The 72,089-nt window shown below is 37.5% G+C and overlaps 2 protein-coding genes across 4 annotated transcripts; one reads left to right on the top strand and one right to left on the bottom strand.

Annotated features, from left to right (window-relative positions):
• The first annotated feature begins 25,760 nt into the window (after positions 1-25,760).
• On the top strand, positions 25,761-29,543 carry LOC114300785 (squalene monooxygenase SE1). The gene is made up of 8 exons (XM_028245645.2): positions 25,761-26,259; positions 26,719-26,830; positions 26,947-27,121; positions 27,291-27,459; positions 27,642-27,860; positions 28,008-28,283; positions 28,625-28,903; positions 29,012-29,543. The coding sequence occupies exons 1-8, from the start codon at positions 26,017-26,019 to the stop codon at positions 29,114-29,116; spliced, it is 1,578 nt and encodes a 525-aa protein (XP_028101446.2). The 5' UTR covers positions 25,761-26,016; the 3' UTR covers positions 29,117-29,543.
• A 690-nt stretch (positions 29,544-30,233) lies between these two features.
• On the bottom strand, positions 30,234-59,156 carry LOC114300786 (uncharacterized). Of its 3 annotated transcripts, none has more exons than XM_028245647.2 (7): positions 58,712-59,156; positions 54,474-54,602; positions 52,303-52,538; positions 51,486-51,522; positions 31,205-31,262; positions 30,856-31,080; positions 30,234-30,619 (listed from the first exon to the last, which is right to left on the bottom strand). In XM_028245647.2, the coding sequence occupies exons 1-6, from the start codon at positions 58,862-58,864 to the stop codon at positions 31,001-31,003; spliced, it is 693 nt and encodes a 230-aa protein (XP_028101448.2). In that variant the 5' UTR covers positions 58,865-59,156; the 3' UTR covers positions 30,234-30,619; positions 30,856-31,000. The 3 variants fall into 3 exon arrangements, with proteins under 3 accessions (XP_028101448.2, XP_028101449.2, XP_028101447.2); XM_028245648.2 differs by having other exon boundaries at positions 30,903-31,080; positions 58,712-59,144; XM_028245646.2 differs by lacking the exons at positions 30,234-30,619; positions 30,856-31,080; positions 31,205-31,262 and adding an exon at positions 48,780-49,064 and having other exon boundaries at positions 58,712-59,144.
• Positions 59,157-72,089: the final 12,933 nt, after the last annotated feature.

The raw sequence follows: 72,089 nt of genomic DNA, 5'->3' as shown, positions 1-72,089 counted from the left end.
TACCTCCTCCTTACCAATCCCCCTTCCTCCTCCTTACTAGTCCCAAGGGATTACTAGTCCCCTCCCTATCTCTCAAAACAAACACCACATTCTCAATCCCCTCCTCACCATCAAACCCAATCCCCTCTCTATAACCACAAACAAACGGGGCCTTAGTTCACATCCTTTGCTTCTGTTTTTCTTTTTAAAAAATACTAATAAATACTAATTTTATCCTTTACTGATACAAATTTGGGTCTCTCCTTTCTTCTCTTTCAGATCTACTTTCGTTTTGTTTTCTTTCTCAGAGCTCTTCAATATCTCTTAATTTTTCTCCACTCTTCTCTCTCTTCTCTCTATAGATTCAATCTTTTCTCTCTACGCATAGAGACAGAGTCATCGTAAGTCCTTCACAAACATCTTATCTATCATCTATTCTCTCTCTCTCTCTCTCTGTATAATCAAAGACAATAAAAGACTCATAGATCTGATCAAAGGTCTTCAAGACGAAGATCCTTTTCCCAAGAAGATGTTTTCTGAACCTGCTTTTGCGTTCATGAATCGGAGATCTTCCCTAATGACAGCGAGAACTAGTTACTTTCTGTTAGGACCTAACCCTCGCCCCCAAGGGATTAGAGAAGTGACCGGCCAGTAATCTGAAATTATCGAAGGCCTGCTTAACAGTAAACCAGTAATAGGGGAGAGCGGAAGCCAATAAATAATAAAATATAATGTCCAATGAGTTGTGAAGACTTAAATGAACAAAACAAACCTTTATACACACACATATGCACATAAGTCCATTTCAAGCTTGTATACAAAACCAAAACAAAACTTAGGGATTTAGTCCTCATAACAAAAGCAACAATCAAAATCAAGTATAGCACTTGATCACGACGCAAAAGGGTGAATTCTAAATCACCCATGAAGCCTTCAGGCTTGAACTTTAGGAACCTTGCGGTGAGGCATGAAAGTTGGCTTGACAGAACAGACGCTAGGTCGATGCCACTAAGTGTGATCTTGAGCTTGGTCACCTACATATAAATATAAAATGGTGAGCTAAAACCCAGTGAATAACAACTCAGTAAAAGAGTTATGAATGATATACTTACAGTAGTTAAAACAGTCAATTATCATCAGTGAATCAATTTCTCATTTCAAAAATATATTGCAATCATAGCAGTTATACGTGGTACATTTATTAGCAGAACAGTACAGTAGGTCTTAGAAGATCGAACAGTCATATATGATGGCCATCAATATAGTAAATAGTAGTTCCAAGAATTGGAACTGATAGAGATCTCTATAACAGTAGCAATAGCAGTAACAGTAACAGTAACTAAGGATGCCACGAATACGTTTCACAAATAGGACAATTATTTATTTAAATAGAAAGTATCATTTTGGAAAAAGAGTGCTATATAAGTCAGAAAATACTTATAATTCAAACATATCTTTACAAGGTTGTTATTCACATTTGGCTTCCTAAATCACGCAATCACAATACGGCGTTTGACCTACACAAACACATTCAAGCACAACAATTCAAAATACGAACGATTTGTTTAGTCGGTTCTTAAACCCATTGGTTCATTCGTTACTCGTTCAGTTATTCTTATTTGTTCTTTAATTTCCCTTGTGTTTATGCTATGCATATGAATGTGAAATTCCTGTGAAAACCACGCAAATGGAGGTCGGGAAGTCAAAAAAAATAAAAAGAAAACAAAGCTGAGATTGCCCTGGAAATTGCACATGCAGGAGCACTGGCCGCACGTGCAAAAGCTCTACCGTACGTGCGCCTCACACGTGCAATTAAAGTAGAAGAAACACTGGAACAGTGGAGGTTTGGACGCACATGCGGTCTGGGTTCATTTTCAGCCCGAAAATCTGCTTCAATTCTTGATCTGAGTTTTGCAACCACAAACTTCAATTTTATGAATTTCAAGACCCAAAACTCGTCAAAAACAACTTGAATATAACATATCTCTCCTTAAACAACAACAATAATTTCAAATTGAAGCTCAATTCTTTTACAAAAGAGAAAATTCTTTGGAAGAAATTGTAAAATCATGCAATATAACTTTAAGAGCTTCAACTCAAGCTTATACACAGAAATTCCTTTGAAATCATGAGAGGCCATACAAGAAAACAAGTTTGTGGTCATGATTTTCATGAAATTATGCTCTGCATGATCAAATCTTGAACTAATTCTTACCATTCATCTCTTTTAAGTTCATATAGGTTCTTAACCCTAAACTTCTCTTTAAAACCCCTAAATGACCATGAATCCTTCAATTTAAACTTGATTCTTCCAAGATGATAAGTGTATAAAGGGAAATTTTTACCTAAGTTGGTTGATCTATGAAGATTTGCTTGTTTCCTTTTCTTCTTCTTGCTTTTCTCTCTCTCTCTCTCTCTCTCTCTCTCTCTAAAGTTATATTTCTCTCTACAAGCCTACTAAGTCGCCGTTTTCTCCTACTTGTTTTGATGAGTAGACTTAAGGGTTCAATAATCACTAATTTCCTCTAAACTCTAATTAATTAGAAGTTTAAATTAAAAAATTACATAGACTTTTATTAATTCAAATTCACTTAAATTAAATCAATGCTCAATATAGTCTAATATGAATTAGGCTCTAATTACCTATCTAAATGTTTAATTTACATGCATATAAATTACTGATTCAGACAAGTTCAATTCATATCCTAACCATATATGTTCACAGTAACACATTGTAATTCACACATAGCACACAATTGCACATAACACATAATCAATACAAATCATATTATTAACTTAATTAATCGGGGAGGTGGCTGTTACATTCTTTCCCCCTTAGGACGTTCGGTCCTCCAAACTTAATTACCTTCCTTCAAAAAAAACACAAGATCCAATGGAAACAGCTCAGGATATCTTTTCTTCATATCGTCTTCTCTTTCCCAAATTGCATAAATCCCACCGTGATTTCGCCAATCTACTTTCACTAACGGAATGTCCTTGTTTCTTAACTTTTTGATCCGCCGATTTACAATTTGAATAGGGCGCTCTTCGTATGTATAGTCATCACTTAACAGAACATGGGTAGGCTCAATAACATGAAAAGGATCCCAGAGATAACCCCGCAACATTGAAACATGAAAGACATTATGCATATGCTCCATATCAGGAGGGAGAGCAACCCGATACGCCACTGGATTAATTTTTTCAATGATTTCATATGGTCCAATGTACTGAGATGCTAACTTGCCTTTCGTTGCAAAACAAGTCTGCTCTTTCATGGCGTCACTTTGATAAAAGCATAATCATCCACTTTATATTTTCTATCTCGTCTTCGAACATCCTTATAACTTTTCTGTTGACTTTGTGCTGTTTTTAACCGCTGCTGGATCAATTTTACTTTATCAGTTGTTTCTTGTACAATTTCGGGTCCTAGCAAAGGTCTGTCCCTGACTTCAGCCCAAGAAATCAGTGACCGACATTTTCTATCATATAAAGCCTCGAAAGGTGCCATGTCAATGCTTGAATGAAGGCGTTGTTATAAGCAAATTCGGCTAAAGGCAAATGAGTTTCCCAGTTTCCTTGAAAATCCAATACACATATACGCAACATGTCCTCTAGAGTTTGTATTGTCATTTCTAATTGCCCATCAGTTTGTGGATGATATGCACTGCTCAGACTTAATTCAGTCCCCAATGCCTTTTGCAAACTTTGCTAAAATCTCGAAATGAATTTCAAATCCCTATCAGAAACAATGGATACATGCAATCCCACAATTTCATTAATATAAAGTGTACCCAACTTATCCGCATTATAAAATGTTTTGACAGGTAAAGGTAAAAAATGAGCAGATTTAGTTAGACGGTCAACAATAACCCAAATCAAGTCCATACCTCTAACGGAGCAAAGTAATCCCACAATAAAATCTATGGTGATATGTTCCCATTTCCACTCTGGTATTGGTAGTGGTTGAAGCAATCCCGTTGGTCGTTGATGCTCGGCTTTGACTTGTTGGCATTATAGACACTTAGACACATATTCAGCAATTTCTTTTTCCATTCCCAACCACCAAAAATTTTGCTTCAAGTCTTGATACATTTTTGTGTTCCCCATATGGATGGCAAACTTTGAACTATGTGCTTCTTGTATAACTCGCTTCTTTAATTCAAAATCATTCGGGACATGTAGCCTTCCTCGGAATTTTAGCACACCATTGTCAACAGCAAAGCCTGGCCTCGGTTTGGATTCTCTTTCTTTAATAACTTTCTTCAGAAACTCATCTTCTTGTTGTTTTTCTTTGATTTATTCTAATATTGCTGGTTGAGTAGAAATAGTAACCAAAATCCTGCCTTGTTCTCGCAAAACAACATTAACTTCAAATCTTTCTAGATCCTGGAGCAATGCTCTTTGTCTGGTAAACAAACAAGCTACGTTCCCAATTGATTTCCGACTAAGTGCATCGGCAACGGTATTAGCTTTCTACGGATGATACAAGATTTGCAAATCTTAGTCTTTTATCAGCTCTAGCCATCTCCTTTTTCTCATATTCAACTCTTTCTGGTAAATAAATACTTTAAAGTTTTATGATTCGTATAAACTTCACATGTGTCCCATATGAATAGTGACGCCAAATTTTTAATGCAAAAACCACTGTTGCAAGCTCCAAATTGTGGGTTGGATAATTCTTTTCGTGCGGTAAGCATAAGCTATCACTTTGCCATTTTGCATTAATACACACTCCAAACCTTTACAAGATGTATCACTAAAAATAGTGAAATCATCCATATCTAAGGGTAAGGTGAGAATCGGTGCAGTTACATGCCAAGTCTTTAATTCTTGAAAAGCTGACTCTGTCTGTTCGTGTCGTTCAAACCGTACCCTTTTTTGTGTCAACTGAGTAAGCGGCAAAGCAATCTTAGAAAAATCTTTCACAAATCTACAATAATAACCTGCTAAACTCAAGAAACTTCAAATTTCGGCAACACTGGTTGGTTTAGGCCAATTTACGAATGCCTCTATCGTTTGCGGGTCAACTAAAATGCCATCTTTACTTATCACATGCCCCAAAAATATAACATTATCAATCCAGAACTCACACTTTGTTAGTTTATCATATAATTTCTTCGCTCTCAAGGTTTGCAAAACAATTCTCAAGTGATGTTCATGTTCCTCTTTACTTTTGGAATAGATCAAAATATCATCGATAAAAACAACAACAAACGCATCAAGGAACGACTTGAAAATTCTATTCATAAGATCCATAAAAGCAGCTGGCGCATTAGTTACTCCGAAAGGCATAACAAAAAATTCGTAATGTCCATACCTTGTTCGGAAAACAGTCTTTTCTACATCTTCATCTTTAACTTTCAATTGGTGGTATCTAGATCTAAAGATCAATCTTGGAAAAGACTTGAGCCCCTTGAAATTGGTCAAATAAATTTTCGATATGCGGTAGTGGATATTTGTTCTTCACGGTCACCTTGTTCAATTTACGGTAATCAATGCAGAGCCTTAATGAACCATCTTTCCTTTTCATAAATAGGACTGGAGTGCCCCATGGTGAAGTGCTAGGTCTGATAAACTTCTTGTCTAACAACTCTTGTAATTGAATCTTCAATTCTTTCAATTCGGTAGTTGACATTTTATACGGAGCTTTGGAAATTGGTTGTGTACCCGGTAAGACCTCAATAGTAAACTCAATTTCCTTGTCAATCAAATTCCCCAACAACTCATCTAGAAAAACATCTGGGAACTCTTTGACTATAGGAATATTGTCCACATTAGCTTTCTCAATAGCTACCACATTTTATACACAACACAAATATCCCCTACAACGTTTTCAAATCAATTTGCATGCTTTCATGGAGGAAATCAAATATAGGGGGGGTACAACACCAACTCCGTTAAATGTAAATTCAGGCAATTTAGTTGGTCGGAATACAACTTGTTTGGTTACACAATCGATGGTGGCATGATATTTCGTTAACCAGTCCATCCCCAATATTACGTCAAAGTGAGCAATATTTAGAGGCAACAAATCAACATATAAAGTCGCATCTCCAATAGTAATCTCACATGCAGGATATATATATGCACAAGTCATGGACCCCCCCAGTTGGTGAAGATACAGCTAATAAATAATTCATAGGTTCCAGTGGTCTAGTTAATTTTCTCGAAAAAGTATGCGATACAAATGAATTTGTAGACCTTGAGTCAATCAAAATATAAGCATTTTGAGCTCAAATAGGGAGTATACCTAACACTACTGCCTCAGTATTCTACACATCACCCGGTACAAGCGCAAAAACCCGTCCTTGCCTTAAAGTTTCTTTCCCCAAAGTACCTTGAAAAGTCAATTTCAGTGTAGAGGCTAATGCCGTTGAGCTTGCGATGGGTCTATTAGTGCCTTGGGGTAAAAGAAGACAATCTTTGACTGTGTGGCCAGTCTTGCCACACCTAAAGCATGCTCCTGAAATCTTGTACTAAACACCCTTATGCCTTTTACCACATTCTAGACAAGGTGGTGTAGAATTATTCCCTTGGCTAGAATTGTTTGATGACCTTGTATTTTGTTTCTTGTTCTGTGAGTTGTTCTGACCCTTCTTGAAATGGAACCCTTGCCATTTACCCTTCCAATCCGTCATTGGTATCTTGGCCTCTTTTAAAGCAGTAATATTTACCTCAGACATAAGAGCTTTGTCAAGCACATCTAACATATTTTGTCAACTTTAGAACATTGACCCAATCAAGCACTTCGACATTAAGTCCACTCTTAAATTTTTTGGATTTCTTATAGTCAAAATCTACCATGTGTAGTGCGTACCAAGTAAGTTCTGTGAATTTTGCTTCATATTCAACCACAGACATAGTACCTTGCTTAAGCTACTCAAATTCATACACTTTATGGTCACGGACACACTGAGGAAAATATTTTTCATAAAAAGCTTCTTTAAATTGAGCTCATGTCATAGAACCACTGGTGTCTTGAACAAGCATCCACCATCGCCTTGCTTCTTCTTGCAAAGTGAAAGTTTCTAGTAAAACTTTTTGTGCCTCTGAGCACGGAAAAACCTCAAACAACCTTTTGGTTTCTAAAATCCTCTCAATACCTTCCTGAAAGGTTGGTGGCTTCATTTTGTTAAATTTTTGAGTTAGAGCTATGATGTCATAATTATTATTTGGCTCAACATGCATCGGTGGTAGAGGAGGAGGTGGAAATTGTTGGGCTCCGTTGTTGTTGTCTTAAAGATTCGGCCAATAACTCAACCATTCTTTCTAATCGGTCTATTCTTGCATCCGATGATTCAGTTTCATCTTTATGTCTTGTGTTCTCCATTGGTCTATATGTAAACATGGTAATAATAAACATAGGAAATACAGTTCTCACATTTACATTTTCATTAGATGTGCATGCAATAATTCCACACTCACTCACACATATTAATGCAATGCCCTAATTTCCTATCTAGGACATCCTATAGCTCATTTAGACGCGCGTGTGCAGCATAACTCATGCTCTGATACCACTCTATCATGACCCAACCCCCACTCCAAGGGATTAGAGAAGTGATTGGCAAATAATCTGAGATTACCGAAGGCCTGCTTAACAGTAAACCAGTAATAGGGGCGGCAGAAGCCAATAAATAATAAATTATAACGTCCAATGAGCTGTGAATATTAACTGAACAACACAAACCTTTATATATACACATATGCACATAAGTCCATGTCAAGCTTGTATACAAAAGCAAAACAAAACTTAGGGATTTAGTCCCCATAACAAAAACAGCAGTCAAATCACATATAGCACTTGATCACAATGCAAAAAGGGTGAATTATAAATCACCCATGAGGCCTTGAAACTTGACTGTTAGGAACCTCGCAGTGAGGCACGAAAGTTGGCTTGACAAAACAGAGGCTACATCAATGCCACTAAGTCTGATCTCAAGCTTGGTCACTGTGGCTCGACTTTTTCGCGCCTCATTTTGGAGAGCTCGAATTGGTCCTACAGTTTGGACTCCTGTCACGGTTCTAAATCTACTTTTACAAGTGCAATGTGAACTGATAAACATCAAAGAGTCCAATTCGGAAAATCATTTTGGAAAATCAATTTTGAATCAAATAATGCTAAAACTGGACTGCTTTTCCAGATTACAGAGTCGCCACCTAAATATTTTGTTTTTGGGAAATTTAGGAAACCTTAACTCGTGCCAAAGGCCACGTGTCTGTCATCACCAAAGTTACCTCGGCTCGGGAACTTGGGTACGAGAGGGGAAGGTCTTGAAATAAGCACACCCGCTCGCCCGATCAAAGATCGGCCTCTACTAATCATGATATGTTATTTTATAAACCTCGTGTGTTCTTATTCCGGTTATTAGCTAACTTTACTAGGTGATGCACACAAGCAAGTATAGACTAAAATCGCAAGAATTGGAACATTTCAACTCATGTTTGTTGTAGACATCCCATTTTTGACTGTCCTCAAGACTTGGACGTCATCGTTTGAACACTCGATGATCATCCATGTTCGTGTTCGTCTTGAGTTCTCGGAGGTTTCGGTCGCGCGCCTTGCCTCGAGACCTCTCGACTTGTTTGTTTTGTGCTTGGTTATGCACCAAACACTTGTGTTTTTGCTTCTGAGGGCAGGGAATGGCTTGTTGGCCATCCCCACACCTCACCGGCCTTGGCTTGAAGCCACCGGCCCTGTTTTCTTACTATCGGCCAAATATTTTGGTCAGTCGGCAATGTTTTTGGTCAGTCCGCCATTTTTGTTGGTCAATCGGCCATATTTTCCAGTCGACCCCTTTCCATCTGCTTTTGGCAGATATTTTATGCCAGCTGTCACAGCTAGCGTCCACAATACACCCCATCCATACACGTGTATGGAGGGATTTGCTCCCTTATGTTAGCTTATCCAAGAAGCTTAGGAATTGGATTCCTATAAGAGGAGGCCCTCTCCTCCCTTTCCAGAGGTTGAACAATCTAATATATATGATATATATCACTCTCTCTCTATATATCTCCCTCTCTCTCTTGATTTGTGTGTGTAAAAGTGTTCCAAAGGGGTTTTTGTTCTTCGTTTTGCACTAAGACACCTAGTGTTACACCATACTTCAATTACTAAAGTCTTGAGGGGTTGATTTCAGAGTTTTTGAGTTAGTTTTGATCAAAAGGAGGTGCTGGATTTGGTGTTCTTGAAGTGTTCTTCAAGGGTGAGAACTACCTCTTTTATTCCCCATTTTGCCTTAAGCTTTTAACCTATCTTGCATGTTGTTTTGAGCTTAGTACATAAGTGATAAAAGTTCTGTATTTTCATGCTTAAGATGTTTGTTCAAGGTTACTTTTGGGTTGGGGGTTGTTTACACCCTCTTAGGCCTTGTTTGGCCTCTTTTTGTGCCTTTCTCTTAGGGATTTGGAACCCCTTTATTTCGACCTTCCCACCACTGAAATCCAGAGGATTTTTAGTAGTGAAGAAGTGGTTTTGAAGTCATGTATAGGGGAGGGACACCCCTTTTCCTTTGTGCCTCATTTACTTGCATTTAGGGCTCATAAAGGTAGCATGTTTGCTTAGCTTTATTTGGCTTCATTTCAGTGGGTATTTGGTGTTAGTTTATTATATTACACATCTGTTTCTGGTCAGATTGATAACCTATTGCATGCATCATGCACGTGCTTTGTAATCCTCTCTATTGTCATAACACGTAGCATGCATTTAGACCATCATGCTTGCATGTTTTAGCTTGACTTCATGAAGCTTTTAGCCATGTTGTGACATGTTTAAGTTCTGTTTGTTGTTGATTTGGTCATGTTTGCCATGCTTTGTATAGCCACCATGCATTTTAGCTTGTTAGCTTTGGGTGTGTGAGTCATGAGCATGCTTTATTTGGGCTATTTCAGTGGTTTGGAATCACTTATCATGCTATTTCAGTCTATGTTCCATGCTTGTATGCTTGCATTTACCATCCTTTCAATGCTTTGAAGAGTTATTGTTTTATGCTTTGAAAATGGGTCATTGTGCATGCCTCTTTGTTTAAGTCTTTGGGCTGCCATATCAGTGGGTTTTGGGACTCATTTTGGCATATTATAACTCTGTTTTTCATTGCCTAACCCATGCCATGTTTGGTTGAGGTGGTTGTAATGGAATATTCTCTTTGTAGTCTTGAATGCCCTTGTTTTGGTGCCTATTTCTTAGCATGTTTTGGTCATGTTCCATCCATGCCCTAGCCTTATTTTGGTCTGCCTTAGGACTGATTTAAGTCATTTTGGTTCTTTGAGGCTTGGTTGGTATGACCATAGCTTGACCCCCTTTTGTTAGCCTCAAGTTTCAGCCTTCATTGCATGTCTTACTGACATGGCTTGGTTGATTTGGCATCATCCTTTATACATTTTCAGAGCTTAGCATGCATGTCATTTGTCTACATTAGTCTCTTTTTAAATGTGTTTAAAAGTTCCCATTTCCATGCTTAAGTGATAGGCTAGTTAGCATGCATGTTTGCTTTGCATTTTGGTGCCTTCATCCATCACTTTTGGCCACTGTTTTTGGGTATGGTTCAGGTCTCCCATTTTGGTTTAAACCCACCTTTGCATATAGTCACATATTTGGCATGTTGCATCTTATTACATTACTTGCATGTTCGCATTCCATCATGTTTATATACTTAGTGTATTACATGATGATTAGCTAGTTGCATTACATAACCTTGTTATATACTTGGCATGTTCATGTTACATTGGCATTAGCTTGCATGCTTAGGTAGCATTGGGTTACATTGAGTTAACATGCTCATATTGCATTGCATTAGTTACATGCCTTGCATTGTATATGGCATACATACATTGCATTATGTTTGGTTTGGGGTGTCAAACTAAACATGAGGAATAAGGGACGTTCATACTTGAAGTGACGAAACGTACCTCAATCCTCTGTCGCCGACGCTCTTGATCTCAACATGATAGGGTGTCTAGCATTCATTTGTTTTGTTGCATTCATTTTTACATTGATTTGCAAACTTGGCACCTTTGGCCATCATGCATTGAAATGCGTGATTGGTGGCCCGAGGGTCGAAAGCTATATCCCCTTGAGTTCACAGCATGATAGGGAGAGTGGCTATGCACACATTGTCTTGTAAATGCCTTGCCATGCACTGTCTGTCCTCTGCTGCAGGAAAACCAGTGTTATGTAGGAAGAAATGGCTGGTCGACTACACTCAGTGCTGGCCGACCACAAAAGTCCAGCCGATGGCCCAACTTCTGGTTGGTGACCATATTTCTATAGCCGGTGGTCCGGTATCTTGGTTGGTGATATCCCATAATGATCAGGGAGTAATTCAGAAGCATCCCAAGAATTTTCACAGTTCTCAGAGGTGCAGAACAGTGCAAACGGAGGCAACATGTAGCATGGCAATGAGTTTCCGAGCGAGGCGAATCGAGCATGCATCATTCAATCATTCCAAGGTGGAGCTGCGGCGGCCTCTTGAATTTCATACTTCGATTTATTTTGTAATTAATTTGTTAATTAATTAGAGGTTTTGTAATATTTAATTAGCTAGAGTAGTTAATTATTTATTTGGTTTGTATTATTTGGACCCTCCGTCGAGAGGGCGCAATTGTGTAATAAGTGTGCGTGCATGTGTGAATGTCTTCCAACCCCACCTCTTTCTCCCTTTTATTTACTAGCTTTTGATGGTTAGTTTAGGGCATATTTCAATTAGCATACTTATGCTCGCATGTTTGCATCATTCATTTGTATTGCATGCACCGGGCTTGGCGCATCATTCTAACTGCATAGTATTTCAATTCCAACTTGAATGCGTGTATCGGGTTGTTACATTTCACATGCCATCCTTAGATTAGCCGAGCCTATTCTAGTTACATTATGTTTGCGATGCATTAGTCATCTTAACATGGACTTGGATCATACATTTGATTACTAACATATTCCTTGTTTTGGCTCGGAGTACATTGTGAGTATTTATGCTTTAGCATCTTGCATGTATGTGAGTGCTAACATGACAGCATGCTTGCCATGAGGCTAATTGCTTATGTGATACAACTGCCTGAATGCCTGTGGGTGAAGGTTGGATTACTTGAATTGGAACAATTCATCAAATTCGCATTTTAGCCTACTTGCGAATAGCAAACTTCGAACCATTTCCAAACAAACGGATATGCGATGCTTTGTTCCAAATTAGGTAATCTAGTCTATACTTGTGTGTTGTGCGCATCACATAGTAATTCTAGCTAATTAACCGGAATAAGAACACATATGTTTTCAAAACTCGATATCATGCTTAGTACAGGCCGATCTTCGGATCGGGTGAGCAGGGGTGCTCATAGCTGACCTTCCCCAATCGTACCCAAGTTCTCGAGCCGAGGCAACTTTGGTGATGACGGACACGTGGCCTTAGGCACGAGTCAGGGTTTCCTAAATTCCCCCAAAACAAATATATTTAGGTGGCGACTCTATATCTGGTAAAGCAGTCCATGTTTGGCACTTCTTTCTTAAAAATCAGTTTTCCAAAACGATTTGCCAGATTTGGACTCTTTGGTGATTTATCAATCTCACATCGCATATTGTGGGATTAGATTAAGAACCGTGACATTGAGTCCTGAACTGTAGTAAGTCCCAATGAACAAAATGGGATTCCCCCCCAGGACGTTCGGGGACGTCTACATTTGTTTTCGTAAATGGTTTGGATTTGCCACCCTCAAATGGGCTAAAATGCAGATTTGCCATCAAACATGATGGGCTTTAAAACATGATTTGCCACTTCGCAAAGTGGGCTTAAAACGTGCATTCGTCGAATTGTTCCAATTCAAAGACAAAGCCTTCATCCATAGACATTCAAGCAGTTTAGCATATAAGCAAATAGCCTCATGGCAAGCATACGAAACATGGCAATATGGCAATCACACTCATGCAAGCATGCTAAAGCGTAAAAGCTTACCGAGTACTCTAAGCTAAAACAAAAACTAGTTAGAAAAATGCATGATCCTAACTATACAAGATGCCTAATGCAACACATGCAATAATGTAACTAAATAGGCTCGGCTATTTAATCATGGTATTTGCAACACTTTGATAGCATGCTTTGAAACACATATTCAAAGAAGTATTGAAATTGCAATGCAGTTTGAATGATGCGCCGAGCCTCGGTGCATGCAAGACAAATGAATGATGAAAATATGCAAGCATAAGGTATGCTAATTGAAACATGCCCCTAATCTAACCATCAAAAGCGATTAAATAAAAAGGAGAAAGACGTGGAGTTGGAAGACATGCACACACGCACGCACACTTATTACAACATTATGCCCTCGTGAAGGAGGGTCCGAATGAATAAAAGCTACCTAACTAGCTACGCTAATTAAGCTAAGCTATTACAACACAATTAATTAACTAACTTAGCTAATTAAAATATTACAAACCGAATTAATTAATTAAACACTTAACTAATTAATTACAAAAATGACTAAGCTAATGAACTAATTAGCTAGACAATTTAAATGAACGGCCTCAGGAAACAAGGGCTACATGCATGCTCGGTTTTCTTCCTCCCGAAAATTCACAGCCTTGCCTTTGGATGCCTCTATTTGCACTCATTTGATCTCTAAAAATTGTGCCAACTCCCAGAATGCCTCTGCTCCAACTCAGGAACACACTGGTGCAAAATTCATTTCTGGCCAGTCGGCTACCAATGGTGGCAGTCGGCTACCATTGGTGGCGGGTCGGCTGTTTCTAGTGGCTGGTCGGCCACTGCTTTCCTGGACTTCCCTTTTTGCTACAACAAAGAGAAAACAGAGGCAAAGCAGTGTATTCCAAGGAATATATGTGTACTATTACCCTCCTTATCATTACACAAAGTCAAAGGAGTGTAATTCTTAGCGCCAAAACCACCAACCAAGCATTCTCAATGCATGATGGCCAAAGAACCAAGAAATACAACTTCATTGTATGCCAAAACAAGACTCAAGACCATCACCTTATCATGTGTGATCAAAGGCAATGGAGACCAAGGAGGTTGGCTCATTTCATCACTTCGAGTATGAAATGCTCCAACCTTCCTTGTGTTCAATATAACGTCTGATTGAACACATGCAATGCAATACAACATGCTTAACTTGTATCAAGTTTTACTTGTCATGTTTTATTTACTCATTTTAATTACCGATCTATTCTTTAACCGGTTAAATCTAAGGTGAGAGTCCTCTAATGGAAAGAGGGCTTAAGCCATAAGTACCTTGAGCATGAAAGAGGCCTCATGTTGTTGGTAATAAACTCCCGAAGGAATTAAACCAATAGGCATGAGGGTCTCAATTCCACACTCAAGCCAACAAGAGGCTCAAAACCACTTTCAAAACAAAAGAAAGAGTAAAGAATAGATGGAGATTGTAGAGATTTTAGCTCTGAAATGGAGTGTAAAATGACCTTAAAACATGCAAGTGATTCATGCAATTCATGCTAGAAAGCTTAAAACATTAAGCTAGTGAAGGAGATTACACTACAACCACACAATGCAAGCCTCAAAATGCCAAACCAGATAAAATAAAGCTAATACCAGCCAAAACAGTGGCAAAATCATGCTGAGATTAACCTAAGTTAAGCTAGAATAAGAGGCCCAAGCATGGCACAAGCTAAACATAACAAGCACAATTGCACTATAAGCATATAAAGCAAGCCTCAAGTGCTTCAACCAGCCCAAAATCGAGCTCAAACATGCCAAAATAGAGCTTAAAACATGCTTGAATTGAGCTAAGTTAAGCTAAAAAATCAAGCTAACATGTGAAGCAACCTAGGCATGGAAACAAGGCACAAGGAGAGGAGGCTAACCCCTCCTATTTTGGACTTCAAAATTTGATTTTTACCACTGAAATAACTCTAATTTTCAGTGGTTTAAAGGGCCAAAAGGTTTGATACAAAGATGGTGAGGAATGGCAGAAAAGGCTTCACAAGCCAAAGAACAAAAAGAGGAGACAGCCCCCTAACTCACCAAGACTTAAACTACCATTTTCAAACCTCAAAAATAGAGTTTTTTGTAGTTGAAAAACCAAGTCAAAATAGTATAAAAAGATAGTAACTTGAATTATGCAAGACAAGTTTAAAAGGGAAGCCTTATACCTCTTGAAGCACAAGACAATTTCAGGCACAAATTCAAGGTCAAAACCCTTTCTAAAGCTCCAAGAAGACCTCCTAGAACCTCAGCTCCAAGGTAGTCAAGATTAATCAAGAGTCTATGTGCAAAGGTGTAGAGAAAGCTAACTACAAAGCACAAAATAAGAAGAGAGAGAGAGAATTCTAGAGAGAGAGAAAATTTTATTCCAAATTCTCTAACCCCTTAAAATGGGGGAGAGACCCCCCTATATATAGAAAAACAAGCTTAGAGCTTGTATTCATCCCTCTATACACGTGTATGGAGATGCACATCAGTGAGCAACAGTTGGCACAGCTGGCAAACAAATATCTGAAAAATGAGAAAAATGGCCGCCAGCCATCAATGTGGCCGATCGGCCACCACTGATGGCCGACAGGTACAAGACATGGCTGATGGTCTGTGGAGATGGCTGACAGGCCACCCTCTCCCCTAGATTTGAAACAACAAGCTCTTGGTCCACAACCAAGCACAAAACAGACAAGTTAAGAGGCTCAAAGACAAGGCACTCCATCAAGAACTTCAGGCGCTCAAAACAAACACGAGCATACAAAATCATCGAGTATTCAAACGATGATGTCCAAGTCCCGAGGACGGTCAAAAATGGGGTGTCTACAATCACCTACATATAATTCAAACATATCTTTACAAAGTTGTTACTCACGGTTGGATTCCTAAATCACGCGGTCACAATACAGCGTCTGACCCACACAAACACATTCAGGCACAACAGTTTAAAATACGATCATTTCATTCAGTTAGTTTTTAAACCTATTGGTTCATTCGTTACTTGTTCATTCGGTTATTCCTATTTGTTCTTTAATTCCTTCGTGTTCATGCTATGCATGTGAATGTGAAATTCCCATGAAAACCATGCCAATGGAAGTTCGGGAAAAGGAAAGAAAAAAAAATTAGGATTGCCCTGGAAATCGTACGTGAGGAACATCTACCGCACATGCGCCCCACAAGTGCAATTAAACCAAAAACAACACTGGAATAGGGGAGGCTTCGCTGCACATGCGGTCTGGGTTCAATTTCAGTCTGAAAAACTGCTTCAGTTCTTGAGGTGAGTTTTGCCACCACAAACTTCAATTTTATGCATTTCAAGACCCAAAACTCTTCAAAAACAACTTGAATATAACATATCTCACCTTAAACAACAATCATAACTTCAAATTGAAGCTCAATTCTTTTACAAAAGAGCAAATTCTTTGGAAGAAATTGTAAAATCATGCAATATATCTTTAAGATCTGCAACTCAAGCTTATACATAGAAAATCCTTTGAAATCATCAGCGGCCATGCAAGAAAACAAGTTTGTGGTCATGATTTTCATGAAATTATGCTATGCATGATCAAATCTTGAACTCATTCTTACCATTCCTCTCTTTAAGTTCATATAGGTTCTCAACCCTTTGAACTTGATTCTTCCAAGATGATAAGTGTATAAAGGGAAATTCTTGGCTTGGTTGATCTATGAAGATTTGCTTGTTTCCTTTTCTTCTTCTTGCTTTCATCTCGAGTTCTGTAGAACTCTCTCTCTCTCTCTCAAGTTATATTTCTCTCTACAAGCCCACTAAGTCTTTCTTTTCTCCTACTTGTTTTTGATGAGTAGATTGAAGGTTTCATTAATCACTAATTTCTTCTAAACTCTAATTAATTAGAAGTTTAAATGGATAAATTACATGGACTTTGATTAATTCAAATTCACTTAAATTAAATCAATTCTCATTATAGTCCTATGTGAATTAGGCTCTAATTACCTATCCAAATCTTTAATTTTCATGGATATAAATTACTGATTCAGACAGGTTCAATTCATATCCTAACCATATTTGTTCACAATAACACATTTTAATTCACACATAACACACAATAGCACATAACACATAATCAATGCAAATCATATGATTAATTTAATTAATCAAGGAGGTGGTTGTTACACCATCGTTGGCGGAGACCTCCGGAATTCCAGTAGACCCCACTTGAATCATTATGGTCTCTCCGCTGGAAAGCTCTAGAGAAAAAGAAGATGAGAACTTCTAAACCCCTCTTGAGGAACCACACTAAAGAATTGTTTGGTAGATTCTCTAATGTTAGCCCAACTTTCACTGATGTTATGGTAATTGATGAAATTCATTGATTAAAAAAGTGTTTAGTTTTTATTTAATGGTTTTGAGTTGAGCCCTTTATTTTTTAGATAAATTTTAGAATTTTCACTCAAAGAAATTTCAGAATTTTCAATTTCTGAGAGAAATTTAAAAATTTTCACTTAGAGAAATTTGAGAATTTTCAATTTTTGAGAGAAAATTTAGAATTTTCACTGAAAGAAATTTCAGAAATTTTTACCTGGAGCCAAGGAGTTTTGCTTTATTTTGAGCTTGAGTTGGTTGATAGAAGACAATTAATTCAAAGGTTAGCATTGTGTCTTTGAGAGAAATTTCACCGACTTAGTCAGAAATTCCACTAAAGCCATTGAAATTTCTCAGACTTGGTTAGATAAATTTCACTAAGATCAATGAAATTTTACTGATGGATGCCTTATATTTTTCTTTCTTTCTTTCCCCTCTCCATCCCTTAGTATCTCTTTCTTCATCTCTCCACTCCTCAATGAACTTTAAGGTTTCTTTGACTTAATTAGAAAATTTTGACTAAAGCTGAAATTTCACTAACTTAGTCAAGAAAATTTCACTAATGTCAGCAAATTTCACTGAATTACTAAAAATCAATGAAATTTCCCTACTTAAAAGTCAGAGAAATTTCAGTGATTGAAGATAGCCAACTTAGTGAAACTTTGTCAAATTTTTTTTTTTCTTTTTGGCATTTCATATTTATCATGAATCTTGTTTGATAGATCTCAACGAGAGCATTCAAAAAATATAAATTTTATTGAAAATAGCTATCTAAATCAAAAGTTATGGAATTTTTAAGTTTTAAAAAAGTTCAAAAAGTGGAAGACGTTGAATGTCGAAGTGTGTATCTGTTAGTATTGGAATTCAATAAATAAAGGTATTTTCGTCTGAAAATTGCTTCTGTATTTCCTAGGGACCTTAGCTACTACTATAATATTTGTTGTCATTTATTTTATAAAATCCTAATATGAGATATCTTAAACTAAAAACCCCATACTAAAATCTAGTGAGGATAGTACTATATTTATTTAAAATTTAAAAAAATGCATTTGTCACATCAATCGTTCTTTCAAAAGAATAGGATAAATTACACCAATTTATTCTAATTAATTAATAAAATATAATTAGATTATGTTTTCTTAAATATAGACTGTTTAACATTTTGGTCCACACCTTAAAATAATGAAAAATAATGATGTCATTATGTTTTAAAATGCATATTTTACACTTCATTGTCTTTATATCCAAATATCACTTGCATACAAATACTTATATTTCATATTTGAAAAATACAAGGGAAATTTACTAAAAAGTCTTATTCTATCAAATTATGTAATGGAAAGTCTCATTAATTTTCTTGTAGATAATTAAGTCCAATTAAATTTGGAAAGGTAAATCGTGAGATTTTTTTACTATATTTTCTAGAGATTCCAAATGTAAGCATGTTTCATTTGTGCACTATTGTCTTATTAAATTTTTATCAATGTGTCATTGTTAAAATGTGAATGGGATATCATTCCAATATGTGTACTATTGTCTTATTAAATTTTGACTAAATGTGTCATTCTTCTTAAAATGTGACAATGGGACATTTGTGCACTATTGTTTTATTAAACTTTTACCAAATATGTCATTCTTATAATGTGGCAATGGAACATCATTTTAATGTGTGTGCTATTGTCTTATTAAAAAAAAATTAAATGTGCTATTCTTTATAAAATGTGACAATGGGACATTTGTGTACTGTTGTCTTATTAAACTTTTGTCAAATATGTCATTCTTAAAATGTGACAATTGAACATCAATCTAATTCGTGCATTATTGTGTTATTACATTTTCAAATGTGGGTATGCCTCATTTGAGGGATTTCAATATGAGATTACGAGTTCATAAAGGTATTTAAAGGACTAAATGATCCATAAATCATGTAGATTTATTAATAAATGTCCCAAAATATACTAATTGTTGGGAGACTAAGAGAAATAAACTAAAAAGATGGTAATTGTGTTATTTGATATCCCTAGATATTTTATATCCTTACACTAACCACCCTTGAGATTTGTAAACAATAATAATACATTTCACAATTTTGACATAATTATATTATGTAAGGCCCCAAAAATATAGATGCTGAACTATTCGTTATAATTCTCATTAAACATACGGAAGCTTAAATAATCATGAACATAAGTTCCAAAACATGTGAACGAAAAGAAAACAATATCTAAATCAACACAAATTAATGCCTTAAAGGTTACAAATTCCAAGGCCTTACCTGATTATAACAAAAGTGGGACATAAGTCTAATACACAAAAGCCCAAGACTATAAAAAAAAATAAAAATAAATAACAGAATAAGAATTTTGCTCCAACATCCTCCCAAGTTGTCACCTTGGTGGAGGCACACCATCAACACTTGAAAAATTGTTTTCACGTAGGGTGAGCATAAAACCTAGTAGAGATAACCAACTGACATGTAGGATAGTTAACAATGCCATATGGTTAGTGTATATGAAATGCTATACCCAAAAACATGAGTTTTCATCCTTTTGAAGTAATGTTATGCAAGAGTTCCAAAACCACATCCCAAACACTTCTTTTGAATCAGAAATTAGGACAGTTAAGATGATCCATATTGCAACAAGAGTGTCAATGGGTTTAAAACTCTGCATCTGGAATCGCTCTAGGATAGTCTTAATGTAAGTCTCTTGCAACAAACCGAGAAGTCTCCTAGAATGATCCGTAAGGATCTTAACACCAAGCACATAGCTTACTTCACCCATGTCTTTCATCTCAAATGTAGAGAACAACCACTTTTTAGTGGCAATAATCATCTCCTTGTCATTTCCAGCCAATAATATGTCATCTACATATAATGACAATATCAGAAAAATGTCCTTGGATCGCTTAACATACACACAGTGATCTTCATCGATCATCATAAACCCATTAGAAACAATGGCTCGATAAAATCTCAAATTCCACTATCTAGATAATTGCTTGAAGCCATAAATGGATCATTGAAGCTTGCAAACTTTGCTCTCTTGACCTACTGCCACAAAGCCTTCTAGTTGATCCATATAGATCTCTTCATCCAATTATCCATTAAGAAATGCAGTCTCTAACGTCCATCTGATATAGCTCTAAGTCCAACTGAGCTACTATGGCCAGAATTAGGCGAATAGAGGCAAACCTCACAACTAGTGAAAAGGTTTCCTCAAAGTCCACACCCTCTAATTGGGTGTAGCCTTTCGCCACTAGGCAAGCCTTATACCTTTCTATGGAACCATCCGCCTTGCGCTTCATTTTGAAAACCCATTTGTTCTGAATAGTCTTGTGCCTTACTGGCAAATCAACCAAGTCCCAGACATGATTTTCTTCATAGACTCTATTTCTTTATCCATTGCAGCACTTCATTCTTTACTAGCAGAGGATGAGAGAGCATCTTTGAGATTCTTAGGCTCCATCTCATCACTCGAAGGAATCATGAATGCTTCTCCCCCAATCTCAAAACGACAACGGGATATAGCTCTACATTTGTTTCTACATAGTTGAGAGTCTTGAGAATCCTCATCTATTGGATCTAATCCACGGGCAGGTAAATCGCTCCCACTGTCCCTAGGAGCTTGAGGGATTATTTCCTCATTCTCTACTAGGCTACTAGGTGCGCCTTCATGTAGATTCTCCACCTCATAGAGCTCTACATTTCTTGTTACCTTACCTCTGCTAGGGAAATTCTCCTCTAGGAAATTCATGTCTCGTGACTCAATTTCAGTCACGCTTCCATTTAGATACTCCCCACTAAACACATAGCCCTTAGAATGCTCATTATAGCGAATGAAGGTAGACTTCTTTCATCTAGGGCCCAACTTCCTAAACTTATGAGAAGCATTGTGTATGATTTGCTGATCCGACAATGCTACGTAGCTCAAATTTTGTGGCTCAAAAGTGGCTCAAATGGCCAAAACGACGTCGTTTTGAGTACAGAACAACATAAAAATGGCCAAAACGACGTCGTTTTGACCATTTGAGCCACTTTTGAGCCACAAAATTTGAGTTACGAGATATTTCCCTTACTGATCTATGTCTTGAGCTTTATGACCTAACACTTTGTGGACAACAGTGCTCGCTACATAATTCATCTTTGTGTACAACTTGGTAATGTTGAGAGAGAGAGAGAGAGAGGTGTTGGTGGCCATTGTGATCTAGGTGGTAGTGAATGGGTAGAAAGAGAAACATGGAGGAGAGAGATTTCAACAGAAAACACGCGTGTGGATTCAAACAAATTTAAAAACACATGAATTATAGGACTGTCCTTATAACTAGTGTCATTATGAACCTAAACAAAAAATGCGTGGATTCATAACCTCAGAAGTTTATAAAAAAATACCTACGCATAAGCAGCCATATTATTATTAGGATATTTACGTATAAGTCTTAATAAGTAGATTTATTATTTAATAGGATTCATGGAAAAAATTTATTATAAAAAACGTCACTAATTATAAATTTTAGTGATAATTTATAAAAATCATGACAAAAAAAAATCACTAATTATCAATTTTTAGCGACATATATAAAAAATTGTCACAAAAAAATTATTTTTAAAAATAATTTTCTCAAGACTTATTTTCAATAGGGTTTGATGGGAATTAAGTCCAATTATTAGGACCTATTGATAGTTTACTCTTATTATTATTATTATTATTTGTTTTTATGTCTTTACTTTATTTGTAGTAGGGGTTGTTTGGGGTATCCTAAATAAGTACCCTTTTTGTCTTTTTGGACTAAAAAATTGAAGAAGAAAATATAGATGTTTGAATTAACTTTTTGACTTTTTATAGAAAAATGTGTAATAAAAAATTGTAAAAATTAATTTGTAGGGAAAAATGAGGATTGGGAATTGTGCAGCCGTAATTGTTGACTTTTGGTAAATAGTGTTAACTTTTTAACTTTTTGAGTAACTTTTTAACTTTTTGACTTTTTTACAATATGCCAAACTTGATCTTAGTTACAGCTTCTTTGACCTTATTAAAAGAGATATTAGTATACTTATGATAATATTATGGGACCACTTATATATTTTTTTTTTTCTTCCCAAATCTCAAATGAGGTTAGTGTAATTTATCATTTTTATTAAGGGGGACTTACGTGTAGGTCCTAATAGGTAGACTTATTATTCAATAGATCTTATGATAATTAATGATATTTTTATGAAACACTATTAAAAAAGGTCACTAATTGTTGATTTCCAACGATAGTTTGAAAATTTCATCATAAAAAAAGTTACTAATTGTAAGTTTTAAAGACAATTTTAAAAAATCGTGACAAAAAAGTCACTAATTATTAATTTTTAACGAGAAATGCAAAAAAATCGTAAAAAAAAAAATGTATGTATATTTTTAACAATAATTTTATTAAAATTTATTTGACTTGATTGGAATTAAATCTAACTATTAAGATTTATTAGTAGTTTATATTTTTATTTTATTAATACCATTAAAATTTCGTTATTATAAAAACGTCAATATAATTTACTTTTTAAAAAAAAAAACGTTTAACATATGTGTCATGTATGTCAAGGACCAGGTAAGATTGCAGTGACTTTGACCAGTAAACCAGTTTATCAACGCCCCTTGATTTAATTACCTGTGGTTTTTAATCTTTAAGCCCCTACGGGAATATATATATATATATATATATAGAGAGAGAGAGAGAGAGAGAGAGTTTTTTTTGAAAAATTGATAAAAAGTTAATTTTTAACTTTTTACTTATTTAGAATCATATCACTTCTTACATAACTTATTCATAAAAAGACAAAATAAATTAAAAAAATTAAAAAAATAATTTTTTACCGACTACTCAAAACACTCCTTATATATATGTATTATGGGAAATTCTATGTAACAAATATATATACACTTGTTACAATTTTGGTGATATTTAGTTATGACGCATTGTATAATTAATTATAATTTATGGTGATATTAACTATGACATTATTTTAATTCAAATATCTTTGGCCATAACTCGTTTATTTTTTTAGAGTTGTTTTGGGAAGTTAGTAAAAAGTTGACTTTTGACTTTTTACCAAGTTTTTTGATTTTTTTGGAAGTGATTTGAGAAGTTAGTAAAAAATTGGCTTTTTGCTTTTTTAGTTTAATATTTATTTATGGTTTCAAATCAAATTAAAATGACCAAAATACCTTTACCCAACATAAGAGATTTATTTTTTTATTTTTTTATTTTTTTTTCATAGGCCCTAATTTGTAATTTTACGGCTGCGTTTTTGTCACTTGCCAAATGACTTTTCTGGCGTTTTTGACAGCCACGTTTTTGGACATTTTGTCAAAAAACATGACTTTTTACCATGTTCCCAAAATGACACTTAATTGTGAATATCATAAAATTGAATTATTTGTGATAATTAAATTCATAAATGCCATAACTAGTACATATTTCCATATAAAATATATAATAATATCCTTTGACTTGTAAATCGGCCACGCTTAGTTTTCAACAACCAACTCGAAACAACATTAAGTATTTATTTTCATTGTTATTATTGTTTTTAATAAAGAAATCAGCACCGCTAAACACCAGCATCTACTCTTAACCCTTCTATTGTCTTACTTTATAGCTTACAAGGTAAAAAGTCGGCTTAGTCGGCTTACTTTTTTTTAGACCAAGAAATAAGCTAAAAATCATTTTATCATTCATCATGCATTAAAAGTTTTGAAAATTTTATTATTTTTTTTCCTAAATTATTTTCAAAATTTTTGTTAAAATTTTTTATGAGCTTTGAATAGAACTTTAGATTATGTGTTTGGTTATAAGTTATAAGTTTTTGAACCAAATATCATATGTCATATCATTCATTTCAAATTCAATTCAAAACTCTTTTCAAAATTCATAATCAAATAAATTTTCTACACTCAAATCATAATTTCAAAACTCACAAACTCAAAATATAACTCTATTCTCAAATCATAATTCTAAAACTCTACTAAACGCTACCATAATTTTTCTGTGTTCTTTTATAATATTCAAAATATATTTATTGCACTAATTTATCGTTGATTTATTATTATTATTTTTAAATTTTCTGATCATGTAAGATTCAAATTGAAATTGTGTTTTATAAATATATTAATTCTTGCGTAAGTATATAGTTTTAATCCAAGGGTGTACTACAAATTCAACAAATTTATAGTCAAAATTCATTTTTAAGTAAAATTTATAATACAAAAAATAAATTTAAATTGAAAATTGTCTTTTTAAATATTTAGATAAATAAAATACAAATTACCTCCTATGATTTTAGAAATTCTATCATGCCCTTTTAAGTTTTTAATCGCATAACAAATAACTCATTTTATAAATAAATTATCAAGTTAATTAATAATTTTTAATAATATTAAAAATACATTTCAATTAATAATTTATTTAATTTTATTGTTATACAAAATAGTCGTAAGAAAATTTTTTTTCTATTAATTTTGTTAAATAAAAAATTTCAACAAAAAAATATTTACAATTTTTAAAATTACAAAAATAATTCATATTTTAAATAAATTAAAAAAATTTTATAATTTATTGTGAATATTTTTATGTGATTGGTTTGTTGATAACATTGAGTCCGGTTGGAAATAACTTTTTTTAGTTTGATTTTTTAACTAATTTAGTCTGATTAAATTAGTTTCTTTCAGAAAAAAAACTTTTTGAATTTTTAAATTTTTTTAGGAAAAAAAATAAAATGATTATAATTTAAATATAATATTTTATCTTATTAACTTATTTAATTTATTTTATATTTTTATACTCCTATCTTATCCAACCTAGTTGTTAAATGGCAGCATTTTTAAACATTAATCAAAAAATATTAGAAAATTTAAAAATCTTATTAAATTTTTTTTCAAATGTTTCATATGAGTATGAGACCCACATAAAATTCACATGACGACGTGAGTCTCACCCCATATAAAATATTTGATAATTTTTTTCTTAAACTCTATACCATTACTCATATTAATTTATAGATGATTTTGGCTGACTACACCACACAGACCAAGTGCAAATTGTGAAAAAAATTTGTACGCAGATAGAATATGTGTCATGTGATACCTTCTACTATTATGATTGATTTTATTAATAAAATCCACTACATTTATATCGAGTGTTTGAAAAATTATAATAGACATATATTTTTTAGAAAAATGTTTGGGGGCCCTAATTCTGTGGCTCAAATATGGCTCAAATGGCCAAAACGACGTCGTTTTGGTCATTTTGATGTTGTTTTGTACTCAAAACGACGTCGTTTTGGCCATTTGAGCCACATTTGAGCCACAAAATTTGGACCCTCTACCATTGCTGTATTTTTTATTAATAAAAAGTAATGCGAGGTGATATCCTATTCACATTCAAAAATTTCTCGCAAATTGCCGTTTTTGGAACAGACAGGTGTGAGCTGTTTCAAGCCCCACCTATAAAAGGTCCCGCCATCTGCCTTGAAAATTCCCGTGCTCACTCGTCGGTCTCAACTACTAAAATAAGTTTCAAAAAACACACGCACAGGCCAACCCAGCAAGGACAGAGAAAAAGCAAAACTCACACTATATAGTAAGAGAGAGAGAGAGAGTAGAGAAAGAGAGAGAAACAGAGAGCTTCCAGTGAGAGAGAGAAAGAGTCCTCTTCGTCGGCCTGTCCATCGTCGTCGTCGTCGTCGTCTCGGTCTCATTGTTGGATTTGCATTCTGCGAAAATGGTGGATCAGTATTTGCTAGGCTCGCTATTGGCCTCGATATTGGTGATTGTGGTGTCGTACAATCTCTACGCGAAGCGAAATGGAACAGCAGAGAGCACCACCGCCGTCACCACCACCAGCACCACCGCCGCAATTAACTCAGAATGCAGATCGAAGAACGGCGGAGGAGACGAAGATGTCGACGTCATCATCGTCGGCGCTGGCGTTGCTGGTGCTGCTCTCGCTCACACCCTCGGCAAGGTATGAGCTTCAATCTGCATAGGTACATTCCTCTATATATTGCATACCTACTATGTATGCTTTGGATTTGTAATTGTAAATGTCGCCTGATTATCGAATCTAGTTGATGAGATCGAGACCTCCACAAATAATAATCCAAAAAAATGGAGTAATTTGGATTTCGATAATCTCATAACAGATTAGCTATTTCAATAATCTGTATATTTGTGGACAAAAATGAATATGACATGACACCGGAAGCTAAGATGATATGCTGATTGTGAAGCCATTTTTTTGGCTTGCTGATTTTATAAAAGTTCAATCTAGTCACTAGTACTCAACAATAATATATCTAAGTAATTTTGATTAGACTATCAACAAGATGGATTTCTTGAATCTGTTTTCTGATTTTAGTTGTTGATGATTTTGCTTAGTAATTGAAACTGCAAATCAATTTAATTGCAAACTGATGAGTTGCAGGATGGGCGTCGTGTTCATGTGATTGAAAGAGATTTGAGTCAGCCTGACCGGATTGTTGGAGAGTTGCTACAACCAGGTGGCTATCTTAAATTAATCGAGTTGGGTCTAGAAGGTAGGGTTTAGTCGAACTATATGATTTCATATACTTTTGTATATTAGTTTTGCGGCTAGTTATAATTTTTTTAATGGTGGGTTGTTGAATGAACCATGTGGGTTTTTTTACGACAGATTGCGTTGAGCAAATAGATGCTCAACGGGTGTTTGGGTATGCTCTTTTCAAGGACGGAAGGAATACCCGACTCTCTTATCCTTTAGAAAAGTTTCACTCCGATGTGTCGGGAAGGAGCTTTCACAATGGGCGCTTCATTCAGAGAATGCGGGAAAAGGCTGCAACCCTTCCCAAGTACGTCTTTTCTTCAATTGTAGATTTTGGTTTTCTTCCTTTAATTCACAATTTAACAACACCTTGACCACACCAGAACATATTTCATGGCATCAACAACTATTCATTTTGAGTATTTCTTTTCTCTCTGCTTAATGGTCAATTAACCTTGTTTCTCAATTTTCTGTAGTGTTCGATTGGAGCAAGGAACAGTCACATCTCTGCTTGAAGAAAGAGGAACTATTAGAGGGGTGCAATACAAGAACAAAAATGGTGAAGAACTGGCAGCATATGCACCTTTGACCATTGTATGTGATGGCTGTTTTTCAAACTTGCGCAGATCTCTTTGCAAACCTAAGGTGGGGGTTTCTTACTAAATTATCTATATATTTTTTTATTGTTAGTAAAAATGGCCAAACTATTTTTACACCCCTAGTTTTTTTTTTTTTTAATAATCATTTTCAAAAGTTGGGATAAGCCTTGTGTGTGTTCTATCCTTCTTGCTTGGGTCTAATCACTGATGTCATATTATCATCTCCAGGTAGAAGTGCCCTCTTGTTTTGTTGGTTTGGTTCTGGAGAACTGTGAATTGCCATATGCAAACCATGGGCATGTTGTTTTAGCAGACCCGTCTCCTATCTTGTTTTATCCTATTAGTAGCACTGAAATTCGCTGTCTTGTTGATGTACCTGGTCAAAAGGTTCCTTCTATTTCAAATGGAGAAATGACCAAGTATTTGAAGACTGTAATTGCTCCCCAGGTATGTACATCATGTGTCTTTGATTTTTGTATATTTCTTTATTGTTTTGTATACTAATTTCTGCAGAATTATATAAAAGATTGTCTGCAATTTTGTTCTTTATGTCCCCGGCACATTGGACTCATCTGACACACTTCTCTGTTTCAGATTCCTTCCCAGTTGCATGATGCTTTTATCGCTGCTATTGATCAAGGAAACATAAGGACTATGCCTAATAGAAGCATGCCAGCTGCTCCGCATCCTACTCCAGGGGCCTTACTGATGGGGGATGCATTTAACATGCGCCACCCTTTAACTGGTGGAGGAATGACTGTTGCACTATCTGATATTGTTGTGCTACGTGATCTTCTTAGGCCTCTGCTCGACCTAAATGATGCGCGTACTCTTTGTAGATATCTCGAATCCTTTTACACCTTGCGTAAGGTAAGTTCGTATACATAAGTAGATGTCCAAACAAAATTAGATGTAGCATCGTTTTCTATCTGTGTTTCTAGGAAAACAAAAGGTAAAATTTCATTTAAATGTGAACAACTCAAAATAATTGCATTTTCATGGAGGTGCAAGTCGGGGCAACTAAGAGTTGTGTCCCATGCCATAACTTTCACTTGCACCTAGATCTTTAACAAATAAGAAATGTCCTCAAAGTTCATGATGCCACTAGACCCTTGTCAACCTTAAATTTGAGACAACTGAGAATTCCTCTGCAGATGTGATTTTTTCATTCTGGTTCTGTAACTAATCGTTCTTAATGTTGTTATTTGTAGCCTGTGGCATCCACAATAAATACATTGGCAGGTGCCCTGTATAAGGTGTTTTGTGCTTCACATGATCAAGCACGGAAGGAAATGCGCCAGGCATGCTTCGATTATTTAAGCCTTGGAGGTGTTTTTTCAACAGGACCAGTGTCTTTACTGTCGGGCTTAAACCCTCGTCCATTGAGCTTGGTTCTCCATTTCTTTGCGGTAGCTATATATGGTGTTGGACGCTTGTTACTGCCATTTCCCTCTCCCAAACGTATGCGGATCGGAGCCAAATTGATTTCGGTGAGTGTTCATTCTTCCGTTATTTTTTTTTTTTGCTACCAAAAGCTAGTTTGTTGAATTTCTATTAATCATAGTTTTATTCTTAATTCTAAATTTTGTTTTTTACAGGATGCTTCTGGAATCATCTTACCTATCATCAAGGCCGAAGGAGTGAGACAGATGTTTTTCCCTGCTACCGTTCCTGCATATTACAGAGCTCCTCCAGTTAAGTAAGGTTGTGAAACCTGAATTGTGGACAAAAAACACTTCTGGATTGAATAACATGTTGAACACCTGTGATATTGTCAAGACTGGCTAGTTCTTAAAGGCAACAGCTTTCCTTGTTCAGAAGTAGGGGAACAATTGATCGCTTTGTTAGAGTTGTGACTTGTCCCATGTTCTTCTGTCATTAGGCATTCATTTTTAGTGTGTTTGATTACATTTTTTTTCAGGAAATCAAATTGCATACATACAGCATTTCACTGGATGTTAGTGGTTAGTTCATTTCTAAATTAGGGACAATTTGTTTAAACAGGGAAAGTGAATGTTTTTGCAATTTTCAGGTCTGAAATGAAAGCATTAAAATCTTGTAATAGAAAATTGTACTCGCACCCTAACATGCAACAATTTTCTTTTTAATAGATTGGTTTGTTTGTTTCAATGATAATGATAATTACAAATTCACAATGAAGCTTTACTAGTGATAAAATATTCAGGCCCACACAAAGACTTAATTTTGGCCTTTTCTAGTGATGTTGCCTTGCACAATTGTGACACTGGAATTCTGCAAGATTCTTATGAACTTTGTAATTATCTAGATCCTAGTTGCCCCCTATTCTTCTCATGTTTTTGTTTCAAATTTCTTTGTATCAAATGTTTAATCTCTTTGAGTGTTGATCATGTGGTGGTGGATTGAGAAAGATTCTTTTAAACTTAGAAATTATCCAATCCTTGGTGCACAAGAAAAAAGAATAGATCCCTTATCCCCAATCTCTCAGGCTCTCTCCTCTCTTCCAAATTCTTTCCTACCACATGATGAATATCTTTCAGCATTGAAAATTATTTGAAAGGAATGCCTCAAAATGGACTAGAAACAAGCAGTTGGTTGTCCCAGGGGATTAAGACATGCCATGTGACCTAGTTAGTCTGAGTTGGCACCCGTTGGATGCCATTGATTGGGGCCCGATGCTCTATTTGGCATTTGACCAATGTCATTGCTAAAATAGTAATGTACGTGTACATTAAAAACACGTTAACTAGCAATCTTCACAATGTACGATAACAAATTTGCCTCTCCTGCTGGGCTTTTTCTTTTCTCATAAAATTGACCCATCAACAAAAACAACAAATCTTAAAAGTAGCTCTGTTATCATTGATTTTGTGATTTTCAAGACTCCATCAATTCAAATAGTAACAACAAAACTAAGTCTGATTCTCAAAAAAAGAAAAAAAAAAAAAAACAAGTTGATCCAATCACCATGACTCCATCTCTATGAGAACCCTGTAAACATATCATGATATTGAACAATCCACTCAATCATAATACGTACATGATTTCGTAGATCAATGGTCAAGAGTTAAAAAGCTTTTGACCTGATTGTGAAATGTTACTATTAACTAGCATCAAGCATGAGTGCACACCCAATAAAAGATGATTTATTCTTCTTCTATACATAAATACACATGCTCTGATTTCTTTCAGACTCAAAAAAAACGCCAGATTCAGTTGGTGTAAGCCTGCAAGCACAACATTAAAATTTCAATGGTCAAATTTTGACCAAAAAAAAAGATAAGAAAAAAGAGTAATGCTAGAGACTCCAAATATTCTACCAAAAGTTTTACCAAATGTCTCACATGGGTGTGGGACCCACACAATGTGGGTCCCATGTGGGTCCCACACCCATGTGAGACATTTGGTAAAATTTTTGGTAGAATTTTTGGAGCCTCTAGCATTTTTGAAGAAAAAAACCTACATGTAACATTAAAATCAAAATGGCCAAATGGCACGAAAATGTTTTACAGTGGTCTCGTTGAATTGCTGAAAACTAATAACAGCACCGGTGGAGGGTGAGATAACACGGAACACTACATTCCTCAATGCTGCAATTTTTACAAATTTCACGACTTATTGTCTTTCCTTTCCATCTTAATAGCCTCATAAGATGTCATGACCTCTTTGAACTTGGCCTCAGCTAACTCTGCAGCCAAACACAACCATCAAATGTTCCAAACCCAATGCAATAATAACACCAGGAATGAGATCACAACATTCAGAAATGCAATCTGTAGGATCCAAATTAACAAAATTTAACAGCTGCCCACCTTTGTTACCCTGATTCTGATCTGGGTGGAACTCCTTTGCCTTTGCTCTGAAAGCGGTCTGCATTGGAAACAAAGTGAAATGTTTTCCTTTTCTCTGGGGAATGAGGGGAAAAACAAAAAGAGCGACAGTACAAAATGATTGGTTTCATTTTTTAAAGCACATAAATCGGAATTAAAAAAAGAACGTGCAGCGTAAGTTCTTAAGTGCCAGGCCAAATTAGATAGCCGCAAAGACGGTAAGCAACTTAATAGGACAGTATGGTAATTATGTGTGCTATGTTTGAAAGATTGGAAAGTTCAATGTCTTAGAGATGTCACATAGTTTAAAATTGATCAACTTTTAAGGAAGATATGCAAAATGGTTGGTTTGCAGTTGTTTGGCATCAGTATTATGTGCATTGTTCAAGGTGACACTGCAGTGACAATCCATTGTTCTAATTAACCCAAACAAAGGGTTAATTGTTCCTATGTTTCTGGGCTTTCTCCTGCTTCATCGTGTGAAGTAGAATATACAATAGTCTAGCCTGCAATATCTAGTTATGTTCTAAGAAATATTAGATTTAGAGCATCGTGTGTGTTGTCTTCTTATGATGTCAACTCTAGTAAGGATAAATTCTGAGTTACAAATTCAAATATATGCTTTAGAATTTAAATGTTTAGAAAAATAATAATGCTATGATGGCCACATTTTCTTACCATATTTTGCATTCCCACATGATGTGTTACCACTTGAACCAATACACACACGAGATGGCAAACAACTTTTGGTACATTAATGTGGTCATTATCATAGCATTACCTATAGAACCGAGCAAATAGTGAAAATTGATAGCTTGAAGATACTTAAGTGTGTATTTTGTTATTCTGAACCAGCTGTCATGATAAGATACAGGATAGCATTACCTATAGAACTGGAGCAGAAGGGACAAAGTAGAGGATCATAAAGTGGTTGACTAAAGGCTAAATTTTATTAAACAGAAGCTACAGGTAGATGATGTAGTTGTTTAAAATGTTCTGGTGAGATGTAGAGAAAACAAAATGATTTCTCTAACAGGTATGTTTTTTCTTTTTTATTTTCACATTAGAGATACCCCAAGAATGTCAGGAAGACTATAAAGACCATAAGTTTAAAATGTAAGACATAATAATTAACAAAAGATATATTCCTATAAAGTAGCAAAATGGCGAAAATATTGAGTCGTCGAAGTGTTGGACAATTTGGTTAATGCTTTATTTCGCAGCATTAAACAACAATTTTATTGTTGAGTATTGATTCTTTAGTTTTAGGCTATGAAGCATGGGTGCAAGTGCGGGTGCGGGTATGGATGCTAGTACAAGTACGTTACAGGTACGCCGATACAGCAAGACCTAAAAACAATAAAATACGGGTACGGCTGGGTACGTCAACAAATTTTTTAATTTCTAGTTTAAGATTCAATCTACAAATCAAAGTTCAATACCAAAACTAAAAGAAAAAATTACAAAACCGAAAGAGAAATCATAATTCAACAATACCAATACCAAAGCAAAGTCTATAAGCTATTTTAATGCCATTAAATAGGAGAAATTACAAAACAAAGTTTCACTCCAAAAGTGAGCTAAGCAAAATCTGAAAACTTAAAACTTCAATTTTCACTTCCATCAATTTCATCATTGAATAATACATCTTTCATCTCTGACACATTAAGTAAAGGATTTGCAATTTCAAGTAAATTAGAACTCTCTAATAAATTAAATGTATCTCCACCAAGGTCTCATAGCTTGGTGTACCCTCAATGTACCCATCCTGTACCCATGAAGTACTCACAGAGTACCCAATAGTCAAATAATGTATAAGAAGTACCCAATATGTATTTCGAGTACCCAGTACGCATGCAGCCCTATCAGTATGAGTACCAATACCCGGTAAGTATCCGGTACGAGTACGACAACATTTTTAGAGTACCCATGCTTCACAGTTTTAGGATTAAAAAAAATAAAAATAAAAAGGTACGCAAGGCTCTTGCTTAAAGCAGGGTGTAGAAGAAGAAATATAGGAAGGCAACCTTATCCCCACAATTTTGTCGATAGATTCTGTATGTATATGAATTTGGATTTCCTTTGTGGTGAGCCACGTAATCGCTTGGGTTTGGTTCAAGTCACCTATTTAGATCATAAGGTATGACTTGAACCCTATGAAGCATGTGTACGGTTAAGGGTACAGGTACTGGTACATACGGGTGATATTATAAAATCCATAAAAAGTAGGGTACGGGTACGGGTACGGCTTGGTTCATTTGTAAAAATATTTATTTTTAATTTTGAGTAATGCAAAAATTAGTTTAAATGGTTTAGTTTGTTAAGATCTAATCTACAATTCATATTTAATGCCAAAAGTAAAGATATAAACCAAAATTAAATGTCATTATATTAAATAAATTACAAACTATAACTTAATTTTAAAATCATGCTAAGCATACAAATAAAAAATAAAAAATAAGTCCAATAAAATTAATTTTACCTTTGTGTTAAAAGAAAATATTGTTTCAATTGATGTATGATACGACATGGGCATATATTAGGTACGCCTAAGTATGCCAAAAATTAAGAAGAAAAAAGTTGGATACATGTTTCGTGTACCCAGTACATATGCAAAAGTAACCATACAAAGTACCAGTACCAAGTACCTAGTGCGAGTACAGCCTATTTGTCAAAGTACACATGCTTCATTTGAATCTTAACTTCATGCCTACCAATATTGGCTTTGCTTTGCTCCACAACTCACTTCGCTCATTGCAAACTATGATTAGATGGCCACCTTGATACTGTCATGCCAGCCTTGGTCGTTGGAATTAAGAATTAGAATTAGAATCCCGCGATTGTGCAATCACGGGATATTAGGCAATTATCATGTATCATTCTCTTCTTGGTATTAGAGCCTAAACCCTAATCCTTCACCACTCAACAACCCCTCCTTCTCTCTTCTTCACCTCTGTCGGGCCATCCTTGACCTTCAACGGCCTCTCTCTCTCTCTCTCTCTCTCTCTCTCGGCCTAAGCCCAACCCTCCTACACCTCGACGCAAGCCCAACCCTTCCCCAGAGAGTCTTCTCACCTTCCGACCAAGCTATTCCAAGCCTGGGTTGTGGCCGACACCCCTCTAGGGCAATTCGGCAAGTTGTGTACCGATGCTGATATGGTAAGCATCAATCTTGTTTCTCTGTGTGTTTTAGATTATCAGTTTGTTCGGTAGCACTTGCTGGTTACACCGTTTGTTCGATGTGTTTGCTCTGTGATTCCAGCTACCTTGTTTGAAGGACTGTGATTTGTGTATTGTTCTGGATTGTTAACTATAAACGTCACCTCTCTTTCTAGACACCATGACTGAGTCTCCTTTTGTTGTCCCTATTGTGGTACCAGCTAAACCTGTTCCGGTTAGTCTAGATTTTTCTCTCACCAATCTCTCACCAAACTCCTGTTCATCGTATCACGAGCGTGGTGTTGAATGGGAAAAATTTTGCTGCATGGAGCCATTCCCTGAAACTCTATTCAGGGGGCAAGAGAAAAGCTCATTGGCTTTCATCTACCACTACTCAGACGACGATACAGATTCTATGTATAGTCAATGGGATATTGACAACTACACTATCTTGGGATGGATGTTCAATTCCATGGAGGACTGGCTTTATCACATGTTTCTATATTGTGATACCATTCCTAGTTTATTGCGAGTCTTGTCCTAGATGCATGCTCATGCTCGTAATGACGTTCACATCTCTAAGCTCTACTAGGATATTTCTCGTGCTTCTCAGTCTACTTTGGGTCTTTCTATGGCTTATTTTTTACTAGGCCCATTGGGAACAATTGGCTCAGTATAATCCTTTGATTGATCTTCCAACCGAGGTTGCTTCTCTTGTGACCAAGCGACTTGCCTGTTAGCACACCTACCAATTCTTGATGAGTTTAACTATTGAGTTCGAGTCCCTTCACATTTAGATTTTAAACACATCTATGCCTTCTCTCTATGAGGCCTTTACTATTATTGATAGTGATGAGTGCTGCCGCCGATTGGTTCAGCCTGTCTCCTCTTCGGTTCCTGAGCCTCCCGCTTCCTTTGATCAGATGGCTTTTGTTGCAAATCCTAGGTCTCGTCCTTTTGCTAGGAAGGTCATTTATCATTATTGTAGAGAATCAGGACACGTCAAGGCTCACTGTTTCAAACTTAATCCTAAGTTGAAACACCGTTTCTCCCATGCTAACCTATCTAGCTCATCTCGCACCGCTATTGTTGTAGAGATTGTCCCGAGTTGTAGTACTCCAGATTTACATCTCTTTCAGACAGATTGGTTTAGCTTTAGGCACAGTTTGGTTCTATGATTTCGCCGAGGCCATCATTCTCTACTGCCACATTGGCTACATGTACTTCTATTATTTTCCATGCTCACTGTGCACGTCTTACTTGATTTTTGGATTCTGGGACTAATAATCACATGGCGGGTGAGCTTTCCTATCTTACTTCTCCCATCCTTGCTACAACCCAAACTATGTGTCTAGTTGATGGTTCTATTACATTTGTTCGTCATCAAGGTAGTGTTACTTTAGCTCCTACTATTACTCTTTCCTCTATACTACATGATCTTAACTTTGCATATAATTTCTTATCTCCGAGTCAACTTGCTAGGGCCTTTCATTGTGCTATCATTTTCTAACCCAATTCTTGCTTGTTACAAGACCTAAGTTCGAAGAGGATTTTTGGCAAGGAATATAAGTGAGATGGTCTATACTACTTTTGGAGATCCCCCAGATTCGTGGTCTCTTTCTAGTTTTTTTGCTTCGGTGTTACCTGAGGATTCTTCCTCCTATGTTTTTTTGTTTAAGACTTTAGCGTTGTGGCATGCTCCTTTTTCTTTTTTCTTTTTTCTTTTTTTGAACAAATGGCATGCTCATTTGGGACATGCAAATTTTCAATATTTATGTATATTTTTCCCGTCTTTTAATAAAGCTTGTAAAACTCATAAGTTTCAATGTGATGTTTGCGAGTTAGCTAAACATACCCATACTAATATTCCTTGTATGTACCGTGCCTCTTTGTGTGTTTCATCTTATTCATTCTAATATTTGGGGTTACTGCCTTGTCTAACCAAAGATATTATGTGACCTTTATGGATGACCACACTAGGTGTACTTGGGTTTACCTTATTAAGCGTAAATCTGAGGTTTTTCCTATATTTGTTTAGTTTCTTCAGATGGTTAAAACCCAATTTCACACTGTTGTTCGAAACATCCGATCTGATAATGGTGGGAAATACATCTCTGATGCTTTTTGTTCCCATCTTAATCAGGTTAGTATACTTCAACAACTAATTTGTCCTAATAGTCATGAACAAAATGGGATTGCCGAACACAAAAACCGTCACATAATGCCTGTGCTTCGTTGTCTTCTTCGGGGTATGAATGTTCCTAAGTCTTATTGGCATAATTTTGTTCTTACCACGATTTATCTTATTAATTGCACTCCTAGTCGCGTCTTGCAAGGTCTTGCCCCCTAGTCTTACATCCTACCAAGACTCTTTTCCTTCCCCTACCTCAGGTTTTTGGATGTACTTGTTTTGCCCATAAACAGAAGTCCTACTCACACTAAGTTGGATGATAAGGCCATTAGGGGTATCTTGTTAGGGTATTCCACTATGTCGAAAGGGTATCAGTGTTATGATCCTAGCACTCGTAGGTACTATTATTCATGTGATGTGGTGTTTCATGGGGAGGTTCCCTTTTTTGGTACTCACCCTTCTGTGCAGGATTCCTCTTCCACTCATGTCCCCTTGGTGGCTTCTGATCTTCGGCATCTTCCCATTTTTGATGAGGTTGAGGTTGGCTCTACTTCTCCTCCTCCATTGCAGGTATATCCTCTTCGTCCTTGTCCTCGTCCTCGTCCTCTACCAACAGTCTCTCCAATATGCGAGTCAGGTAATTTTTCCCCTTTGGTTATTGCTCCTCATCGCAACCCTCCTCGTGATAGACATCCCCTTGATCGTTTTGGTTATCTTAGCAGTACTAATCATCTTATTTCTCAGTATCTTTCTTATGACAGTATTTAACCTGCTTATTGTTCCTTCCTTAGCAAGCTTGAGTTGGAAACTATTCGTCGTTCTCTATCAGAAACTCTCCAGAATCACAAGTGGGTGACTACTATGCAAACAGAAATTGCGTTTTGGAACAGAATCAAACCTAGCAGCTTGTCTCCCTTCCATCTGGTGAAAAGATTGTTGGTTGCAAGTGGGTGTTCAATATTAAGTATCTTGCAGATGGCACTGTGGACCACTACAAATCACGGCTGGTTGCCAAGGACTTCACTCAGGTTCTTAGCAAGGATTTTGGGGCTACCTTTGCACCAGTCACCAAGCTTACCTCGGTTTGGCTTCTTTTTTCCCTTACTGCCTCTCATTCTTGGCCTCTTCATCAGTTGGATGTTAAGAATGCCTTTTTGCATGGGGACTTACTTTAGACTATTTATATGGATCCTCCACCCGGTTTTCAGGCTAAGGGGGAGTGTGCCGAGAACGTTTGTCGACTGCACAAGTCTTTATATGGATTTAAATAGCCTCCTCGGGCCTGATTCAGCCGTTTTAGCTCTGTTATTTTATCCATAGGATTTGTTCAATGCCACTCTGATCATACTTGCTTTATTCACACGAATCCCACTAGTCAGTGTATTGTTTTGCTTGTGTATGTTGATGATATCATCCTCACATGTGATGATTTAGTTGGCACAACTCAAGTAAAGAGGGGATTTGGGTCCTTTAAAATATTTTCTAGGTATCAAGGTTGCTCACTCTTGTCAAGGGATTTCATTGTCCCAAAGAAAGTATGTTCTTGATCTTCTTCAACACACTGGTATGCTAGAATGCAAGCCAGCTTCTACTCCTATGGATCCTAACCTCAAGCTTACATTAGAGTATAGTAAGTTACTGAAGGATCCAAGCATGTATCAGTACCTTGTTGGTCGTCTCATATACTTGACTAACACTAGACCCGACTTGATTTTGTGGTTAATGTTGTCAATCAATTTATGCATGCACCTCGTACAGAGCATCTTGATGTTGTTCATCATATTTTACGGTATTTGAAGACTTCCCCTGGTTTGAGATTATTTTTAACAATTGATCTTCAATCAAGGCTCTCTTGTTTCACTCATGCAGAATATGCAAGGTCTAGAACTAATAGACGTTCCACATTTAGGGTTTGTACTGTTTATGGTGATCATCTTATATCAAAAAAAAGTAAAAAACAAGCCATTGTTTCTATATTTTCTGCTGAAGGTGTGTATCTGGCAATGGCACAGGGTACATACGAGGTTTTGTGGCTTCGCTCTATTCTTGCAGAATTAGGATTTGCTGAGCATGCTTCATCCTCTTTGTTTTGTGACAACAAATCAACTATTATGTTATCCTCTAAGTTTGTACTTCATGAGCGGACTAAACACATAGGACATGCATTTTATTCGAGAAAAGGTCCGGACTGATATTGTGAGTCCCTCATTTGTCTCTTCCTCTAAGAAGCTAGTTGATATGTTCACAAAATTAGTTGGCCATACATTACTTTAGTCATCTATTGTCAATCCAGGTTTGTTGAATGTCTTTGCACCAGCTTGGGGAGTGCTGGAATTAGGAATTAGAATAATAATCTCGTGATAGTCCATGAGATATTAGGCAACTATCATGTATCTTGATTTGTTTTCTTTATTTTCTTTTATTATATAAATCCTTTATCAATATATATACAGAGGCTGGTCTCCATTCTAGATCAAGCCATTCAATTCATTCTCTTCTTCTGGAGCAGGACTAGAAATCCCTTCAGGGTTGGTGCTTGGTCAGGAGACCCCTGAGCACCACATGACCCCAACTCAAGACTACCAAAGGACCTATAGTTAGAAGGCTAGAGTTAAGGCTTTGTCAAGGTTCCTCACCGATACTCAGGGTTGGTGCCTTGGTCACAAGATGCTTGAGCAACCCATGACCCCAACTCAAGATCACCAGAGGATTTGCAATTTGGAGGTTAGGGTTAAGGCTTTGTCAAGGCACTTCGTCCCATTCTCCCTTGAGAGGCTTGTACCTTGATCAGTCTTACAGAGAGAGAGAGAGAGAGAGAGAGAGAGAGGTGATGTAGAATAAATGTGAGAGAGTGATGATCTTAGGTCTATTGATTCAAAGATGAATACTTGGAAACAAGATCCTTCTCTAGACTTGTTGATTCACACGGAATACCAAGAATAAAGGCTCAACAACGGTTGATTTTCAAAAGAATGCCCAAGGTTGGAAAAAGAGCAAAAATCAAAATTGTATTAATTCTCTAAACTGTTTAGCCGTAAGGCTTACAATGACTATTCATAATGAAAAGCGACCCTAACATACTAGGAAATAACTAGAATCAACAGTTTCTTAATGAGCTAAACAAAAATAAGAAAATATAACAAAAATTATCAAAAATGAAATTATTGAAATAAAATAAACTAGTAATATAAGTTGTTACGATAATGGCATATTTGATTGAATCATATTCTGACTTCTACGCTAAGAGTGGTAGGTTGCAATGTTTTTCTAAAAACAGCAAAATCTTGAAGTTGATGGCTTAAACTATGAAATTTGCCCAAAATCCACTGGGGTCCATGGCGCAGCGACAGATCCTAATCAGAATGGCAGTTTCCTTCAACCACTAAATTTCGCGCAATTTTGAGCAGATCCCGTTTAATTCTTTACCTTCTTGGCCACACACCTATCCATTTCGTGTAAGAATTTTATGGCCAAACATGTTGCAGCTAAGAGGGCTCCACAAGAAAACTAGGTCAAATTTGGACCAAAACACACTATACTTTAGTGTATCATAACTATCCACTAGAGCAATGTCGATGTCTGAACATAGGTAAAGTTGGGTCAAGGGGAATGAGTCATTTGTCTTTGAGCATAGGACACCGTGCAAGGGTGAGCTGGCCCCCACAACCTCTGACCCTCCTATAAAAAGAGGCCCCCATCTCCACAAGGATAAATACACAACAGAGGTTATCTTCTCCAACAAACTTAGGCCTCTCTCTCTCTCTCTCTAACCCCCCATTCTCACCTTCCCACCTCTATTGTGGAGGTGAAAACATTTCTCATTGGGTTTTTCTCCCCTTCTAGATTGTCATGATTTTATAGCTTTCTGTACTAGCCGTCAAATGCATTACAGTTGCGATTTAGAAAAATATTTGTCTATGCAAGGTGTGCATAGTTACATGCACAACTTGCATACACACATATTTTTGTATGGCAATAAAGGAATGTTTCAAAGCTTCCATGTATTACCATTCACCAACTCTAATTGGACTCTTCCTTCCTTACTCGCACATGTACAACAACTTTACCCTATTTAAAAATATAGACGATAGAGTTCAGGTCAGCTCAACAAATGGAAAATAAAAGGGCAATAAGGGCTATGTACGTCTAATTGAACATGTTTTGTATAAGTAATTTTAAGTGGTGACCATTGACCATCACAGCTTGCATTAACTGCATTAATTGATGCTAGGAGGCTATTCTAGAAATTGGATTGAAGAATTCTCTGAGGCTCCCACATAATATGATTTAACAAAACCAGCCATAATTGTAATTTATTTGGATAACTGCACAAAGTTACTACTGCTTCTCTCTCTCTCTATCTCGCTCTCTCTCTCACACACACACAATAGCTCTGTTTAAGAATTGTTAACCTCTTATTATGAGATAATGAGTAATGTAAAAAGAAATAAACATATACGTTTTTTACAGCTAATAAAAACAGAGTGACTATGATCTGTCCATGTCTATGCATAAATAGATACATACTGTTATTTTTAGAGAATTCAAAGATTAGGGAATGATTAGGATATCATCCCCTATTTATATTAATGAAGTTAATAATTACAAGGAAAGCCCTAAGGCATAGAATAATTACAAAATAATAACCCAAATAATAATATATTATTGTAACACTCCCCCTCCAATTGGTGCGAAGATATCGCTCATGCCCACCTTGCCTAAGATGTCATGAAATGGCTTACTCCCAACTCCCTTGGTGAGGATGTCAGCAAGTTGTTCACCAGATTGCACAAAGGGAATACATATTGTGTCACTAGTGAGTTTCTCCTTAATGAAGTGACGATCAATCTCAACATGCTTTGTTTTGTCATGTTAAACCGGATTGTGAGCGATTTTGATAGCTGCCTTATTATCACAGTATAACCGCATGGAGTTCATCTGATCAATACCTAGATCACTCAACAATAACTTAATCCATAAGAGCTCACACACCCATTGTGCCAGAGCTCTAAACTTAGCTTCTGCACTTGACTTGGCAACCACATTTTGTTTCTTACTCCTCCAAGTAACTGGGCTGCCTCTAACAAAGGTGCAATACCCTGAAGTCAATCTCCTATCAGTCGCTGATCCAGCCCAGTCAACATCTGTATAGGCTTCTACACGAAGATGATCATACTTTGAAAAATAAAGACCCTTACCAGGAGCAGACTTCAAGTACCTCAAAATTCTCATGACAGCCTTGAAATGAATCTGATGAGGAGCATGCATAAACTGGCTAACCACACTAACAGCAACAGCAATATCAGGACGGGAGTGAGATAGGTAAATGAGTTTATCCACTAATCGTTGATAGCTCCCCCTGTCAACAGCTGCTCCTCCTTCATTATCCCCCAGTTTCTGATTGGGTTCCAGTGGAGTGTCACGGGCCTTGCAACCAAGCATCCCAATTTCCTTTAACAGATCAAGCACATACTTCATCTGTGAGATAAATATCCCATCCTTGGAGCGAGCAACTTCAATTCCAAGAAAATACTTCAAGCTCCCCAAGTCTTTGATTTCAAACTCACTGGCTAAATATTTCTTCAACAGAAGAATTTCCTCACTATCATCGCCCGTAAACTATGTCATCTACATAAACAATGAGTGTTGTAGTCTTACCAAGTGAGGAATGATTCACAAACAAGGTGTGAGCTGCCTGACTCCATTAAAAGCCATATTTAAGCATAGCCTGAGTAAATCTCTCAAACCAAGCCTTTGGAGATTGTTTGAGACCATATAATGACTTCCGAAGCTTGCATACTTTGCCTTCTGTCTGGTGATCCTCAAAACCAGGAGGAATGTCTATATATATCTCTTCTTCGAGGTCACCATAGAGAAAGGCATTCTTTACATCAAACTGATGAAGTGGTCAATCTAGATTAACTGCTAGAGAGAGAAGTACTCTGACTGAATTCATTTTAGCCACAAGTGCAAAGATCTCCTGATAGTCAACGCCATATGTCTGAGTGAACCCTTTTGTCACAAGTCTAGCCTTGTAACGCTCAATAGAACTGTCTGCTTTGTATTTCACAATATCACCCATTTGCGTCCTACAGGTCGTTTGCCCTTGGGTAACTCAGTCAATTTCCAAGTGTCATTCTTCCTAAGTGCTTTCATTTCCTCAATCATGGCAAGTCCACTCAGAGGTAGCAAGAGCATCCTGAAAATGGTAAGGAATGCTAACAGAGGAAATATTTGACACAAACGCTCTATATGAGGATGACAAATGAGAGTAGGACACAAAATTTGAGATAGGATGTTTTGTACAAGATCTCACACCCTTTCTCTTTGCAATAGGGACATCAAGATCAATGGACTCAAGAGATTCAAAGTTACCCAGACTCTCATCAGAAGCAGGAGATGGCAATGGAGGAGCAGAAGTGGTCCCTTATATCCAGTTAACTTTCTGTCTGTCTTTGTCCCTGACATAAACTTGCCTTTCCCTATCCTCGGTGACATTGGGTTTTGTAGTCCCAATAGGAGGTGGTGGTGCAAGCACAACTAGTTCCACCATAGGAATCACAAGAATCACTTCATACCAAGGCTCCTCCTGGAGCTTCCAACACGTCTCACGAGTATGCCGCGGCTTCTTACAGTAATCACAGAATATAGACGCCTTGGTGGCAAACGAAGGGATGGGAGTCATGTTGAGGCCATCTCTAGAGGTAGACAGTAATGTTGAGCGGTCAGCAGAAACAGGGGACATCATAGCAAATTGGCGACTCCTTATTCTGTACATAGACAAATGCCTCTTGAAGTGAAGAAAGAGTGTCCATACTCAGAACCTGACCCCGAACTGGATCATACTCCACATTGAGACCGGTCAAAAACTTGAAGACCTTTTCCTGTGCAATGAACTTCCTGTACCCGACTGAATCAGCAGTGCAAACAGGCTTATAGTCTTGCAGGTGATCAAGGCGTTTCCAGCCATTGGTGAGGTAGGTGAAGTATTGAAGAACCATCTGTTCCCCCTAAACAGAGCTCTCAATAGACTGGCATAACTCAAATGCCTGTGAGAAATTCCTTTTGCGAGAATAGGTGGCAGCCACAGCATCCCAAACATCCTGGGCAGTCTCCATAAATAAGTAGCCCTCGCCAATGTCCGGCACCATCGAATGAATAAGCCAACCCATAATCAAAGAGTTGGTAATCTCTCATTAGTCATAACCCGAGTCAGTTGTGTTGGGTGCCTGTATCCTGCCATCCACATATCCCATCTTCCCTCTGCTCTTCAAAAACATAGTCAAACTCTGTAACCACACAAGATAGTTCTGACCATTAAATAGAGAGGTAGTGATTTTAAGACTAGAGTTGGGGTTATCAGTCATTGTAGTAGGTATAGGAAAACTTTTTCTCCTAGGTGTCTGAGAAGTAGCGGACACACCGGTAGAATCTGTTATAGATACTTTAATACCAAACCCTCAACAAAACTAGTGTCAATCACAAACCCGGAAGGTGGAGGAATACAAACACAATGACCACTAAGAAAATTAAAGACTTAAAAACACATCAACCCTTTTTTTCTTCTTTAATGCATTTTTTTTTTTTTTTCAAATTAAAGGGAAAAATGAAGCACCCAATCAGGCAAGTCGACACATACAATCAACAAGACATCATCACGAAGACATGGACAGGGACAGACAACAGGCAAGTCAACAGGGACAGGGCAAACGACACACCCAGTCGGGCTACCTAGGACAAACGACATACCCAGTCGGGCTGCCTAGGGCACCCAATCAGGCTGCCTAGGGCTCTACTAGCCCAGTCCCTGATGACGATGAAAGAGAAAGGGTGTGACGATGGAAGAGAAAGGAACGACTGTGTGGTGGCTCTGTGGTGGCTATTGACGACTGTGTGGTGGCTCTATGGTGGCTCCGGTGGGTATTGTATAGGTAGAGGAATTTAGGTTTTAGGGTTAGGCTCTGAGACCATGTTATTTTTAGAGAATTCAAAGATTAGGGAATGATTAGAATATCATCCTCTATTTATATTAATGAAGTTAATAATTACAAGGAAAGCCCTGAGGCATAGAATAATTACAAAATAATAACCTAAATAATAATATATTATTCTAACACATACATACATGCATGCATGCATGCATTCAAACATATAATTATTCATTTGAACTTATTTTTGTAGATGCATTACATGTGGCCCTGCAAAAATCACGTTTAGAAGGCCCAATGCACCTTAAAATTCAATGAAATATCCTAACATAAAATAAAATAGATAGGGAGGATGTGGACATTAATAAGAGTTGATGGATTAAGTCTCTCGAAGATAATGCCTATTTAGAGAAAATCAAACTTAGGGTTGATAATGATATCACACCCTTTTATATTAATTAACCCAAGAAGATTACAAGGAAGGAATCAAACATATAATCTAGGGCAAACTTCACTATAGCTCCTTGTGGTTTGGGCTGGGTGCAGTTTACCCCCCTAACATTCAAAAATTACCACATAACCCCCCTGTGGTTTGTAGACTAAAGTGCACTGTTACCTTTTCTGTCTAACATAACAGAATGTGAGAACCACTCGCCTATGTGCAGAGTACGTTCATTTTGAAGACGAAAATGCCCCTTGCACAACTTCAAATTTATAAAAAAATGCCATTCTTTCTACTATATCTCCATCTACTTCATTTCTACATATCCATCAACACCTCCTATTCTTGCTGGAAAACATCACAATAACATCACAATGCCATTCTTTTGTCTGCCATAGAAATCTGAAATCAACATCTTCTCTCTCTCTCTCTCTCTCTCTCTCTCTCTCTCTCTCTTTTCTTTTTTATTTTTTTATTTTTTATTTTATTTTATAATCTTTCCAAATCAAAGATATATGACACATACATATATATATAGCTGCACAGTGAACATATATATATAGATGCACGATTTTGACACACACATATATGTATAGATTCATATATATATATATATATATATATGTCATATATTTCTGGAATCAACATCTTTTGGAATCATAAAATTATTTTGGATTCATCAACATCATTATCCGAAACACAGAGCAAAAACCATAGACTTTATGAATTGGAGTACAATCAAAGAGCAAAAACCATGATTTTTGGGTTTTTGCTTTGGGTTTGATATGTATATATGTATGTGTGTATGTACACATGATCAAGAAAAAGATAAAGATGAGATTGTAGATGTATATATATATATATGTATATGTATGTACACATATAAAGTTTGAAATGGAGAGAGAGAGAGAGAGAGAGAGAGAGAGAAGAAGAAGAAGAAGAAGATGAAGATGAAGATGGAGAGAGAGAAAATTGGATTTCCCCTGAAATGGAGAGAGAGAAGAAGAAGATGAAGGTGAGGGCATAATTGTCAATTTACAATTTCTGTTAATAGAAGTTAGTGTGTATTTTAGTCCACAAACCACATGGAGGTTATGTAGTGATTTCTGAATGTCAGGGGGATAAACCGCATCCGGCCCAAACCACAGGGGGGTAAAGTAAGTTTATCCTTATAATCTAAATAAGGAAACAAATATTAGAGTAATCCTAACATTATTCTAACACTCTCCCAAGCTGGTGCAAAGATATCTCTCATGCTCAACTTGCCAAGAATCTCATGAAAAGGTTTACTCGTAACTCCCTTGGTGAGGATAGCTGCAAGTTGTTCACCAGACTTCACAAATGGAAAACATATTGTGCCACTAGTGAGCTTCTCTTTGATGAAGTGACGATCAATCTCAACATATTTTGTCTTGTCATGTTGAACCGGATAATGAGCTATGTTAGTGGCAGCCTTATTATCACAATATAGCTGCACAGAGTCTATCTGGCCAAATTTCAGATCACTCAATAACATCTTGATCTACAAGAGCTCACACACACTTTGTGCCATAGCTTTAAACTCAGCTTCTGCAGTGGACCTGGCAACCACATTATGTTTCTTACTTCTCCAAGTAACCAAATTGCCTCCAACAAAGGCACAATACCTTGAAGTGGACCTCCTATCAGTTACCGATCCTGCATAATCAGCAACTGTATAAGCTTCCACACTCAGATGATCATGTTTCGAAAAATCAAGACCTTTTCCAGGGAAAGATTTCAAGTATCTCAAGATTCTCATAATTGCATCCAAGTGTATTTCATGAGGAGGATGCATAAACTGGCTAACCACACTAACGACAATAGCAATATCAGGACAAGAATGTGATAAGTAAATAAGCTTACCTACTAGTCTCTAATAACTCCCCCTATCCACTGCTGCTCCCCCACTATCATCACTAAGTTTCTGATTAGGCTCCAGTGATGTGTCACAAGCTTTGCTTCCAAGCATCCCTGTTTCCTTCAATAGGTCAAGACCATATTTTCTCTGACAGATGAAAATTCCATCTTTGGACTTAGCCACTCAATCCCCAAAAAGTACTTCAGGTTTCCCAAGTCTTTGGTTTCAAACTCACTTGCCAAATACTTCTTCAATAAAGGGATTTCCTCACCATCGTCTCCTATAAACACTATGTCATCCACATATACAATGAGAGCGGTAGTTTTACCATGAGAGGAATGTTTAACAAACAAAGTATGATTAGCTTAACTCTGTTTGAAGCCATATTTCAGCATCGCTTGTGTGAACCTCTCAAATCAAGCCTTAGGGGACTGTTTGAGGCCATATAATGATTTCTGAAGTCGACACATATTACCCTTAGTTTGAAGAGTTTCCAAGCCAGGAGGAATGTCCATATACACCTCCTCTTGTAGGTCACCATGTAGGAAAGCATTCTTCACATCAAATTGATGAAGTGGCCAATCCAGATTAGCTACCAGAAAGAGAAGTACTCTGATTGAATTCATCTTAGCAATTGGAGCAAATGTCTCTTGATAGTCCACCCTATAGGTCTAAGCAAAACCCTTTGCCACAAGTCGAGCCTTATACCGCTCAATTGAAGCTTCTGCCTTGTACTTCACAGTATACACCCATTTGCATCCCACAGTTCATTTGCCCCTAAGTAATTTAGTCAAATCCCAAGTGTCATTCTTACGAAGTGCTTTCATTTCCTTTATCATGACAAGTTTCCACTTCGAGATAGCAAGAGCATCCTGAAAATGATTAGGTATATTAATAGAGGAAATTTTTGATATAAAGGTTTTACATGAAGAAGACAAATGAGAATAGGACACAAAGTTAGAGATAGGATGATGAATACAAGATCTCACACCCTTTCATTTGGAAATAGGTATGTCAAGGTCAGTAGGCTCAGGAATAGTAATATCAAGGGACTCAAGGGGAACACAAGTGTTATTGGGACTCTCATCAGGAGAAGGAGACAATAGTGGATGGTTAGAATTGGTCTCTTGCATCTAAGTAACTTTCTGCCTTTCTTTGTCCCTAACATATACTTGCCTTCCTTGTTCTTAATGACATTGGATTCTGTATTTGTAGTACCATTTGGTTCACCCTAGACAGTCTCCACACCTTGTAATGGTCCAGGAGCAACAAGAACAAGAACAAGAACAATAGGAATCATTTCATACCAAGACTCCCCCTTAAGGGATGACTGTGACATTGAACATGACAAAAAGCAGGACTGGGACTCAAAGAAAGTGACATTCATGGAGAAAAACCACTTACGAGATGGAGGGTGATAACACTTATATCCCTTTTGAGTTAGCGAGTACCCCAGCAAAATACACTTGAGAGAGAGAGGATCCAACTTACGCCGAGTAAGGAAATGATTATGGACAAAATAGACACATCCAAAGATTTTAGTGGAGATGGAAAACAGAGACTTGGATCCTAAGAGGACCTAGAGAAGAGCTTGTAGAAAGACGACTAATGAGATATGCAGCAATGAGAATAGCCTCTCCCCAATAGGACCGAGTCACACCCATAGACAAACACATACAGCAAGCCATATCAAGAAGATGACGATTCTTGCGCTTGGCCACCCTATTTTGCTAAGGGGTGTCACTGCAAGTAGTCTAATGGATAATGCCATGTGTGCAAAAATATGTCGCTAACCCTGAATCAACGTATTCACCTCCGCTATCAGAACGTAATATTTTTACAACTGCACCAAATTGAATACTTCATTTTATGGAAATTTTGAAACACAGAAAAAACCTCACTCTTTTCTTTCATGAGTTACACCCAAGTAGTATGAAAAAAGTCATCTATAAAGGTGACAAACCATCTATGACCTTTTAAAGACACAACACGAGATGGACCCCACACATCATAATGTATTAAGAAAAAATATACTAAACTTTTATTAAGACTGGAAGCAAAAGAAGCTTTGTGTTGTTTGCCAAGTTGACAGGACTCACAAAACATATTTTTGGTAAAAATAGAGGGAAATAAATGCCTAAGTAATAAAAAAGACGGATGCCTAAGAAACCGATGCCACAGTCACAAGTCCTCCATGGTGGTTGGAAACTAGACGGATGATTAGCCAACTTGTCTGTCTGATCCAGGATATAGAGACCACGTTCCATTCTACCACTGCCAATCCTCCTCCTCGTGATAAGGTCCTGAAACAAACAATAATCAGGGAAAAAGGTCACACTACAATTCAAATCCCAAGTAAGACAACTCAATGATAAAAGATTAACTGAGAAATTTGGAACATGAAAAACATATGACAAAGGTGTAAAAGGAGTAGCACGAATTAAACCTTTCCCAGAAACAAAAGAAATAGTACCATTTGGAATACTAACTTTGTCTTGACCAGAAGTGGGCTTATAGTCCAAGAAAAGATCAGACGACCCAAACATATTATCGGTGGCACCAGAATCAATAATCCATGGTAAAGACTTATGGGACAAAAAAATAATAGGAGAAGAGGCTAAGTTACCTGAGTGGGCAAATGAAGAGGAAGGTGCACCTGTAAAAGTAGTGGAAGACCAACGGTCCAATAAGTGACGCAAGACATCCTCAAGCTCAGAAGTAGACATGCTAGACATAGCATCAGAAGACTGAACACTTGGAGTACCCGAAGTAGTGGCATGTGAGTCAACTGCACTAGACTGATAGGCACGGGAGTTAGGGCCACGTCCTCTCGATTGGCCTGATTGACGTCCTCTTACCAAACCGATCACCACGCCCCCGGAAGGGAGCACCATGAAGCTTCCAACATGTTTCACAAGTATGTCTCAGCCAGCGGCAGTAATCACAAACCAAATTATCCTTCGCTGAAGGATTAGGAGAAGTGAGGGGCAAACTAGTCCCTCCCAAGGGGAAGTAGAAAGTAAGGCTGAGCGGTCTGTAGAAGTAGGTGGCATCATAGCAGAATGACGACTCTCCTCATTTTGGACATAGGTAAAGGCCTCCTGGAGAGAGAGGGAAGAACATCCATGCCAAGAACACAGCTTTGGACAGGATCAAACTCCACATTGAGACCTTCTAGAAACTTGAAGACAATTTCTTGTGTAATAAATTTCCGATATCTCACAGAATCAGCTGTGTAGACAGGTTTGTGATCCAAGAGGTGATCCAAGCGTTTCCATCCATTAGTAAGAAATGTGAAATATTGAAGAGCAGTCTACTCCCCCTGTACTGAGCGCTCAATAGAGTGGCGCAACTCAAACGTTTGGAAGAAATTTCCCTTCTGGGAATAGGTAGTAGCCACAGCCTCCCAAATATCCTGGGCAGTATCCATAGACAAGTAGCCCTCACCAATCTCAGGAACTATAGAATGGATGAGCCAGCCTATAATCAAAGAATTAGTAATCTCTCATTGGTCATAACTAGGTTCAATGATACTAGGTGCTTGGATTCTCCCATCAACATAACCTATCTTTCCTCGACTCTTCAAGAAAAGTATCAGACATTGTGACCATGCAAGGTAATTCTGACCATTAAATAGAGATGTGGTGATTTTCAGGCTAGGATTGAAGTTTTCGGATGTAGTAGAGTAGTAATAATAGGATTCTCCACTTTAAGGGACTGGAGACTAGGGATTGATGCACTAGTAATGTCAGCCATCATAAAAAAAAAAACTACACTCCAAACAACAATCTGCAATAATCACTATTACCAGAAGAGAGCAAAAATAGCCAGAATCAAGACACACACACACACTTAACCACACACCATGGGAGTAATACAATCAGTCAAAGCTGAATTGTAGGGTCATATATAGACCCAAGAAATAACCAAAAAACTAAAAGAAATACCGTCAATCAGAACAGCGGCCTGAAGAACACTCAGTACTGTAGTAGAAAACTGGTAGCAAGGAGCAAACTATGAACAGATGAGCCAATCACCACATAGGTTTGATTTGAAGCCTCTAGACAGAGAAGAAGGGATTGGCAAGCTGGAGTAAGGCTGCCGAAGTCCTAGCCCATCATCAAGGATGAGCCGAATAAGCCCTAGGAGTATTCGGGGTGAACAGACCACCCTAGAGAGACAAATTGGAGGTGCAACAGGCCCTAGAGGGGTCGCAGGTCAGCAGCAAAGGTAACCTCAGGGTTGCAAGGCAGTGTCAAGTCACTACCAGATGATGGGCAATGACGGGAGAAGAGTGGGTGCCGTCGGATGTGGCTGTTTTGGTGCCGGCTGCTCTCTGGTGGTGTTGGGTGGTGCTGTGCTTGACTGGTAAGGGGCAAACGAAGGTCAAAAGCTAGGGTTTAGGTGGCTCTGATACCATGTTTGTTTAGGGAAAATCAAACTTAGGGCTGATAATGATATCACACCCTTCTATATTAATTAACCCAAGAAGATTACAAGGAAGGAATCAAACATATAATCTAAATAAGGAAACAAATAATAAAGTAATCCTAACATATATTCGAACAGATATAAGATGAGAAAAGGCCGGGCAAGAATGAAAATCAACCAAAATATCATATACTTAGAGAAAATATTAAGAGAACACACAAATCAAGGCACTAAATCTCAAAATTCAACAGAGAGAGAGAGAGAGAGTACTCCACTTAAATTGTGGCAAATACCTTAATCTCATCATCAGTGTATGGTTTTGTTCTCAACCTGTTGCAAAGAAAGAAAATCACAAAAACATAGAAAGAAAGTTAAACCATTATGCAGTTGCAATACCATACACAAGATTCGACTGAGATGACATGAATTTATATTTACTTGTACAAAGTCAAGTTACTTCTTGATCACACAAGCAAATGCCTTCACCTTAGAAGGGGGGTTTCTTATTGGAAATAATTCGTAGTGTTGGGATTTCAACATAATTTCAGCTTTTATTACAAAGCTAGACACTTAGCATAAAATATTATGTAAATTATGACGGCAAAATAAAAATTGGTAGAATGGAATTGAATCACATCAATTGCATATAAACCAATTCTATATATTTGTTTTTATCTCTGTTAATTTAAACTTCAAATTTAGCTATAACAAAGCAAAAAATGTTCACTCAAATTAATAAATAAATGACAAAAGAACAAAATGATTGGGGCCCCAATTAACCCCTTTCAGTGACACGGACGGAAAGATCAGTCAACTTTAAATGGCACAGGTTAAAAGCTCAAAACCATTGATAAGATGAGATCTGATGCATCATTGAAGGTACTCAAATGCACGAGATTTTTTTATCACTCTTCCTAATCTATGACTTGGAATCACTTATATGTTCAACAACTTCTTAACCAAGTAATTTGCAGATAAAATTTTGAAGTTATAAATTTCACCTTTACAGTGATATCTTGTTCTAGACCATGATCAAAACAAAATAACCAAACAAAGCAACGGTATCACCAACTTGGATAGCTGCCTAATTTCTGCAATAGTGACCATTACCTGTCAAGACCCAAAACTGAGTAATGATGAGAATATGCATAATTAGCCCTGTCTCGAGGAGTTCCCCTGAAATTAGTCCTCTGATCGCTGTATGATGTATCAGTCTTCCAATACCAATCTTCCCGCTGGAAATGTTGATGATACACACCTGGACCACTTTCCCTCCAGCTCTCGTAGCTCCTTTTGTTTTTATTCCTCTCTCTATTAAATACACTTTGCATGCGCTTTATACGTTCCTAGGAAGAGAAGAAGAATCAAGTCATCGCTAGACCCAAAACATTAGTAAGGACCAAAGAATTAAATTTCAGCACATTCACCATAATCCTCAACAGATTGCAAGGCATTATGGAAGCAGTTACAGTTTTAGAATGTATGGCATCAACATCAAGAAAGGCAGAGAACATACCACTGAATTTTTAAACATAATTTATACAACTAAAACAAAATCATAGATCATTAAGAGAAACAATATTACAGGATAACTCATCAAGAGAACAGAAAGAAGTTAAAAAAAAAAAAAAAGACTGAGACAAGAGCTTTGAGCTTTGTAAGACAACTAAGCCTACTGGCGAAACAACATATGTGTAGCATTCCCTTTAAAAAATTAGGGCTCACACACCATAGGCTAGTTTACTCCATGAAAAATCCGTAGAACCATCTTTTGCCTTAAACACACAGTGGTAACACAAGGGTACTTGTGATTTCTTTAACTTACAAGATAATATATGCTTATCTATTTCATTTAATTATATCATTAGAAATCTATCCAAAAGATATATACACATTTGAAAACATCATGTGTGGTTTCAGTCTTTCCTACTGTTATGCTTCATGTAACAGCAAATTTTTTTTCAATTATATTTATATGATTTTAAGGGCATTTTCTAAAATATAACATTATGTACCTCAACATTCTAACAGATTTTCTTCAGAAGGGGATGAACATATTTTTAAATCTATTTGAGTAAGATATTGAAGACTTTTCTCTCTTACTTTTAAGGGTAAATTACAAATACACCCTCTAAGGTTTGTCAAAAATATGGATTCCCCCCTCAGATTCTGAAAATTACAAATATACTGTTGTCAGAATTTGTCCTTCAACTGACTGAACAAAAAAAATAAAATAAATAAAATTATCCAAATACCCTCTAGTACCAAAATAAAATTATCATACTACCCTTATCTTGCATCAGAAAAAATAAATAAATAATTATCCAAATACCCTCTAATACCAAAATAAAATTATCATACTACCCTTATCTTGCATCCACCTTCCACTAAATCCCTCTCTCTACATCACCACAAGATACTCCAACCCTCCACAGCAACACACTAAATGCTTATAGACAATAATGACGATGATGTTGATCGACAGTGGGAGAAGGCAATGTGATGATTGGGCAAAATGGTGTTACTAGTTGAGAGAAAATGGGAAATAAGGCAGATACGAAAAAGAAAAAAGAAAAAAGAAAATAAAGTGTTTAACTTTAGGTTAATATAGGTATTTCTAAAAAGAAATTTGTCGCTTACATCATACACTCAATTAGTTTGACCTAATGGTTTATTAACGGAGGGAGTCATTTGTTATGTGATTGGAAACCTCAATGGGTGGGATGTAATTTCCCAAACGTGACGGGGGAATTTGTGTTTTTGATAAATCTCATAGAGTGTATATAGCCCCCCCCCCCCCCCCCCCCTTTTTTTTTTAGACTAGTACTCTTATCTTAAACATTTAAATTGTAGTGTAATTCTGATTTTTAATTCACAAAAAGTTTGTCAGACCTTCAACAGTCTTGATCTAAGGAAACTATATAACCTTTTTCCAAGAAACAAAATTGATGAAATCATGCATCCTACACTAGTAATAAGTGATGACCACAAAACCTCAAATATATTTAACCAAAGCAATGCATAACACAAGTGTGACTGTGAGCAACAAATGTCATGACTTAAGTAAGTCCTAATTAACAAACTTCCACATTTTTAAGAGAGAAAAAGGGAAGCAAGAAATAAAGGTCTTTTAGAATGATTGAATGGGCAACTAAGGAAAATAATAATTAAAAAAAAACACCATAATAATATGTCATCATATTTCAACAGAGTTTCCAACACCATTTAAAGCAATAAACAAGAGCTATAAAACACAAAATTAACAAAGAGGCAAATCTCACCACTCTCTCCATTTCCTCTTCATACTCCTCCTGCATTCGACGGTTATGTCTTTTCCTTGCTTCCCCTTGAAAACTTGACCTGAAAGAACCACCAGTTGGACCTTTCCATGATGACTGTGACCTGTTCAACTGTTGTGGAACACCAACATAAATGTGTGTGTGTGTGAGAGAGAGAGAGAGAGAGGGAGAGAGAAATAAATTTTAACTATTTCAAAAGATTTATAAGCCAACATAAAGAAGTCCCTTGAGAATATAGGTACTCACTTGTGCAACAACAATATTTTCAGTTTACACCCAAAAAAGTTGTTTTTATTTTATTTGGTAAAAAGAAACAGCCAGTGCACCCTCTCTTAAAAGTAAATAAAGCAGTGGAGACTTCCATTGAAAGGAAGCCACCAATGGCAAACAAGTGTTATCACTTTGTCCCTTTTCCATGTTGCTGGTAGAGAAAAAATGCCTTTAATTAATGGGTGACAAAACACCATCTTTTGGGATAAACATCATCAAGAGTATAACCATTAGCTCTATCGTCTATGTGAAGTGAAGAGCCCAAGTAGCTCAAGAGTGACAACTTCAAGGTGATTCCTACAAAATCCTAATAGCCTCCATTATTCAAGAGAAAGCTATTACAAGCATTCTCCATCAAAGCTCATGAGTACATTGACATCATGCCCTCGAAGGACGAGAAGCTCCTAAAAGGATTCGTAGAGCCTCAATGTGAACACCAGGATAATAAAGCTCTTCGCAAGAGCCCAATCTCATGAATCTCCCAAGTACTTCAACGACATATTGATCTCCTAAGGCTTTTGGAAGCCTCAAGGGAAATAATCTCTCAATAGGGAACTATGAGAACAAAGCATAAACTAAAGGAGCATCAGCACTTCTAAGGAGATGGTGTGTTTGTATCAGCTACACTCCTTAATGTGTCTATTATTTTTTTTACTTTTTTATACCCAAACATGTTTTGGATTTTTGAGGGACACACATTGCTTAGACACATACGAAACATGTTACAACTTTTAACAAAATAACTTGGGATCCAAAGACAAAAGAAAGACATTTTAGATTTATACCAATTAATCCATCCTCCTTTAAAATTTAGAAATCTGTGTTTTTTTTAATGAAATATTCATATATAGGAGATAAAGTAAGTATATAAAACTATATAGTTTGTGTGTGTCTCCCATGTGTCATGTCATGCATTTTTAAAATTTGTCACGTCAATATGTCCATGTTGTGTCGCATGGATGTGCTTCTCATGCAAAAACATTTGTCTTGGCCAAGAGTGAGACTTTCTTATATGGGCCTCTCACACGTTGCAAAGAGTGAGATTCTTTGGCAAGAGTATCCTTCTCAGAACAAAACTAATTTTTGCCTAGATTGGCAAGTAGAACCAAGGACCCTCAAGGTTTGGTGCACAATTATAATGTGGTCTGCAAGTTGTTTTATGGTCCATGTTGGGGCGTGGGGATCATTTTGTAAGCATGTAAGAAATTCAGCCAATTACAAACTGCCAAGTACTACAAAGACCTAAAAAATATGACATAGTCTTGGCAAATCAAATCCTGCCATGTGTCTAATTGGTATCAAATCATTATTACAAGAATGGTCAAATCACAAGTTGCCCCGTCTCAAAATGATACACTCTTCAAGATGACAAGCTTTGGGCTAATCAAATTAAGCCACTTGTCCCATTGAGGTGGTCAAGCCAGTTAAATTAGGGGAAATTACCATTCAGTGGTAATTTGAGAAAGTTAGTATAAATTCATGAAAAAGTTTATAAAGTTTACTACTTATTTGTAAATATTTTTTAGAACTTACACTTAACTGAAATTTCCACATAAAATTATGGCACATGATATTTTGGTATTTATCTTTAAATAAGTCAGAGATAATTATCAAAGAAAGTGGTGTCTATTAAGACTCTTCTCCACCTATGCTTATAAATAGAGGTGATCTCCAGGAGAGTTTTACATAAAAATTCTATATACAATTCTACAAATACAAATCACGTAGAGAGAAAGCTCCATTGGATTAAAGCTCCCAAGCCTTGAAAAACTTTTTTTGCCAAAGCCTTCAATTTCAAGGCAATAGCTTGTGACGAAGCTCCATCAATCTCTATCATACTTAAAGCTTTGAGATTCAAATCAAAATTCGTCATGAAATTCTACAAATTTAGTATGTTCTTCCACTAAATTGATAAAGATTGTGCAAATCTGATTTGAGAATAAGTTGTCAAGCCCTCAAGTCAAAGTCCTACAAATTCGTCATCTTCTTTGCGTTACTTGGAGAAGATTTCGCCTTTCAATTCGGGAACAAACTGTCAAACCAATGAGTCGACTTATCAAACTCACCGTCTTCTTCGTGCTACTTGGAGGAAATTTCACGGTTTGATTTGGAAACAAGCTATCAAGCCCTTGAGTCAAATTTTTGAAGAGAAAAATCAAATGATCATTCTTTTCTACAATAACATCCAGAGATTGTAATCACATCATTCAAAATTAATAAATTTATATTTTGTCACTATTTTTTTTATTTTGCACATAAGAAATTTGTGTGTACACATTCGACTTGGTAGCTATGGGAGGTTGAATAGACATCACCACATGACAAGCCTTGTAGGCACCACATTATCTCCAACTCAAGAAAAAATCTTCAAGTGGAAAACCATCTTGGTTCCACATCATTTCTAGAATAGACGATTGAGATCATGAGGCCTAGCCTAAATGGGAGGCACATGAACCAACAAGTATGGTGGTCTGGCTAGCTAATGCACTTGGTGCCATGGGTGCCTTAGCTTCAAGCCATGACACCATAGGACGAGTCATAGCATAGAGTATCTTGAGGCATGGCTCAAGGCACTGCTTGGGCCACCCCTTGTTAATAGCAACATGGCTCAACTAATGGACTCTCCACCGAACCATGATTCTCGTGCTCGCTCCTCCTCTCCTCTCGAAAGACTTATTATCTCCTACATGATTCAAGATGCTTTCAACACCACCATGGTCACTATGGCTAGAAACAAGCCCTAGGAACCCCTTTACTAATTTTCAAAAATTGCAGGACACAATACGTGCACACATATAACATATAATTTTATATATTCATTATGTGTCATATATATGAATATATCATTCCATGACAATAAATAAATATAATATAATACTAATTTTTATAAATTGACATTATTTTTCTTTTATTATTATATTCTAAGTTATTTTGTTTAAATTTATAATTAGTTTTGTGTGTGTCTAATCAATAGACATGTGTCCTCCAAGTGGCCGAGTCTAAAATTAAAATAAAAAATAAAAAAAAGACACATTTGGATGAGTGTCGGACACGTTTCGAGAAGTGTCTGACGAGTGTTGATATCCGACACAGACACACTACCTTTTTAAAAGTGTTTGTGCTTCTTAAGTAAACCATTAAGATGTAGCCTATGTAGTGTGGACTTTTCTAAACTCATGAAACACCTATATTGGGCACTTTGACACTTGCGTTAGGGCATGGGATATGTGACCATCATTATGTCCAAATGAACATGCACCCAACAATATGTATGAATAATCGAGCTTTTAACATAACACGCTTAAGACTTCATTTGTTATGCATAACATGTTCAATATTATATGATCCCAATGCTTGGATACATATATACATACACACACCCAAGACCGTATCTAAGGGCATGTAACATTGGTTGTAACAAATTTTTAAGATCATCACTATGTTGCACTCACTGCCATCTCCTCCCTCTCTTAACTCTGGTAGCCTTGTTTTCCACCCACGGTAGCCTCCACCATCTCCACCTAATTGTTCAGTGATATCCATCTTTCTAATTTCACTTTTAGGACCCTCTACAAGCTCCCAATATGCTTTCATTTTATAGGCTCAACCTCTTTAAAGTCTAAAAGGCTACTGGGTTGATCGGCAACAAGTTTAATTTCTTTGATTATATTGTCCTTATGGGTGGGTAATCTTTATTGCACTTTCTTTTAAAGAACATGTTGCAAAAATTTTGAAGTTTGATTAACCGTGAATTGTGAAAGCATAATCGAATTCAGTCATGTCCATAAAGCAACATGCTCAGCTATAGCTTCAATGATCAGATTTAGCACCCAAATTTGATATCTTTAAAGCATATTCATCGACACAAGGAATTTAAATTCATAACAAAGTGGGAAAAGAAATGCCAAATGAATTGGGTTTTCAAGTGCGAAGAATTCGAAAGAACTTACGAGGAACTTGGTGACTGTAGCTCCGATCAGACCAAAGAAGAAAACTCCCCACAGCTTCGTATCTTGTGCTTTTTCTTGATAGGGTTTGTTTGGCGATGGCCGTTTATCAGCGTCATTGTTTCTCATCTCTGTGTCTTCAGGATTTGAATTCATTGATTCGGTTTAGCAGAAGAGACTTCAATTCCAAAACCTTGAATCATGTTCTTCTTTGTTTAATCCCTTTGTATCTACCAACGTAGATACAAATCTCTCTATGTGTGGAAGTGGAAGTTGATTTGAAGTGGGGATCAGTTAAAAGGGGTTCAGGGTTTGAATGGTGAGAGTTCACCACGGGATGGCGGTTGTGGCAGGGAGGAGGTCACCGTTAGGCTCGTTTTCACCGTATTTGGCTGAGCAAATAGAAAAGACATAAATAAATTACACTTTCCCATTTGAAATTCTATTCACTAGATTCTATTTTTGTCGATGCAGGTCAGTGCCCTAACTGTCAGCATGGCATCTCTCATGAATCATGAATCACCGGTAATGAGAAAAAATGATCAAGAATGATACGATGAACCACTTATAGGAGATGGGGATGACTTTTACGATCAACTCTCAACAGCAGACCTGGACGACCTCGTAGACAGAATGTATGGATTAAAAAAAAAAAAAAAACAAACAAACAAACAGGGGGTTCCACTACAAGACTCCTATAATATTTTAAAAAATATTCTAATAGTTCCACAATCTTGACTCTTTAAATTTTGCAAATCCTTCAAGAACCTGCCTAGAAGCATCACTCTATGAATAATTGGCGCTCGAGCAGAAAAAGACAAAATCTGTAGAAGATAAAGTTTTTCCTCGAATATCAGAAGAATGCACGCCAAGGAAAGACAAAAAAGATTCTGTAAATATTTTGTGTCTGTAATTATTTGAGTCTGTCAGTGATAAGGATTTTCCTTCACTCACTACTTTAATAAAGTATGGATAACTCCTACCCTGCTTTATTAAAGAAAAGCTGTGAAAATTTTTATACTTGTCTTGTAATAAATTATAGTGTCAAAATTTTGTCAAAAAAGGAGGATTGAATGATATGCGATCGGGCCCAAAGCAGTACCCGATATCATTATCCTTATCCTTTATTGATAAAATTCATTTATGTCTAGAATAGTGATTGAGTTAAGCGTAGAAAGTTTGCCTAAAGTTGCATATATAGCTTGTCCTTATTCAATTTTCAAAAATGCCTAAGTATAGGCTAGCCTAGGTTTTGACTCCTTAGGATAATTTAGACGTAGGTAAAGATTTGAAGCTTTGTTTTATTTTCTTTTTGAGTTGTATAAATTGACATGTTTGCCAACGGAAGAAGCAGAATGAAAAAACACCCCTTCACTCTGCGTTATAAAAATTTCCAACCCCTCTCAAAAAACCTCTAAGTGTATTAAGTTTTTCAAAGTTTCAGAGTCTGTAATATAATCTTTGTAAGTATATTTCTTATTAATATGAAGTGTGAGTAGTTTCTCTTTTTCCTTAAATATTTCAAAAGGGTAACTCTTCTATTCTAAAAATTTATTTTCTTTTTGGAAAAACTAAGTTTATGGAATGCTTGTTTGCTCATTAATATTACATGCTTTGAACCTTCGTAGTATCTGCTGTTTTCTATTTTGTTACTGAGTGACCTTAGCTGAAGAGCCCGTGTGAGCCGTGGTTAGGCGTTGAAGGGCAGATTGTAGGCAGAAAGGGAAAGGTAAAAAATGGAAAATAAGAATATACTATGTTGAACGAGGCTTAGCTTCAAGGTGGGAGTACATGTAATGAAAACAAACATTGCCTAAAAATAGTTTTGCCATAGAAAAGAATTTTAGAATAAAAGAAGAGCAACCCGAGTATAAATATTAAGGAAATATTGTCTATAAAGAAATTTGAAAAAAATCAAAATTGTATGCCTTTAGACGAAGAACTTAGGATTAAAGTCAAAATTAGTACGGAACGTATACGAGAATTAGAAGATTAAATATCAAGATATCAGTTTCTTTTATCATTAGCTTCTGGCAGATCTTTAGAAAATTACAGTTTAAAAATTTCTCAGATAAATAAATAGCTAATTGTAAAACAAGAAGCCTTAAAATTAGCCATACAACAACTTGAAGACTTATTAGCATAACTGTAGAATTAATTAGATAATTCTCAGCCCAATTTCAAAATAGTGGTAGACCACTAACTCCATCACATAAAAATTGGTATCAGAGCAGTGTTAGGTTTTAGGACAGTTTAAGTTAGTTTATGCATTTTGCTTATGGTAATAGAGTAGTTTTTATTTTTGGAAATTTTAGTTATAAATTTCATATTATAGTAGCTTGTAATAATTTCAAAGTAGGAGTTAATTTTGTGTATGAAAAAAGTAGAGTATCTAGATTTAGAACTCAGCAGCTATAACCATCTGGAAATAAAAAATCTGGTGTAAAATAAACTATACCTCCTTTTGAATTCATATCTAATTCATAGCTGCCTAAAATACTCTGTCCTACATTTAACGCCCTCAAAATAACAACATTAAACCCATCAATATAGACATGCATTGATATATAAAGTTCCACATTCTTCTATTCGTCAGAGTTCCATTACAAAAAGTATTACATGTTAACGACAAAAGCAAATGCCCTAAAGGCTTACAGCTTTCCAAGTTAACACTTGGTTACAACAAAAGAGTACTAACTCAATTACACATTAAGCCCTTGGCTTGAATTTACATGTAATACATCAAAAAAAGACAACAAAAGTGTGTCCGCCTCTAGCCTCCCAAGCTACGTCCTTGGAGGTGGCATGCTACCTGTACCTGAAAATGATATTCCCATATAGGGTGAGCCACAGCCCAATAGAAATATACTAAACCAACTATGAACAATGACTAAAAGATTAGCAGTTGATAGATGGCCAACACAGATACTTTCCCTTATCACACTTTACGGTTTCATGACATACAAGTCCATATTACAGTCCATTTTCCATTTCTTTTCAATTCTCAATTTATAACCATGGCTCAGAACCTGGCCAAACAACTCATATGAGACAGTAACTCATATCAAACACTTCCCATTACATAACAGATAAGCATACCAGCTATATCACATACCAACAGATAAGCATAAAAGCTATATCATCACTTCCACAAATATGCATATGAGCACTATCACACTTCCAATGACAAGCATATGAGCGTTGTCAACACATTACTAGATAAGCATATGAGCTCTATCTACGGAGTCCATCCCCTATCTCATCCCAACACATCCGATTTAGAGATCCATCCCCTATCTTCCCCTAAACCGTGGAGTACATCCCCTATCTCCTCCAACACAACACAATGCATATAAACAACAATTATACACATCATCACATAATACATAAATTTAATGTATTCTTTCAATCGTCAATCTCAATGACACATTCCAGTGATTAGTTTCAGTTTGCCTAATCATCATGCATTGTCTACAACAATCAAGACTATCCTCCACCGATAGCCCAAAGCAGTTATTTCTATACAAAAAATAAATGCAACAATGGATATATAGTCAACATTCCAACTAGGTGAGTGATAAATAATCCAACTACACCCTTTTATCCCATGACTTCCCAAATCAATTCCTCATTTCTCATAATTAATTATGCTAATTAATTAACCAATGTAATTAGGGCATTTTCCATAATTTACATTACAACCCTTAGGTTCCATTTTCATTAATGTCTTAACATTTATTTCACATTTTCCATGCCAAACATGCATCTAGGTTTTATATAGCTAAAACCCCAACTCTTGTAAATTTACACAAAAGTCCCCAAACTTTCACAAAATTACCAAACCAACCCCAACATCTCAAAATACTAAAATTTAAAGACAAAGCTCATAAAGAGGAGTAGGATATCCCTACCTCGAAGCTAGAGCTCGGATGGAGAAGAGACCAAAACATGTGGTCTACGCAAGTGATGGAATTGAACAATAATGCGGTCTACGCAAGCAGAACATGCGGTCTACGCAAGTAATGAAAGTGAACAATAATGCGGTCTACGCAAGCAAAACATGCGGTCTACGCAAGTAATGAAATTGAACAATAATGCGGTCTACGCAAGCAAAACATGCGGTCTATGCAAGTGATGGAATTGAACAATCATGCGGTCTACGCAGGTAATGATATTAAACAATTATGCGGTCTGCGCAATCAAAATATGCGGTCTACGCAAGTAATGAAATTGAACAAACATGCGGTCTACGCAGGTAATGTAATTAACATGCGGTCTACGCAAGTAATGAAATTGATTACAAACATGCGGTCTACGCAGGTAATGTAATTAACATGCGGTTTACGCAAGTAATGAAATTGATTACAAACATGCGGTCTACGCAGGTAATGTAATTAACATGCGGTCTACGCAAGTAATGAAATGACTACAAACATGCGGTCTACGCAAGTAATGTAATTAACATGCGGTCTACGCAAGTAATGGAATTGATTACAAACATGCGGTCTACGCAGGTAATGTAATTAACATGCGGTCTACGCAAGTAATGAAATGATTACAAACATGCGGTCTACGCAGGTAATGTAATTAACATGCGGTCTACGCAAGTAATGGAACTGATTACAAACATGCGGTCTACGCAGGTAATGTAATTAACATGCGGTCTACGCAAGTAATGGAATTGATTACAAACATGCGGTCTACGCAGGTAATGTAATTAACATACGGTCTACGCAAGTAATGGAATTGATTACAAACATGCGGTCTACGCAGGTAATGTAATTAACATGTGGTCTACGCAAGTAATGGAATTGATTACAAATATGCGGTCTACGCAGGTAATGTAATTAACATGCGGTCTACGCAAGTAATGGAATTAGCATGCATGACAGTGCAAAATGGATGCAAGACAATGCAGGTCGCAAGGAATGTAAGACAATGCAAATGAGGCACGCATGCCAATGAAAATGAGGCACACGTGCCAATGAAAATGAGGCACACGTGCCGATGCAAACGGGGCACACGTGCCGATGCAAATGAGGCACACGTGCCAATGAGAATGAGGCACGCATGCCGATGTAAATGAGGCACGCATGCCGATGCAAATGAGGCACGTACGCTGATGCAAATGAGGCACGCATGTCGATGCAAATGAGGCACGCATGCCGATGCAAATGAGGCACGCATGCCGATGGGAATGAGGCACACGTGCCAATAAAAATGAGGCACACGTGCCGACGGGAAATGAGGCACACGTGCCAATGAAAATGAGGCACACGTGCCGACGCAAATGAGGCACACGTACCGATGAAAATGAGGCACACGTGCCGACGGGAATGAGGCACACGTGCCGACGGGAATGAGGCACACGTGCCAATGCAGATGTGGCACACGTGCCGATGCAAATGAGGCACACGTGACAATGAGAATGAGGCACGCATGCCGATGCAAATGAGGCACACATGCCAATGAAAATGACACAAAATGAAACACGCATGCCCCATAAGATGCAAAATGAAACAAATGAGACACGCATGCCTCACAAGATGCAAAATGAAGCAAATGAGACACGCATTCCTCATAAGGTGCAAAATGAAACAAATGAGACACGCATGCCTCATAAGGTGCAAAATGAAACAAATGAGACATGCATGCCCCATAAGATGCAAAATGAAACAAATGAGACACGCATGCCTCATAAGATGCAAAATGATGCCCAGTGTGACACGTATGCCACACGGAATGTAAAATGATGCGAAGTGTGACACGCATGCCACACGGAATGTAAAATGATGCGAAGTGTGACACGCATGCCACACGGAATGTAAAATGATGCTAAGTGTGACACGCATGCCACACGGAATGTGAAACGTAAATGGACTTAAATGCGTAACAACGCACGTGTTTCGGAATGCATGACAATGCATGGTAAAGGAATGCACGATGTAGACACCCCATTTTTGACCGTCCTCAAGACTTGGACGTCACCGTTTGAACACTCGGTGATCATCCATGATTGTGTTCGTTTGGAGTTCCCGGAGGTCTCGGCTCGCGCGCCTTGCCTCAGGATCCCCGAACTCGGCTGTTTAGTGTCTGGTTTTGCACCAAACACTTTTGTTTTGCCTTAGAGGGGCAGGGAATGCCTTGTGAGACATCCTCATACACCACCGGCAGTGGCTGGAGGCCACCGGCTGGTCTTTTTCTTCCATCGGCAATTTTGTTTGCCGGTCGGCACACTGTATTGCCGGTCGGCATAATATGTTGCCGGTCGGCACTGTTTTTTGCCGGAATAGCTTTTTTGGGCAGCCGACCACTGTTCCTCCACTTTTTGGAGATATTTTGTGCCAGCTGTGATAGCTGGCACCAACTCCTTTCCCCTCCATACACGTGTATGGAGGGATTTCCCTCTAGCCAAGCTTGTTGAATAAGCTTTGCAAGAGGGATCCTTATAAGAGGGAGGCTTTCCTCTTGGTTCTAGGTTAGAAAAACAGAAGCAAAACCAGACCTAATACATACATATAACATATGTATCACCCTCTCTCTCTATATCTCCCTCTCTCTCTACATTTGAGAGTGTTATAGTGATCAAACACCCTTGTTCTTGGGCCATTTCTTCATCAACTCATAGCACAAGGCATCCAACGCCCATTCCAGCAGCTTGAGGCTGTCCTCCAGAGGTTAAAAGCTCCCAAACTCAGTCCAAAGGTTGCTAAAGTTTGGTTCTACAAGGGTGAGTCTCATTTTCCCTCTTTTGCGCATTTTTTTGGCCTATATCTAAGCCATAGTTGCTTGCACTTTTGGGCTCCGACCTAAACTTCAAATCATCATATTTTGAGGTCCTCTTCATGTTTGATTGAGGACCTCTTGCTGTTTGAGGACAGTAGCTTGCACTTGCTTCAATATCCTCCTTGAATGCCATAATCTTGCATAGAATTTTTGTCTTGCGTGTGATCTGTTTTAGAGCCTGATGTAAACTGAAAATAGGCTTATTTTGAGCCCCTATTCAACATTGAAGAAGGGCTCAACACTGTTTGGGACTTCCATATTGTACTTCCCTTTATATCCTCTTTTTGGTCCCATTTTTGTATGTCTTGGCAGCCCCTGATGTTGCTGTTTTTGGACCTTGGTCCGAACTAAAAGTGGCTTTATTTTGACCTTCTTAACATGTTTTATTAAGGTTCTTTGGCTGTTTGGTGAATTTTTTGTATACCTCATGTTATAGCCACTTTTGAGCCTCATTTTTGCATTGCCTTTCTAATATATTTGTATACTGTTTTTGGGGCTGCCATAAACTGTAAATAGTCTTATTTTGGGCCCCTCTTGAATGTTGTTGAAGGGCCCTAACCTGTTCGGAGTTAGCATCCGTGAGTTGCTTCATAACCTCATGTTTAGGGCCATTTTTGCATGCCATTGTTGCCCTATCTTTGCTTGTTGTTTGGCCATGACTTGTACTAGAAAAATGCTTATTTTGAAGCTGTTTTGCTTCTGTCTTCATGCTCCATGTCCATATTGTGCATGCTTTGTATAGCTGTAAGCCATTTCGGGTGCCAAAAGTCCATGTTTCGGGACTATTCCATGCATCGGGTGTGTTTTCGCCTCATTTCGGGGCTGTTTTCCCCACATTTCAGTGCTGAAATCCCATTGGCATATTTGCATATCATTTTCCATGCCATTGCATTGCATATGCCATTGCCTCGGTTTGCGTGCCCGTGTGCACGCATTTCGAGGCACTTCATTTTCATCCATCGGCCTCTTATGTGAGTGTGGCTGAGGCTCTCTCATGTTAGTATAAGTCCATGTTGCATTCTATATGCCGTTTTAGCCATTGCATTGCATATGCCATTGCCTCGGTTTGCGTGCCCGTGTGCACGCGTTTCGAGGCACTTCATTTTCATACTATGGCCACTGTTTTGGGCCTAACTAGAGCTGCCTAATTCATGTTTAAGACCATCCTTTGCTTATTTGCATGCTCATCTTGCATGTTTGCTTGTATCGGCATGTTGCATCCTTAACTCGTATGCCTAAGTTGCATTGCATCTTGCATGCATCACCTTGCCTCTTGAGATGAGTATGATAGAGGTTAGGCCTCCTTGTGTGTTTATTTGGTTTGCATTGCATTTGAAATCAAAGTTGCATACTTGGTTCTTTGGGCCATCATGCATGGAAATGCGTGATTGGTGGTCCGAGAATCGAGGCACATGTCCCTTTGAGTCATTACAATGATAAGAGACATGGTTGGTGCATATATGCCTTGAAATGTGCTGCCATGCTTTGCCTTGTCCTCTGTTGCTGTGGGTTGCAGGTTCTGCAGGAATACTCTGCCGACCGGCAGTGTAAGGTGCCGGCCGACAATCTTTTCTCTGCCGACAGCTTCAATTTTGTGCCGGTGGCAACATCTCAGTGCCGGTGGCAATTTCACCCAGCCGGTGGTGTCTCCCAGCATCCAAGGAAGCAGTCCTGAAATTTTGGCAGCCTCCAGAGGAGCACAGGAAAGAAAACAGAGGCAGCCTACGCATGGCGGCGCGCTTCCCGAGGCGGTTTACTGTTTTCTTAGAATAATTAATTTGTTAATTAATTTGTAATATTTAATTAGCTTGCGTAGTTAATTAATTTGTAATATTTATTTGGTCCCTCCGAGCGAGGGCATATTTGTAATAAGTGTGCGTGCGTGTGATGTATGTCTTCCAACCCCACTTCTTTCTTCCCTTTTATTTACCTGCTTATGATGGTAGATTAGGGCACATTTATTTTAGCATACCTTATGCTATGCATGCGTGCATTCATGCATTTGTTGACATGCATCAGGCTCGGAACATCATGCTAACTGCATTTGTACTTTAATTCAAAAATTGACTATGTGATAGTTGATCGCATTTCATATGCCATGTTTAGGGCTAGCCGAGCCTGCCTAGATCGCATTTTGCATGTGATGCATTAGCCACTTTTAACATGAACTAGGACATGCATGTTTGCTAACTAGTTTACTGTTTTGGCACGGAGTACGATGTAAGTATTTTTGCTTTAGCATCCAGCATGCGTGTGAGTGTTGCCATGACAGTATGCTTGCCATGCGGCTAAGTGCTTACATGAGATAAACTGCTTGAATGCCTGTGGGTGGAGGTCAAATTGCTTAAATTGGGATAATGCGTTAAAACTGCGATTTTTAAGCCCACTAGATAGTGGCAAAACCATCTTTTCCAAAAGCCCACTTGAAGGTGGCAAAACCTGCATTTTAGCCTACTTACGAGTAGCAAACCATTTTCAAAACGAACATAAAATGTTTTATTTCCAATTTGGGCGATTCGGTCTATACTTGTTTGCTGCGCGCATAACATAGTAATTCTAGGCTAATAACCGGATTAAGAACACATAACGTTTTCAAAATTGGATATCACGGTTAGTAGAGGCCGGTCTTCGGACCGGGCGAAAGGGGGTGCTCATAGCTGACCTTCCCCGATCGTACCCAAGCTCCCGAGCCGAGACAACTCCGGTGATGACGGACATGTGGCCTTCGGCACCGAGTCAGGGTTTCCTAAATTCTCCCATAAAAAAAATATTTAGGTGGCAACTCTGTATCTGGCAAAGCAGTCCATGTTTGGCACTACTTTTTCAAAAATCTGTTTCTCAAAACGATTTGCCAGATTTGGACTCTTTGGTTCAGATTAAGAACCGTGACACAAATCGAGTCCGAACTGTAGCATGAGGCCCGCGGGCGCTGTTACAGTTTCTGGCGACTCTGCTGGGGAGTTTAGAGAGCTTGACTCGAACTCGTGATATCCTGTTTTGATCTCATTTATGTGTTTCTTTGCATTGCATGTGCATTGGTGCGCCTAGGAACACAGTGTTTGCCATCTGCCATTCCTGAACGGTTTGCTGGAGGCTTGTCTTGTCAAGGCATGTCCGTAAGGCTGACCGGCTATGGGCTCTGACAGTATGGGAACACAAACCTCGGTTTACCGGGGCACCCTTTTGACCATTCGACCTAGTGCATATTGAAATCCATAGCGACCATTCCAAACTAGGACAGGTTGCTCACCCGATGTTAGGTTGTTTGAAACCGCTGTGTGCGTAGTGAAACCCTAGCTCCTGACAAAATAGGACAGGGAAACTGTCACGACCCGAACCCGCCCCCGTGGGTTAAGGACGTAACCGGCCAGTAATCATGAGATTACCTACGGCCTCAAACTGTTCTAAACGCATTCTAACAGAGTTAATGGGGGCCAAACGGAAGCAAAATTAAAAACTTTGTCCATAGAGCCGTGCTTATATGCACATCAAACAAACCATACTCAGATACGTTAATAACTCACATCAAAAGTACAGTTTCACAAAATTCATTACAGACAGGATCATCCAAAACGAGTCAACCTATAACAGACTATGTACAGACATGCACTAGGTCCTTGCCAACAAGACAAAACATAGGTACATAGTAAAAGGGCAAGGATGGTCTCATGCGCGAGGCACAAGGCTGACTCTCCCAAAACTCCTGTTGTTCCTAGCAGACTTCACTGGGGCTGGGTTTGGACTTCCCTTGGCTCACCTACAAATACATGAATGAGCGTGAGCGACAGCCCAGTGAATAATATCAAATATAACAGTTACATAACAATATGTAGAACAACATGCTCCAAACGGCCTTGGGCCCAATTCATACTTCTGTTTAACAGCAAAATATATATAACTATACGAAATGCAAGTCAAGTAACTGTAGTTCCAAACATTCTGGCCTTTGGCCCATCCGGGTTTCCATTCTTGGCAAAACGGCCTTCGGCCCATTCATTCATGTCAAACGGCCTTTGGCCCATTCATTCATGTCAAACGGCCTTTGGCCCGTTCATTCATGTCAAACGGCCTTTGGCCCATTCATTCATGTCAAACGGCCTTTGGCCCATTCACTCATGTCAAACGGCCTTTGGCCCATTCATTCATGTCAAACGGCCTTTGGCCCATTCATTCATGTCAAACGGCCTTTGGCCCATTCATTCGTGTCAAACGGCCTTTGGCCCATTCATTCATGTCAAACGGCCTTTGGCCCATTCATTCATGTCAAACGGCCTTTGGCCCATTCATTCGTGTCAAACTTTTGTCCACAATCCCAATTAACAACTCATAATATTTATAGGGGAATAACAATTGGACATTGACAAGTTTTCAAATATTGATATTACTCACAGTGATCGGCTTGTGGATGCGCCCTGGAGCTTGACCCTACACATTTCATGAATACAAAAGGGTCACTAACAGTTCAATTCGTTCTTTAATTCACATATTCCTCTTTAGGCTTTGTTCTTATCTCATTAACTCATTTACAATGCTTAACACATGCCTAAGAGTGCTTACAAGTGAAAGAGAACGGAAAACGAATCACAGAATGTATGAACAAAATTCCAGAAAACAGGGTCCCCGCTCGAGCGTAAGCTTCTCCGCTCGAGCGGACCCTTAAGGCCTGCAAGGTACTGGTTGCACAAAAGATGCGCTCGAGCTGAAGGTCCGTCTACAAAGATCCACGCTCGAGCGTGAAATGTCCCGCTCGAGCGGGCATCCAACTCTGCAAAAATGCTGGGAGCACGATTTTCCCGCTCGAGCGGCCATTACCCCGCTCGAGCGGACCTCAAAAATCTGGGTTTCCCAGATCGTGTTCTTGAGCTCCAAATCAGTTTTCCATCTACATTTCTTGCATGCAATGGTTCAAATTACACATTTACACATGCTAACATGCTACTAATGCAGATTACAACATTAGGAAGCTCAATTACATGAATTATCTACATGCATGTCCCAAATTGTCTCAAACCCATCATCAACATGCTCAAATTCAACATTCAAGACTTATACTCCCATGATTTGTACATGCATGTGGGAGATGCTCATCATTCTCAACTTAGATGGTACAAATGGTGACTACAATATGAGCTTTACCCAAAACTCCATATGAATCATGTGTTTCAAGCTCAAACATGCAAATTCAAAGTAATTTCTTACATGCATGAGTTCTAAGACTTCAATCTCAACAAAAATCAACTCATTACATGTTCTTGATCACAAACAACCCTTGAACTTACAAATTACAAGTAAGATTTCATGAAATCACTTACCTAAGAGCTTCAACACTCAAGCTCTAGCCAAATCTTGAGCTAGATCTTCAAATTCCCAAGTCTTGAGCCCAAATTACACAAATCTCTCCCTTTTTCTCTCCATTGCCGGCCTCTCTCTCCCTCTCAATTGTCTAACTCAGATTTTGAGTTTTAAGAGAGCTAAAGGGGAGTGCAATGCAAATATACAACAAGCCCCACTAACAAATATTTTAATATAAAATAATGGGGTGCTTAATTTATCAATTTAATCAGTTTAAATTGACCAGAATCAAATTTCAATTAAATTTCACCGTAGGCCCTAAAAATTATGCCAACCACAATGGCGTAGTCAATTTCGGGTTCCGTGGCCGATAAGGCCCTCAATTAAATTTCCAAAACAGACTACTCAAACAGATATTCCTACGATGAACAGATAAAATTTCAAACCACATATTTTCACATAGTGGAACACAAAATCATATCAAAATACATAATCACATCATGTTAAGGACCAATTAACATACTACGGAACAGGGGTGTCACAGTCTTCCCCCCTTTAGGAAGTTTGGTCCTCCAAACTTAACTTACCTTCGTCGGGAAACAAATGTGGATAGCGTAGACGCATTTCCTCCTCTTTTTCCCATGTAGCATCTGTCCCATAGTGTTCCTTCCATTCCACTTTCACCATTGGAATGGATTTGTTTCTCAATTCTTTCACTTGTCGGTCAACAATTCTTTCCGGCCATTCAGCATATTCCATATTTTCATCGATAGCAATCCGGTGATAATCAATCACATGCAACGGGTCTCGGAGGTAACCCCTCAACATTGACACATGAAACACATTGTGGATTTGTTCAAATCCCGGTGGCAAAGCAACTCTATAAGCAACTGGACCAAGTTTCTCCAAAATTTGAAACGGCCCAATATAACGGGGCGTCAACTTGCCCTTTTTCCCAAACCTGACTTGGCCTTTCATTGGAGAAACACGGATGAACACATGGTCGCCGACCTCATACTCAAGAGGTCTTCTCCGGACATCTGCATAACTCTTCTGTCGGTCTTGAGCTGTTTTGAGCCTTTGCCGAATAATCTTGATCTTTTCAGAGGTGTCTTGTACAATTTCAGGCCCGAGCAAAGCTCTGTCCCCGACCTCTGTCCAACAAATAGGTGATCTACACCTCCTACCATACAAAGCCTCGTATGGTGCCATACCGATGCTGGAGTGGAAGCTATTATTATAGGCAAATTCTGCAAGTGGCAGGCAATCTTCCCAACTCCCCTGAAAATCCAAAGCACACATG

The sequence above is a fragment of the Camellia sinensis genome, unplaced genomic scaffold (genome assembly GCF_055761805.1).
Source record: "Camellia sinensis isolate YWXY unplaced genomic scaffold, ASM5576180v1 Unanchor3, whole genome shotgun sequence".
Lineage (NCBI taxonomy): Eukaryota > Viridiplantae > Streptophyta > Magnoliopsida > Ericales > Theaceae > Camellia > Camellia sinensis.
The sequence above is the reverse complement of the archived record's forward strand: the minus strand, read 5'-3'. Positions and strand labels throughout refer to the sequence as shown.

What these genes read in the sequence shown, in the direction of transcription:
- LOC114300785 (XM_028245645.2), top strand. Translation starts at nt 26,017, where the DNA reads ATGGTGGATCAGTATTTGCTAGGCTCGCTATTGGCCTCGATATTGGTG. An exon ending in AGACTGTAATTGCTCCCCAG is followed by an intron (nt 27,861 to 28,007) that starts GTATGTACATCA and finishes TCTCTGTTTCAG; the next exon opens with ATTCCTTCCCAGTTGCATGA. An exon ending in CCTTTTACACCTTGCGTAAG is followed by an intron (nt 28,284 to 28,624) that starts GTAAGTTCGTAT and finishes TGTTATTTGTAG; the next exon opens with CCTGTGGCATCCACAATAAA.
- LOC114300786 (XM_028245646.2), bottom strand. Translation starts at nt 58,864, where the DNA reads ATGAATTCAAATCCTGAAGACACAGAGATGAGAAACAATGACGCTGAT. An exon ending in CTACAGTCACCAAGTTCCTC is followed by an intron (nt 54,603 to 58,711) that starts GTAAGTTCTTTC and finishes GTTCCACAACAG; the next exon opens with TTGAACAGGTCACAGTCATC. An exon ending in ACACTGATGATGAGATTAAG is followed by an intron (nt 49,065 to 51,485) that starts GTATTTGCCACA and finishes TGTTTGTTTCAG; the next exon opens with GACCTTATCACGAGGAGGAG.